Source organism: Cryptomeria japonica, chromosome 6 (genome assembly GCF_030272615.1).
Source record: "Cryptomeria japonica chromosome 6, Sugi_1.0, whole genome shotgun sequence".
Taxonomy (NCBI): Eukaryota; Viridiplantae; Streptophyta; class Pinopsida; order Cupressales; family Cupressaceae; genus Cryptomeria; species Cryptomeria japonica.
Window position 1 is genome coordinate 278,820,181 of NC_081410.1, and position 72,089 is coordinate 278,892,269.

The window sequence follows — 72,089 nt, forward strand, 5'->3', positions numbered from 1 at the left end:
TTTTACCTAGTTCTTGCATCATTTCTTATCCTAATCATATCTATTTATATCAATGAAAAAGGGAACAATCATGAGAATGAAAAAATATTTATTATAAGAATAGATCATGGGTCATAAATAACTATGTCCTAATCTCACATGTTTATAATAATAACTACCTTCTTTATGATTTAGAGTCCTAAGAGGGTTATGAAACTCACACCTTTTCATAATTAAGTTTCCATTGTTGTTTAGAATAAGAATAAGTCCTCTCCATATGTTTTTGGGGGAGTTGACATTCGTTTGCACGTTGTTTTGAGTCCAAGAATAATCAAACTCTGGAGATCTTATACATATGTTAGATCTTATCAGAGTTGAGTTAGTTTTGCAACACATTTGTTAATTAATATTTTGTTATTAGTTTATTTTATATTTTTTTAAATACAATAAGAAATGGATTTAGTGAATGGAACTCTGAGTTAAGATTTGGAACATGTATTTTAGGATTATAGCTACTTGAGCAAGGCACTTGAGGTGAATGCAATAATCCTTATGGTTTAGATTGTTATTAATATTAAAATAATTTATTAAGTTGCATTTATTTATTCAAGTTATGATTAGTTATTCTTGATAGTCATTTAGAAATAAGTTGTATTTAAGTAGTTACAACATAGTTGAAGTTATAAGGAGTATCTACTTGTAGAAACTATATACAATTAGGTTTATTTCTAGATAAATATGTTCTAAGTTATGTTTATTTTCAATATGATTACTTTAGTTTAAATCTCGTATAAATAATGTTAGAGTTATCTTGTATTATCTAATAATTATTTATTTAATTATTAGTCTATTATACTCTACACTTAAGCTAAACTTAGGCATTTAATAATATTGTAGGTATTTAATAATTATTCTAATTACTAAATACACATTATCCCTTTAGGGTTTTTTTAGGGTTGCACACCTTTAGGGTTGCAAATATCCTTTTATAAGGATTGTATTGTACTTTTTCATTTAATTGATTCCCTTCTTCTTCAGAGCCATTATTATTTTTTACCCCCATTCTTCTCTTGTGACATGTATTTTGCTTCCAGGTGTTCTTGGGATCTTTGAAGTTGTATTTGTTAGATAGTTCAAATAATCAGAAGAGAACTGAGAGGGGTGGTGAATCAGTTGTCTTAGATTACTGGAACCTTAAGCAATTAAAACTTTAATACCATAACCCAAAAGATCAATACCGGAATGCATAAACCAAATACCAAAATAGCAGATAAACTAATTAAGCATAAACAATAATCAGAGAATAAATACCATCCACATGACACCAAGATTTGTCCGTGGAAAACCCGGTAAATGGAAAAACCATGGTGGGAAGCCTACCCACAGTCAGATAATACTTCTGTAGTAAGTATGTGAATTACAATTGAGGGGCCTGCACTTGCAGGAAGGCCACTAGCCTAGAGCACACTGCTCATCACAAAAGGAGTCACACTGACTACATAAAAATCTAGCCTATAATCCAGAAGAAGGAATGAATTGCAAAGATAGCATCTCCTATACCTGAGTACAGTTCTGGTTAAGCTCAATACCGGAGGACTGAATCCTCATACATAAACCCAACTCGATCACCAATGATTGACCAAATCCTCTGCCTAAATGATTATTGCATTATTTGCACACTACATCCTCATATCCCTTTCCCATATCTCCCATAGGATCTATAATGAGATCTTACATCATATATATACAAACCCTCAACCATAAACAATAAGGTCGGCCACCAGACAATAAAACAATTATATAATTACAAAACATGTCGGTCTGAGACCAAACAAATAATATCCGACCCATAAGACATCCTGGAAATGCATCGAGAATTCCAATCCACACGTTACATTATGTCAATCCATAACCTAGATAAATCGGGACCCAATTTAGGTCCACACATGCTAAACCAATTATCCCAATCAACCAAGTCTCAAACATGATCACCATCAGCATTCCAAATCTCCACTAGAAGTCGCACAAACACAACTTATGCATAACATCAAAGATCTTCAACAAAGCTCTACCGAAGAAACTTTCGCAGGAACAATAAACCAAGCTTACTAGCATACAGGATAGCATTTGATCACTAGATCAAAATCAACTAACTGAACATGAATCTGAGTAGCATGAATAAGCCAATTCCATAACCCAAACATATCAGAGCATTCCAGATCATCATGATCTAATCCAACCAGAAACCAAACAACCTATTGGGACCAGAAGGGTGTCAGTAAAGCAACCAAAAAAACTAGTGTTGACATCAATGACAAAACATCAATGCAACACATAATCAATTCCTCCAAATGGCCAACAGTATTTTCTCAACTTCTTCATGGTATTAGAGCCTACATCTGTTGTTTCTTGTTCCTAAATTTCAGAAGTTTTTTTTTAGGAGGGTTTCAAGGTTTTTTAGAGTTTTTTTATTTGCATCTAGGGAAATTTTTTGTTTCTGGGTATTTTGGGCTCAAACAAACCTCACCATTGAGCTTGAAACACCCAAAAACCCCTATTTTCAGATAAAATTTGTCAAATTTGGAAACCTATGGCGCTGACAAAAATTGTTTTGATTTTTGCCCTTCTTGGATACATTTTTCAAGACGAAAAAATTTTTTAAAAAAATATTTTGGGCAGCAGCTTACCCAGGCCGAATGCACCAAAATTTGTAAAAAAAAACCTTTAAAAAAAGAGGTTTTTTTGTGTGTTTTTTCAAAAAAGAGGTTTTTTGTTTAAAAAAAAAAAACAAAAAAAACACATTCAAAAAGGAGGGGGGCCTCTGCAGGGTCATACGACCTGCAACAGGTCATGCACCCAGCTCTTGCTTCCCTGTGCACACAAGACACTGCCCAGGCCTGAGCTGCCTCCCGCCCGCCGCTGACACACCACTACGCAGGAGCCCGACCGCCTCATCACTACCATGTTTCTCTGACTCTCAGTGACCCTGTCGCTGTCGTGTTGCTCCAGCGACCCTTGACCATCACTCCAACTCCCAGCTGCCCCGCCGCGCTGCTCCGGCAAGCCTTCCCCGTCGCTCTAGCTCCAGCAGCCCTCGCCCACCGCTCCTGCTTTCGGCCGCTACATACCCACTGCTATTACTACCACCGCCCAAGCCTCCGCCCCACTGGCCTTTTTTTTCGACCGCCCACTTTTTCAATTGGCAATATTTTTTTCAGGCGACGAATTATTTTTCCAGCGAATGGATTTTTTCTAGCAGGCAGGAAATATTCCGCTGACATCAGCACTATGTAGGCAGTCTTCAGGCCCCTTCTTGGCCCATCTAGAGCACCTTTAGTCCTTTGGCCATATCTTGGGCTCACAAAGGCATTTTTCGATAAATCTTATATCATCGAAAAGCCTTTTCTGAGCTCTATTCAGATCCAGAGGTTTGAATTTTTTATTTTTCTTTTTTGATAGTTTCTTTTGCTGTCAAAGCTACAAGTTCTTTTTTGCACTACAGGAGACATAACTTTAGCATCTGAACTCCATTTTTTGAAAACTTTATATCGTTGGGAAGTGTAGCGTCGTAAAATTGTGACACTTGCAATTTTGACTGCATTTGGGTCTTCACGATGGTGACGCAATGTTGAACCTGAATGGAGACCCCGAAACCTGTTTGCAACATCAAAAACTGCATCTTTCTGCACCTTGGCCTGATCCTCCTTGCACCCTGTTGTCCCGAGAGGTGGGACCATGGCACCCAGCACCCTGGTCCCTAGCCCTATTTTGGGCCCGGTCTCTTGTTGGGATTCGGGTCTTCAAGTTTGCAATTTGGAAAATAATGTTCCTAGGTCGGCCTAAGGTCAGAAAAATCAGTCTCCTAACCCTAATTGACAAGTATATAAACTACATTTCCCCTCCCAGAAAAGAGGAGGAAAAACATATGTGTGCAAGAGGCGGAAGCGATAGGCAAACATTCAAACATTCAAGCATTCCTTCAAGCAATTGAGCATTCTAGGTCTCCATTCAAGGCTAGGTGTTGCATTCAAGAAAAGGATTCAACCATTGAAGAGGAGATCACCTACAACATACAACCTACAACATAAAACATCATTACACCTTCGCATGTAAGAATACAAACATTCTTACAACAAGGTATCAGTACTTGATTACATTACAAACATTTACATTTACAGCATTCTCATTTCTTGGTTAATTCCAAAACTGGGGTTTGACCTGAAGGCAAACCCCTAATCCCTAACCCCCCAATCATCCTCTCTTTTCTGTGTGTAGGTTGCAGGTACGTGGCTGTAATTGAAGATTTGGAATCCTTGTGCAGAGACGAACAGATCCCCCTTCGTTTCACGGATTTTTCGGAGGACCGTGTGCACTCCGGGCGCCATTGTCCCATCAACTTTCGCTCAAACTTGTAGGACAGCATCGTCTCAACATTTTACTGCTAATTTCAGGTCCGTAGCTTCATCTCGTGTCTCTATCTCCATCTACAAGTGAATCTTTCCTACTTTCACATACACTCCTAGTTCAATCCTTCTATCTACATTCTTTACAAAAGAGGGTATCCTTGTTGTCTCAACCCTTGAAACTCATTTAGAATTCAATCTTGCATTGTGTGGGATTGGATCTTGTGAGTTTCAACCCCTCTTTTGAATGTAAAGTCTCTCCTAAGTGAAAACCGGCAATCCTAGTGACCTCCTTTCTCTCTCCTTGGAGTGGGGGGAACACCTAGGGTTCGATTTTCCGCTTTACAGAAAGCTTGTTCTTTGTTCTTTTCAGTCATATGATTTTTCTTTCTAGATTCTGATCTAGGTAAATTTTATTCAGATTTTTCTTTTCTTTTTAGCACTCTGGTGAATATCTTAGATGTTTTAGGTCCTGGGATCTCTTCTTTGAGTAAGATGTCTCGTCTTTGGTTGTTCTTTCTGTATTTCCAGCCTTATGTCTCTTATGATCTTTGTATACATCATTTTGTAAGCATTTTTTTTTTTGCAAACACATTGAGAGTGCCACTATGCATTGTATACTTGGGATCTTGCACATCTTGTGCCTTATTGTACATGCACTACTTATAAAGTACCATGGGGGGGCTGATGTTTGCCTTTGTTTTCCATCTACCTTTGTCATGTGAGTGTTCCTTCCACAACATTAGCCTCATGATGTGTGTCAAGTGAGTGTTCCTTGCATGACACTATGTACTTTCTCTGCACCTTTGATGTTCCTAGTTCTTCGTCATGCAAACCTTGTTGGCCGTCCTTTTCAATGAACCTATCCCTCACCCTTGTCCGCACTATGGGGGGGTTTCTCTTGTTGTTATAATGCTTCCTTGGTTCGTTGGATCAGCTCTTCAAGCTTTGGTGTTTTATGCCATCTATATCTTCGAGTTCAATTGTTTGCCTTTGTTTGCCATCTGATTTGAGTAGTGCTATTTGAGGGTATTCATGCAAATTATAGTCTTCTCTACCTGATCATCTTCTATTTCAGTGGAGGTTCTTCAGAGCGACAATTATTCTTCGACAGTGTTTGCAGGCTCTTCATGCTTCAGTGATTCTTCTTCTCTTCTCTTGTTCCTATCTTTTTGGAACATTCTTGTTTGGAGGCTTCTTCAGTCCTTCACTTGCTTTTCCATCCCTTTTTGGCATAGAGTTTTTTTCCCATGTGGTTTTCTCTATTTCTCTAGTTCATAGAGATTTGGTTGTGATTGGGTACCTCATCAGACTTTGTTGTCGGGACCCAAATTTTTTTCATGCATTTAATTTTTTAGCTACTCCCTAAGTTCATCTTGAGGGGGGGTGTTAGAGTTATCTTGTATTAGCTAATAATTATTTATTTAATTATTAGTCTATTATACTCTATGCTTAAGCTAAACTTAGGCATTTAATAATATTGTAGGTATTTAATAATTATTCTAATTATTAAATACACATTCCCTTTAGGGTTGCACATATTTAGGGTTGTAAATATATTTTATAAGGATTGTTTTGGGACTCATTAAATTTGAGCCAAGTTTTGAGCCCCATTTTGAAATTTTGATATTGCACTTTCAGAAAGGCACCTAATCTCATTCAGGTGGCCTAGTTAGAAAGAGGGTAAAATGGAGCCAGTTGATTTTCAAAGGGTAAGGCTTTGGAAACTTGTTGTACACCTTTCATTTGACCTATGTAGTGTGTTGAAACTTTCAGATTTTAGTTTGGATCAGTTTATCAAGTACCCATTTCAAGGGGTGAGTTGAAAGTGCATGTTAGGTGTAAATGTAAATTTTATTGAGTAGCTTACTCAGAGCTTCTATATCTTTTGCCCTGTTGATCATCAAGAATATTTTTAAAATTGATTCAATTCTATGCATAAATTTGAGTTAGCATACAAAATTTCAAGTCCTTATGAATCCATTTGCTCAGTTTTCCAACCTCAATCTGTTTGCAGTTTGTATGGTTTGACAAGTCCCTATTTCAGCAGCTAGTCGGAGCCCTATTTTGCATAAGTGTAAAATTTGTCCTAGTGAATGTCATACAAGAATGTTTATTCCAGGCTATTGTTGATACAAATGAAAAGCTATGTTTCAAATTTCAAGCTCCTGCCAATCTGTTTGATCGGTTTTCAAAAGGGTTTCTTAGGCCATCTTTTTCAGTGATTCGTACTTTCATTGCCACATCAATTAAAGTAACTATTTTCATGAGCACACCATTCACACCAAGTCATCCTTTTGGTTGAAATGAGAATTCAAAGATTTGATATGTACTTCAAGGTACCTTTGCCTCAGTTTTGAGGGTCTACGGAGATTGTTTGATATTTTTAAGAAAGGCATCATGGGTTGCCTGCACATTGACTTCATCAGGTCCGCAGTGCCGACAAAGCCAATTGGTCATTTGGCAGAGTTCATGCTTGTATATCAGAGTACACGCCTGTCAGATAGCGAGGTCTAGAAAGGTGTTTTGACCGGTTCGAAAATTACGTCTTCGCGATTAAATGCAAAAATGTGGCACAAGTGCTTGAAAGTTGCAAAATTCAGTTGGATGATCCGAAAATGTTGCCAATCAATTCCAGAGGTATGTTTAAGGTTCGTGAGGCATTTCAGAGGTCAGTTGCATGAAAACAAAAAAAAAATTTAGTCGGACCCACTTTGGGGCCCGACCTGGCTCATGCCTGTGCATCAATTTTATGGCAAAATGGTCTTAAAGAAAAGCATGTATCTTCCAGAACCAAGTTGGGTATAGATGAAGTGCATCTTTGTCGCTTCCATTTTGAAAGAATGTGACAGGTTTTATCATATCAATGCAACAAATCTTATACTTTATGCAATCTGCAATAGCATTGGCGAATGTGATTATAAAGTGCAGAAGTGTAAAACCCCCTCCTTCAGCATGGATGAGAAAAACATAAGTGAAAACGTCATTGTAAATGATAGAGTGGGAAAAGAAGAGGAGGACAAGTTTTCCATATTTGCACAAGAATTATATGGGCATGGATAAGTTGTCATGGGGAGAATTTCATGAAGACTTATTGGAGAAGGTGCTTGCAAGGTTGCCTGTATCTAAGTTGTTCAATTTCCGTTCAGTGTGCAAAATATGGAATTCAATATTAGATTCTCCAAGTTTTCTGCATGCTTTTTCAGAGGTGTCATCTCGAGCTCCATGGTTCTACATGGTAGATTCAAAGTTTGAACAACGGATGGTGTATGACACAAAAGTATATAAGTGGCACCACATTAAAGTTCCACGTGTGCCTAGTAAAATGTGTCGAAGCCAATAGCATCTGTAGGAGGTTTAATTTGTTTTGAGTCGGCTTATGGCAAGTTCATTGTTTGCAACCCTCTCATAAGACAGTGTCGCAAAATACCCAATTTACACATTACTAAGACAATACATGCAGTCACCATGGTGACAAGGGAAGTGTGGAAACCTTTAAAGTAAAATATAAATAACAGAAAACCTTTCAGCAAATGGAAATTGGCAGCGTGGGGGTTTTCAAACTATAGCAAGTGTATTGGCAGGCATAAAGCGTGAGTGATGGGTGAGCTGAAGTAATGGTGGAGCTCCCTTCCATAGCATCTTCCCTCTCCTACATGGCATGGTGGTAAGGTTAGTTTCCCTCTTGCAGCAAGAATATCCACGCCTTTTCTAAACCCTCCCTGTTGTGTGTAACAAAAGGAAAAAGGCATTGAAACCCTTTAGCATTAAGAAAATAGCAGTTAATATTCCTCTATGTATGGTCCTTGCCTCCTGCGTGGTGTATGAAGTGGTGTTAGCCTGCGTGGTCAAAGGTGTTGTTGGAGGCATTTTAAACTTTCAACCAAATGCAAAATGGTGATCAGTAGCCTCCTCCGTGTGCTTCTTCCTCTGCCCATGCGTGGAGAGTGGGGAGGGTTAAAATAGATTTTTATTCAAATGCAAATCCCTTTCCTTATGTGGGTCTCTGAGGTGTATTGTCAATGCTCAAACATGACACTTGCTGGCCTCCTCCTTGTGTGGTATGGGTGTGGGTAAAGTTTTAAAAGAATTTGAGCAACTGCAATCAGTAGGTGTATTTCTTAATGCCACGACCTTGGTGTTTTCCCTCTGCGTGGTTGTAGCATTGAAACCCCTAGGCAAGGCGCCATTAAAACTCAGAAAAAAGTGTAGTCCCAGGCATAAGTGCATTATCCCACATTGGCTGGGCGGGAGCATTTTTGAGTATTTATAAGTAAAACTCCACACAAGTATAATGTCAAAGCTTAAAGGGCTTTTGACACAAGGTGTCAGTTGGGCAACCAAGTGGACCCCACACGTGTGGGCGTGCTTCTTGGGGTGACCAAGGAGGCTGAGTGGTGACCAGGTGGACCCCACGCAGGCATGGATCCCGAGGTGAATTTTGCAGAGAATAGACGGGTTAAAGATCATGCAGGTTCAGGGAAGATCGACGGTGCGCGTTGATTCACGAAGGGAAGATACTTGAAGAATACCCTTCACAAAATAGTGAAAAGCATGTGCGAAAAATGAAGGCTAAAGATCAAGCATGTTCGGCGAGATCCAACGATGCGCGTGGATTCGTGAAGGAAAGATGCATGTTCATTACCCATTGTGAAACAGCGAAAGATGACATGGTGCATAGGTGGCAAGTTTAGGTGGAGGTCCAGCTCACGGGTCCCACTGACATGGCAATGACGTGGCGCTGAGGTGGTAACAAGGTGGCATACAAGCAAGCAGTCCAATGGCAGTGACATGGCAGACACGTGGTGGATTGATGAGGTGTCACCAGAGGTGGCACCGATTGGACCCCATCAGTAAATTAGAGGCTACCATGTGGCAGGGCGTCAAACCAAAAAATGGGTGAAAAATTAAAATTAAATATATAGTTGAGATTATATAAGAAATTGAAAAAGTTAAATGATGTGCACATATTGAGAATTAATTCGCCCAGAGGCTCATTTTTGCCCAAAATATCAAGTATTATATATCGTCGGAAAGCTCTCTAGATGAGGAATGCAATTATGAAGTTAGTTTCAACAAATGTGGGATATTTCAAGAGTAGTTTCTATGGGAAGGAAGAAGAAAATGAATTTCAGTTGGAGAAAGAAGACACTTGGCAAATTCTAATGAGATATGATCTTTTTCCCTCCTCTTCTTATTCCCAATTCTTCTCAATTGTAAGGATTTCAGAAATTTGGAGAAATGCTCCAAATTTTGATGGTTTCCAATTCTGAGTATTCTTGAAGATTGTACAAGGCAGGGCTTCTCTTTGAGTAATGGAGTTTAATTCTTGTTGTAGGTGTTCTTAGTTGCAGGTTCTAGTGTATGCAAGGCATACATAAATTCACACAAGATTATCTCTAGATTTGTATTTCTATTTTATTCAAATCAAATCCTCAAGGAGGATGAAATTTTTTATCTCAAGGAGATAGTTGTGATTGTTTGCAGGGATTCTTCAAGGAAGGATTTAAATTCTGTAATAAATCATGAATAATAGAATATAGTTTCAAGTTTTGATGATTTTGTGAATGATCTTAGTAATGCATTCATGCAAGGCATTAAAGCGGGAATACTTAATAATGAAGATGGATTTGCAATAGAATTTTTCCTCTATAGTTTGATATGTGACTATGTTGCCCTTGGATAAGACACTGATCTTGCAATTGAAAGGATTCTCAAACAATTTAAAATCCAACATCAGAATATCTTTCTTTATTTTATGTTTTGTGGGAATGTTTCATCCATCTCATGCTTCAACTTAGTTGAGATGTCAATGTGGATCTAGCCCATCTACAGTAACCTCCTAGTTGTTAAGCCCTGGTGAGATCTATCTGCTTTTGTTGATGTTGTCATATGTGGGTAAATGAATCTGATTCAATGCATCAAAGGGTGTCCCCCCCTAGGTCTAGCAGAACCTGAAGTGTAGGAGGGTCATTAGGATCCTATGTTATGTTGTCCAAGCCCTGAAGTGTTTCATTGATTGAGATTGGCTTTCTCATAGATTGATTTGCAGGTGATCTTGGGTTAATCACTTTTAGTGAAAAACAGATTGTATTGTACTTTTTCATTTAATTGATTCCCTCTATGAATGATAATATTCTTCTTCAGAGCCATTATTGTTTTTTGCCTCCATTCTTCTCTCATGACAGGTATTTTGCTTGTAGGTGTTATTGGGATCTTTGAAGTTGTATTTTCCCAACTTATTCAAATAATTTATAGGATGGATTAGAATCCCTAACTGCAAATACCATGCCAATGCCATCCAATAAAATATGATTTCATGGTTGATAAATTTAAGTTGCTTGATAAAGGATTTGTTGGACAATTAAGTTGAATGCATGCTCCCTCTGCATCAATATATTGAACATAGATAGAGTTAGATATTTTTGGCACCATTGATCTAGGGATTGTTACAAATGTAGTTGTCATTTCACCAAAAGGTCAACCTGTTAATGCACGATAAAACCTCTACACTTATAGAATCCATAGGAGGTGGTTAAGCCATGTCGCAAACCCGAGTGATGCGCTACATAACACAAGGAGACCAAGGGCACACACCTTGCAACAATCCCCCCTAGTGCAAGCGAGGGATTTCAACCTATGAGCAAACATTGATACCACTTGTTACAAGTACAGTTGTCGTTGCACCAAAAGATCGACCTATTGATGCGCGATACAACCACTAGACTTATAGAATCCACAGGAGGCGGTTAAGCCATGTCACAAACCTGAGCGTTGCACTGCACATCACAAGGATACCAATCGCACACACCTTGCAACAAGGATGTGCTAGAGTTTAGAATGTCTAGGTTTTTTATTTATTTATACATTGCTTTCATAGTTTACAAATTTTCTGTTTTTAGCAAATATGACTTGTAGAATTTTCAAGACAACCCTTATCTACTTACTAACATTGTGCAGGAAGACAACTATTAAGCTTAATTATTATTGTATAGTGGTAGAGAGACACTTAAGGAAGATTTCTTCCATCAAAAAAGAATCAAGAAGAGTTAATTGAAGACATTGGTGGAACAAGAGACCCAACATCATTATAAGAATAAACATCATCAGAAGCATTAGAATCAACATCACTAGAAGAGTTAACTAAAGGAACCACTACAAGATGTGTCAATAGAAGTGGAAAACCGTACTAAATTAGTTACACTTGAATTCTCAATTGCAGATCAAGAGCATGCATTTTCCCTAAATATCATACTGCCTTTATCTTTACTGAATTTGTATGAATTGATCATACAATATATTGATACACTTCCTTTTGAATTAGATGTTTTATTTCAAAGATATAACTATTAGAATCAAAGAACACTAAGAGGGGGGGTGAATAAGTGTTCCACTGACAATTAATAGTTAAATTCCTTTAGATACTTTTCCAATTAACAATCGGTAAGCATATAAACAAGATATAATAAAAAACAAATCAACCACAAAGATCAACACCATAACACCACAGATTTATACGTGGAAAACCTCAAAGAGGAAAAACCATGGTGGGATTTATGACCCACAATATCTATCCACTGGCCAACTGAATAAATATTATATTAAAGGGGGGCTTGCACATGCAGGAATGCACACTACCTAGAGCTCACTGCTCATCACAAAGAAGCCTCACTAACTACAGATAAAATACTGAATTACAAACAAAATTCTAAACTCTGAGAGTGCATCTAATATGCTGGATGAGTTCTGATTTAAGTACTGACTATATCGGTTAACATTGTCTCCTTCCTTACCGATAACCTTGTTTGCTTCCCATTCCACTTGACAAATAACCAAGACCGACAATAGATCATTACATCCACATTTTGTCAATCAATATCTGACTCGCATAATATCACATAACCTATCACATCTATATTCCAAAAATGACCCAGTCGGACTGACTTATATACCCTTTACATACATAAACATGAATGCCTTATGTCGGCTTGCAATCATATTACAAAAGATAAATACATGTCAGCCTAAACAAAAATATAAACATTAATCTTCATGATCGTTGCCGCTAAAACCTTTGTCGGATCAATCTTCTATGTCGGCCTCCAAATATCGGTTCCTAGTCTGTCAGTTTCCCTTGCTTTCTAGTTTCCTTGAATGTCATATGTTAAACCTTGAATATCGGCCTACAGCAAGTCGTGGACCTAGCTTTTGCTTCCCCGTGCACACAGGCCACTGCCCAGGCCTGAGACACCTCTCGCCTACCGCTGACACACCAGTGCGCAGGAGCCTGGCCACCCCATCACAGCCACATTCCTCTGACTCCCAGTCACTCTGTCACTATCGCGCTACTCCGGCAACCCTTGACCACTGCTCCGGCTCCCAGCCACCCCACCACACTACTCCGACTACCCTTACCCACCACTCCAACTCCCAACCATTGTCGCGTTGCTCCGGCAGCCCTCACCCGTCGCTCTAGCTCCCGGCTGCCCCACTGCTCCAACAATCTCTCACCTGATAGTCATTGGATGCCCACCACTGCTACTGCCACCTCCTAGGCCTCTACTCCACTGGATGCCTCCCGGCCTTTTTTTCCAGCCACCCTACTTTTTCGGCACCACCCACTTTTTCGACCAGCAGTCCTTTTTTCAGGTGGAAGTTTTTTTCATATAGTAGGTTTTTTCTGGCAAATTTTTCAAGCAACAGATTTTTTTGGCAGAGTGATTTTTTTCGGCAGGCAAGGATCTTCTATGTCAGCCTCCTAATACTGGTTCCTAGTTTGTTGGTTTCCCTTTCTTTTGGGTTTCCTTGAATGTCGGATGTTAAACCTTGAATACCGGAGGATACCAGATAAGTATCCAACCCAAAATGATGTGTGTTGCCATCAATGACAACACCATGATCCTGGATGATTGTTAATTGCCAACAATATACCCTTTTGGCATTGATGGCAACACTCATATGAAAAATGGATCATTAAAGTTTTGTTTTGGTTCCTGTCCAAAAAGTGATCACAGAAAGTTGCTCCCCCAGAGGTATACATCACTTCTTATGTCCCTTAATATTTTTCACATCCAACCTCTCCCCCTTTGACAACAATGCTAAAGTCGGGGCAAATAAATGAAAGAATCAAAAATTGTGTTTACCGAATCTATATTGGAATGTATCAAGGTAAAAACTCTTCAAAAATCCCAAGTAAGTGTCCCAGACAAATCTCAATGTCCTCAAAATTGATACAAATCCATTAAGAATGTATGCATGTAATTCTTCTTTTGTTAATGATGTTGGTGTGGGCTTACTCATTTGTTCTATACATTCCCTTTTGTGAAGAAACAAGGTATTAAGTCAGGGACTGACCAAGCCTCTCAATGCTTTAGCCTGCTCAATTAACCTATCCATATCCTTCTCCAAAGCAGAAATCTCTGATTCAAAAAGCAAAATATGACCATCAACAAAGTTGGTCAATGACTGAGTACCATCAAAATTATTTGCAAGATGCTCCAACCAAACCTTAGCCACTTTTATTTTAACTTACAGGTCTATTGTTAATTTGGTTGTGTTAGTGCAAGACTGATATATACTACTGCATTGATGAAGGACTTCATCAATCCTTGTCAATTCTTCTGTCAACTTGGCCTTGTCTGATGTGATCATGTTGTCACAAGTGACCTTCCTAGTTGCATTATACCCCTCCACCAACTATCAATTTGATACTTGCTAAAGAGTTTGAAACTCCTTGGCAATGTGCTAGCTACTAGACTGATCTTATATTCTAGGGAAAGCTTATGTAGGATTGGAATGGCTTGTTCAATAACTTGCTTGTCCTTCAATCCTTCCTTCATAAGATTTTGAGTTGCAACAAACATTAACTCGGAACTATTCAGCTACTCAATATTCTTCTTCTCAAAAAGACTATAATCTACTTGATCAAATGAGTCAAGTGCCAACAATGAGGGACCAACAACCGGTGATGGTTCTGGTACCCTAACTTCAATATGTTCTTGTTCTTTCTCCTTTACCATCTATCCTTTTTCTTCCAATTCCTTCTCCTCGGCACCAGTGTCTTCGCCATTTGGTGCAGTTATTTTCTCCCACTACATCAATAACCTGATAAGAATTGTCCTCAATATCTGCCAGTTTATTTTCCTCTATATCCTTAGTTAATTTCTTATCCAAAACTGGTGGGTCTTCACTTAATATACCTTTCCCTCTAGCATCAACCGGGATGTCTAGAATGTCAGACTTAGGAAGAACTTTCGGTGATGTTAAGAATCCTAGATTATCAACAAAGAATTTTACCCATGCCTCATGAGTCTCTTTAACTATTTCATTCACCCTTCCCACCATTAAGCTAATATGCATGTGCTTACTCCGGAAAATTGTTTTATTAGCAAATTTAATGCACTATTGCATCTCCTCTTCAGTTATTGCACCACATATAGTTAACATTTCCTAAATCTTTATATGCCTATCTTCCTCAATAGCTAATAATCTCCTAGCATCTAATTTGTTATACAGCTCTGTCGCAATCTGCTTTTCTATCTCAAGTAAAGCCTTCTTATATATATCTAAGTATAACAAAATTGCCTCCTCAATCTTCTTTTGCTCAATATCATCCATATTTTCATAGCAATATTGTATAATTCTCAAAATTCCATCCTTAGTAATTTGTTATAACAATTCATGTACAGATAAAGGAGGGATAAATTTAACACTTTTACCGGATTCAAGAGCCATATCTAAATCAGATTTCTTCTTCTTACCGGGAGTGGGAGTTGTCTCTTTTACTGATTTCCTCTTCTCTGTAGGCTTCATTTCCTTCAAAGGTTGCTTATGGGTTGTCGAAGGGGTGACCTTAATTTTCTGCTGCTTTCCTTCCTCGGGCTTCTTCCTTTGAATTCTCATGTAAATTTTGGGTATCTTAGGAGGTTCAACTTCAGTCTTAGATCCAGAAGCAACAAGAGCAATAAAAGTATCTGGTTTCTTCCTTTTCATCACACCTTTGCTAATTGCTACTACCAGTGAGGCCTGAACTGCTATCGGAGAGGATGACTCTACTAGTCCAATAATTTGTTTGAGCTCAGTAGACATCTTCTCAACAACTTGTCCTACCTCCTTTATCTGACCTTCCCTATTCTTCTTACTAAACCCTATTTTTGCTTCCAATTCCTTATGTTTAGCTGTCCCAAAAGTCTTCTCTAACTCATCTACTGAGGCATCTATAAGTGTCTTGGCATATATATCCAAGATCTTTGCATCAACTTCATAGCCCATCTTAGTTATCCATACCTTTCTTGGTTGTATTGCTTCCATTAAAGTTTCATCTTTCTTAACCATAAAGCAAATCTCAGTAGAGTATTTATCAACAATGTAATTAGGCACTCTTTCCCTTTATTTCATTGCCTTCTGAAAAAGCCTTGAAATATCCCCATAAGGTGGAGTCTCTATCCTAACCTATACTTCTTAAGGCATCTTTGATTTGCTTCCCTACCAGAATGTCAAAGGCCCAATGCCTTTTATTAGATCTCGAGGTCTCATTGAGAGAATAGCATCAAACAAACAACAAGATTACCATACCAGAATACACCTTTCTTTTCACCTTTGATTTTCCCAAGATTCAAAATTAACTCATCACACATCCATTGGCAAAGATCATATTTTTTATTTTCCTTGATCATCTTATGTGTACAGTGGATACAAGAACTAGAAATAGAATTCAACCAATTAGATTGAGTTACCTTATATCCAATAACCATGTTGGAAAATTGCATGTCCTTATCTCTGATCGTACTAATCCTCATAGACCGATTGTCGAATGTAGCACCAATTAGCTTAGTGACTTCTTTGTTAGTGATTTTCTTCTTATCCAGTCGCTGACCAACCTAGGGCAAACTGTTAATCGCCCGAATGGCATCCTTAGTGATTTTATGAGGCCGGTCTAGTCACATAAACTCACCATGAACACGGCTCAACACATACCAAATGATTTCATCATCAAACTCAGGCATCTCCAAAATGTTGGTAAACCCTTGATCCTTCAAATGTCCAAATTCTGGTTTGATCACACCATTCTTATCCAACAATGTTGTTATATACATGGTTTTCATCTTGGATGTTCCCAAATCCTCCAGAGTGCAGTGAATGTAAGCTCTGACATCCTCAATATAAAAAATGTCGTCTGGAACCTTAGAAAATGCATCGATTGAATCATCAATCTTTGCAATCTGAGGGTGTTGCTTGAATACTGGGCATGGACGATACTTAATATCAACCACAATAGGAACAACAACATCTGTCAAAATAGGGGAAGATCCAGAAGCCATTGCAATTTTGAAAAAGATAGCTTAAAAACTGAGAAATACCTTAGAATCTTTGTCGATGAAAAGCCTTTGAAAATTTGCTTTGAATGTACTGGAATTCGCCTAGAAATGCTCAAGATCACTCTGAATCACCTTCAACTTGCTCAGCTTCGCTCTGAATTCTTGGTGATAAAAAATGAATCACTTTTTCATTTTAACCTGCGAAACCCTAATTCCTCATCGACATAAATGCTTGCTGGCATATCATACCGGATCCAAGATCCATCAAATCTGCACTAATGAATCTTGAGAATGATTTCTCCAATGTCTAAAACAAGATTTCAAACCACTACCGAGGGTAATGCAAGACCTGTCATCAATTTGCCTCCCCCTAAGGCTAATGATTTAGTTGATGGATGAGTCTCTTGCCGATGCAGGAACATTTTGCTCTATCGGTTGAGTAACCAGGGTATTTTCTTCAGCCTGTTGATCCTTAGACTTTCTGATCCATTTCTTCTCATTCTCCTTTTGGATATCATCAACCTTTTGTTTTCTCTTCTCATCATTTCCTGTGGATGGGTTCCCACTTCTACAAAAATTAGCAATGTGTCCTATTTTGTTGCATGCATAACAAGTGACATTGTTTTTTCTAAATTGCCTTGTTGTAACCTTGATCATTTCTTGACCTACATTGATTATCCATATGCCTAAAATTTCCACATGCATGACATTTCACGTTCATTATACAATCTGTTGTCCTATGACCATACTTATTGCAATTGAAACATTGAATGGTACCTAAATTATTATTCTAATTGACTCTATTTCTACACTGACTTTCCATATGACCAAACTTATTGCAAACAAATCATCTACCATTAAATTTATGTGCATTGGGTTGTCTTACCGGTGATCTCTGATTCCGGTTGTCTGGTGGATTCTCCTAATTTGCAATACCAAATCTTTCTCCACGCTCAAATCCAAGACCTCTAGTGTCTCTAGTGTCCCTTTGATTCTTCAATAACTCGTCAAGTTTTGCAGAACTGACCTTGAACTTTTCTTTGTATTTATTTGCAACGTCCAGATCACTTCTTAGAACTATCATCATTCTCTCCAACTCTTTCTCATTGTTCTGTGATTGGATCAATTCAGTTCTCAACACATCATTCTCATGCGCCAACCTAATACATTCATCAAATCTATCTTTCAGAGATTTGGCAAGATTTTCTTCATTCTTCTTTCGGTCTTAAATCTTCTTGGACATCCTCATGGTTAGGGCTTGCATTTCATTCTTCATGACACCGTTTTCTTGACTCAACTTCTGACATGGTTCCTTTAAAGCATTCTTCTCTTCATCATCTTGATTTTGTATTTGATTTACAAAGTTCTTTCTGTAGACGTCTAAAAATGGTCAATGCTTGTGGAGTCATACTTTAACATTTGCGCATTGCCTCATTTTAGGTTTTTGCATTGCATTAACATTTCTCCTATGATTCGCACTTGGTCTTTATCATTTGCGAGCATCGAGTCATTCTTCTGCATTCTTCATTTATCTCGCTTTTGAATTTGGTCTTGTCGACAACAATCTTCAGTCATGATTTTGGTCAATCTTATCCTGTCGCATCAATGTGCGTGCTCATTTGTCATCATTTTGGACATCATCAATCCTTATTAGGGTTTTGTCCTCTTATCAATCTTGTCATCTTGTGTTCGATTTGTCATCGATCGTTGTCGTTTTCAATCTTGTCATTTTGCAATCGATTTGTCATCGATCGTTGTCGTTTTCAATCTTGTCATCTTGCGATTGATTTGTCATCGATCGAGGTCATTTTCAATCTTGTCATTTTGCAATCTATTTTGTCATCGATCCTTGTCCTCTTGTCAATTTTGTCATTTTGCAATTGATTTGTCATCGATCGTCGTCGTCTTCTCAATCGTGTCAATTTGGATCAATTAGTCATTGTTCCTCGCCAATTGGCGCATTTATCAATCTCAATCATTCGTCAGCATTGGTCCTTTATCAATTCAAAATCATGATCAAATCGAATCGACATCACATCAATTATCTTCAATCACGACCTAATTGTCATCCTTGCATTGCTAATTCATCTTCTAGGGTTTCATGATTTAATCATTTCTCTCTCTAGGATTAATAAATTATTTATTTATCCTAAGTCTTCATGTCACAATTAAATGTTTGTTTAATTGGCTAACTAATTATTCCTCTTTTTGTGAATTAATTAATAAATGACAAATTATTAATTAATTTACCTAATTTCTCCCAGTTCCTAATTTCCTGATTTTCATCAATTTCAATTTTCTAATTTTCTAATTTCTAATTCTCAATTCTCTCCTATTTTTCTCCTAATTTCATGGGAATGACATTTCAATTTGTCATAATTTGTCATAATTGACAAACAATCAATTTGACATAGAAATTTGTCATAATTTTGTCATATTTATCAATCAATCAATCTTGCATAGAAAGTGCAAAATTGTCATAATTTGTCATAATTGACATTCTTGATTTGCAATTTACATTCGAATCTCTTCATGCTAATTTGATCTTTTCTCCAATTTGTCTATAAATTGGATGAATTTCTTCAATCAAGGTCCCTGATCCCTGGTCGAATCAATCACGCTTCTAGTACCCTTATGCTATCATGTTATCTTGTCAATCTTGCTTTCATCTCATGCGTATGCACTTGAAAGTGAGATCCACAAAACAAAAGCTATTTGAAGGAGAAAGAAGGACAATGAAGCCACATGAAGGAGACATCTGCATTTGGTTTGCTTAGATTTCATTTTGAATGTCTTGTTTTCATGTTTTCATTGAATGTAATTAGGATTTGTCACTGCAATTGAGTTTTCATGATTGAACTAGGCTAATTTCTTATTGCTTTGATGATTTCCCCATTTCCTATCTACACTTTCCTTTTGGCTTGTGCATATGACAACCTCTCTTGCAGAGTAAGGATGAATTCTTTTGCAGATCTCATCTCATCTTTAGTAGAATTCAGCTCATCTTCCAGCTTCATGTTTTTCAATATTTTCATAATCATAGTCTTCAAGTGCCACTTCAAGTTCTTTCCTCAAACTCATCTCCATGAATTTTAGATGCAGGATCTTCCTTAATTTGTTAGACTTATTTTGGGGCTCTAGGATCTGATACCAATTGCTGGAATCCAAGAAAACTAAGAGAGGGGGTGAAACAGTGTTCTACCGGTAATTAACAATTTAATTCCTTTAGATACTTTTCCAATTAACAACCGGTAAGCATATAAACAAGATATAATAAAGAACAAAGCAACCACAAAGGTCAACACCATAACACCAAAGATTTATACGTGAAAAACCTCAAAGAGGAAAAACCACGGTGGGATTTGTGACCCACAATATCTATCCACTGGCCAACTGAATAAATATTATATAAAAAGGGGGCCTGAACATGCAGGAAGGCACACTTCCTAGAGTGAACTGCTCATCACAAAGGAGCCTCACTGACTACAGATAAAATACTGAATTACAAACAAAATTATGCACTTTGAGTGTGCATCTGATATGTTGGATGAGTTTCGGTTTAAGTAATGATTGTACCAGTTAACACTATCTCCTTCCTTACCGGTAATCTTGTCCACTTCCCAATCCACTTGACAAATAATCGAGACTGACAACATATCATTACATTCGCATTTGTCGATCAATATCTGGCTTGCATAATATCACATAACCTATCACATCTATATTCCAAAAATGACCTAGTCGGACTGACTTGTATACCCTTTACATACATAAACATGAATGCCTTATGTCAGCTTACAATCATATTAAAAAAGATAAATACATGTCGGCCTAGACAATAATATAAACATTAATCTTCATGATTGTTTCCACTAAAACCTTTGCTGGATCAATCTTCTATGTCAGCCTCCAAATACTGGTTCCTAGTTTTTTGGTTTCCCTTGCTTTCAATTTTCCTTGAATGTCGGATGTTAAACCTTGAATACCGGATAAGTATCCAGCCCAAAATGATGTGTGATATCATTAATGACAACACCATGATCCCAAATGAGTGTCAATTTCCAACAATAACTATTCTACGAATGTACATAGGCTAAAACTCTTCCAACAACATCGAAAGATGTTGCCTTGTAGTGTTTCATGGGACTAGGAAAAAATGTAGTGTTAAATTGGGACATAATAAAGAAAAATTGCTTGCAAAAATATGAAGACTACTATCATTGAGGAGATATGAAAATAAAAAATTTCAAATTTCATTGAAGGAGGATGGACCTCTTGAAAATTATGTTGAGAGATTTTAGTTCTTCCTTAAAAAATCGTATCAAAATAAGCTCTCTCCAGAGTCACCCAATTTAGTATTCCTAGGAGGCGTTAATGAGGATTGTTTAGATGCATTAAACCTAATTGGATCAAGGGATGCATCTCAATTTCCCTTAGATAATATCTTCCAAATCTGTAGAAACTATTCAAGATCAACCATGAAGAAAACTAAGGGTTCTAGATTTTTTCCTTCCACAAAAAAATCTGTGTGTTTCTAAAGTGGAACTCAACAATCTTTTGTCAGATATGAAAGAATATATCATCATCCACCTTTTGAAACTCAATTGGACACTTTGCATATCAAAAAATGAAGTAGAGGTATGCCTCAAAGACCCTTTGTCTTCTAATGCTTATTTTCTTGGGGTCAATTCAAATCATCCTAACTAGAAAAATCCACCCTAGAATATCATGCCAAGTTAACCATGGTCAAATTATCAATCATCCAATTGGATTACATAACAAGGGATGTGGAAATAACAACCATATCAACCGCTAAACTATAATCTAGTAGTAATACCTTTTGAATACATGGCCACACTAATGGCATGAAACCAATAGTTGTAGAGTCAAAATATAAGTTACTTGCAACCATAATAATCCTTGCAAAACTAGCTATCCATGTTACACCAAACTGTTGATATGTGATGACTGATTAGCAAAGTATTGTGGTTTTTTGGACATTTTTTGTTGATGAAAACCAACATTGTAATAAAACCCTAAAAAGGCCGACTTTGTTTGGTGCCCTAAAAATGCACGTTATAAGCGGTTGGGATGCTTAAGGCATTGTGTTGTTGATGTACTTTTTTTTGCTGGATAATAAGAAAGATTGGACGGCTGTCTATGGTGGATGTAACCCATTATGGGTGAACCACGTTAAATCTTTGTGTTATATGTGTCCTATTTTATTCCTTTATCTTTTGTATTTAAATCTGGATATAATTGTTAGTTCATATTTGCTTCGGATCTGCTTGAAACCCTAACAATTAGTATCAAAGCGGGTTTTTTGTAAATTGGCAGGGCTCTCAGATTTGAGTGGGAGCAATGGAGGATTCCAAATTCAAGGTCGAAAATTTTAACGGCCAGAATTATCAATTATGGAAAATGCAAATGGAGGATTACCTGTATCAAAAGGATTTGTGGTGGTCATTGGAAGGAAAGGCAAAGAAAGCGACCACAATGTCAGATGAAGAGTGGGACATTTTAGATAGAAAGGCACTGGGATCCATTTGATTGTGCCTTGTGTCGTCTGTAGCATTCAATATAACAGAAGCAAAAACGACTTTAGATTTGATGGCGACATTGGCTAAGTTGTATGAAAAACCCTTGGCTTCAAATAAGGTATTTCTTATGAAGCGTTTGTTTAATTTGAAAATGAGTGAGGGATGATCTGTAGCGAAGCACTTAAATTAATTTAATACAATTACCAGTCAATTGTCTTTGGCAAAAATTACCTTTGCAGAAGAGGTTAGGGAGTAACACCGTGTCTCTAAGTTTGACAATCATAAATATGCACTTGCCTGAAAGTTTGTAAATACATTTCAAACCTGTCAAATGCATTTTTTTAGACCTGTGAAAACTGTGAATACGTTTTAACTTTCTCCCTAAAAATACTGCAAAATATAATGAACACGTTGAGTGTTCATTGTGGTTTCAAATACGTGGCAGATTCATTTGAAATGTATGAAGGAAAAACTACAAGTTAAACATAAAACAACTTACTTCCTTATCCCAATGTTTCCTGCACAAATAGCCCACTTTATTATTTTTCATTATGTCAAAAATCAGTCCATGTCAACATGGACTTGATTTGGTTTTTGGTCTTTCTTTTTTATCTAGTTTTTTATTTTGGTTTTTTAAATTTAGTTTTGGTTTACTTTTTAAATTTAGTTTTTTTATTTTACTTTTTAAATTTTGTTTTTTGATTTTAATTTTGTCTTTAATTTTAGTTTTGATTTGTTTTTGTTTTTTAATTTAGTTTTTGATTTAGTTTAGATTAGATTGTTTGTTATTTAGATTTGTTAATTAGTTTGTTTGTTTGTTTCTAGATTTAGATTTTATTTTGTTAATTAGTTTTTTTTTGTTTGTTTTTTTTAATTTAGAATTAGATTTTTCATTTATTAATTAGATAAGATTTTAAATTTTGTTAAGTAGATTAAATTTTTAATTTTTATTAATTAGACTAATGTTTAGTTTGGTATTAGTTTGTTTTGATTTCTTTTGTGAATTAATCTTTGTTGATTTGTGTGTTTGTGTAGGTTCTCTCTTGTGGCATCCAATCTCGTGTGTTGAAGATCACATCTTGAAATTACTAACAGTGTTTTGATGCAAGACGCGTGTCGAAGAAATGGTGATTTGAAACAGATTGTCTGCTTTTTTAGCTTAGATCACATTTTGAATTGGTGCTTTAAAATTAACCAGTGTCTTTTGTGTCTTGAGCAATAGGCTCTTTTTGTTTTACCTCTTAGAGGGCCTGCCTCCCGAGAAGCCCTTAAGGCTCGGTGAGAGGGAACGACTCAAGTGGTAACGGGCTAAAGCCAAGCTCTTCCGAACCACTATAAATAAATGTGTTTGTGACGAAAGTTGCAAGCAACAAGTGCTGATTAGTTCATACCGATGGCATGTCTCCCCATAAACCCTATAGAGCGCAACCTCTATAGGTTGGGAGCCTTCCATAACAGAGCGTACGCTGCCACATGTATGGCCACTCGAACGGATGCCCCTACTAGACACCCTTTTGTGTTAAAAGCCAAAAACCTTCTAGTTGTTGACGTAGGAGGTCGGACCTCTGAAGCGGCTCACATTCTTACAGTTCTTAGTAGAGATACAAAGTTCGCCACGAGGAGTTTTCGTGGGGACTGATGCTTGGCTGCCCCAGAGAAGTGAGTGCCGAGGGTGGAGCTAGTGGGGTCGAGCATCTAAGTATCCACTCTGAATGGCATAGCTCAGGGTAACCCCCCAAGTGAGATTCAACAACTATTGTCCTGGCCAACCTTAGGATTGTGCTTGAATGTGTTTTTATTGCAAAATCAAACAAACATTCTGCCTACCATGTTTTCTGAATGTGTGTGCGAACAAACAAGAACATTTCACAATCAACACCACACTTGAAATTGAAACACTTTACAAAAACCTTGGTCTAAGCTTTGAAGTATCCATCCACATTGTAAAACAACATTGTCCTTGAAACGTTGAACTTGTGTTCTCAAAACAATCATTTCAAATCTCTTGAGACATCGCTTTTGAAGTTCTGATCTTTTAGGTCCTCACATAGTCACATCATTCTAGTTTTCCATACCCTTTTATCTCCTCGCATATTCTTCACCTAGTTTCACCTTTCATCCTTGCATATCTTATTTAATCATACCTAGTCCTTGCATACCACTCCTAGAACAAACTTTTGCATAGCTTTGCATACCACCATTAGGTTGTACCCTTGCATATTACCCATGATCTTTGTGTAGCCTTCCATCATTCCTTTAGGACATAACCTTAAACCTTCCATAAGTTCCTTAGGTCATTTCATCATTGGTCCTAGCATTTCATTATTATTTGCATGCCAAAAAAATTTATAAAAAAAAAAAAAAAAACCAAAAATGTTGCTTGCACTTAGGATTTCTCATCTTAGGTCTGACATCAACTTTTGATCATCAATCCCCCTTATCACTTGAGGTGCATCTTCCTTGAGTTAGGGAATCTATTAGTGTCTTTGAGTTGGTATTCCGCTTGGAGTTCATCATCTCCTATCATAGCATGCCCTCTCTTTGATAACTTATTCTTGTGTCTATCCATCATAGCACAAGTCAAATCCCACATTGCAAATATTTTCAAGCCTAGAGTACCCTTAGTCCTTGCATCAAACATCCTCATATCGCATTTAGCATTTAGTTGCACATCACTTTCCTATCATATAGATCGCATTTTGCATCAATCCTTTAGCACATTCCCATCTCAATCATGTCACATAGATTACATTTTTACATTGATCCTTATCACATCCTAATCTCACTCATATCATATAGTCCCCCCTTTGCACTTTAGGGTTTGCATCATATCTAGAGTCTCATACATTGTCCTAGGTCAAAGATCAGAACTATCATAAATATCCATGGCTACCTTGGCTCAAAAAATTCAAGATCTCAAGAGAGAAATATATGACATTCAAGTTCAACAAAATGAATCAATTACCCCTTTTGAGAAACAAATTCATGATATCAACAGTGACAAACTTCAAGGAATGCTAAAATGACTATATAAGGTGGAACAACAAATAATTGAAAATCAAAAGCCAAATCTCAAGAAAGATCACATGAGTCCTTCACCAAGAAAAAAATACATTTCTTCCAAATATCCCTTAGATATACAATTTACACCTTTGGGGCAATCTATTGAGTCAACTTTGAAAGAGCTTCTTGAGCACAATCTTATCATATTGCCGAACAAGACTACATGGGGATGTGAATTTTTGAGCAATTATTGTGAATATCATAGACATAACAAACATAAGACTTCAGATTGCATGGAATTAAAACATAAGATTCAAGACCTCCTTGATAATGGTATCATTGAAATTGAAGATCCTAATGATTCACCTAAGGAGAAACTAGATGTCATTACCAAACATGATCAAAATAATACACCTATGTCTAGCAAGGCTCCATATGTGGCCTCCATCTCTTCCATGATGCCTTCATCTCCTAAAAATTCTCAACAACAATCAATACCATCTCCTTCAAACAATGAACCTAATGGTGAAACTTCCCACATTGATCCTCAAGGGCTATCAAGTGTACAAATCCAAGCTAATCCATTTTTTTATACAAATCCTTTATACGATTCAGATATCTTAGATCCTATACCATCATGCACTCCAATTCCAATCGTACCCACTCTAGAAGGCCCCATCCAAAATGCCTCCCCATTATGTGAAAACATGAACACCTTCCAAGAATCGCATATTGAAATTACTACCCCTTCCTTAGAAGTGGCTCCATGTCAAGAGGATAATCTGAAAAATGAAGAAATGAGTTCTATCATAAATCAAGATCAAGACACCAAAACTCTCCAATCCCATGCAATGGTTGAAAAAGATCCTACCTCCCTAGAATCCCATGATGATCCCCTTGTACCTTTCTATTTCTTCCAAGATGATCCCCTTCCATCTCAAGAGCAAAGCATCCTTCGAAATCCTATTCCTAATCCACTTCCTAAGCAAGATCATGATGCATCTTCCACCTTTTCAAATGATCCTATTCAAAATGAAGTGTCAAACACCCTTCCTACTCTATCCAATGGTCCTCTTCCATGTCAAGATCAAAGTATCTCTTTATTCCCCTATCATAATTCTCCATGTTTTCCTCAAGAGTCCATCATGCCCATAAAGCCCTCACATGATCCTATCATTCCTTGCAAGCCACCTCCACCTCAAAATGAACTTGCCTCTAGCATCAAAAGTAAAAAGAAACCCTTTGTTAAAAAGATCTTCCAAAGCATGCATTATCAAAGAAAAGGGTTAGACATTCATGAACAAGGTATATTAGAACCCCCTGATATAAAAGAAAATCTTGATTATACTGGCTACATTGCTCACTCTCAAGATGTTAGTATCCCTCATAAATCCTACATTTCTCCAGCTTCCCCTTCCCTCCTTCCATCTATTTTAGGTCCCTATATCCCTCCATCCCTTATGTGAGATCAACAAAGGCACACATCTTCAAGCACCTTCCATCCATCCAAAATACCTTCATATCATTCCTATCCATCTACGCATTCTTTTCCTTCTCCAAGCAATTTGGATGCCAAGCATAAAAGTCATGAGTCAAACAATCCACATGCATTTAAGGATCAACATATCCCATCTAATCGACATGTAAAAACAAAGAAAAATGTGATCCAAAAAGAAAAAGAGATATACAAAAGGCCACAAAGGCCCATTGAGCAAAAGAAAGAAATTTCAAAAATCATATGGGTTCCTAAGGTGCTTGTAGAAGCAATGCATTCCAAGGGACTACAAAAGAAATAAATTTCCAAAATGCCACAAAGGCCCATAAAGAACGAAGAAAAGTCAAAATGTGTATGGCTTCCCAAGTCTTATATCAAGGAAATGCATTCTAAAGTATCACAAAAAAATGAAAAATCAAGAACCATGTGGATTCCCAAGTCGCTCATACAGGACTTGCACACTAAAGAAAAATCAAAATTGGCATTCAAGTTTGCTACCCCAGCTTCTCCCACATCCACTATCCTAAAACCTATTTCACCTCCTTCATCCATTTTGGCTCCTTGTGTCCTAAAATCTACATCAACCTTTCCATCGAAATCACAAACTCCAAAATCTACTATTCCTCCACTAGCCCACCACCCCTCAAGGTGCGTGCCAATGTTGATCTTGCCAGTATTTCCATCCAACCATGCACGATTCTTCCAACATCCCATCCATTATCCAACACCTATGTTCTATCCTTCCATCCCTCTTATCCAATCCTTTGCATAAATCCTTATAACCTTTTTGTCTTATCATCCATTTCATCTCCCTTTACCATCACCCTATCGACATCTTTGAGCATACCTTCAATAGCCATGGATCATTATAGAACATCTTTCAGGGATATTATCTAGAGAACAACTTGATTCCTGAGTCATATCTCCTATCAAGTATCCATCATCTTCCAATAGTTTTTAAAAAGTCAAAAAAAAAATGAAAGAAAGAAGTCAAAATGAGAAAAAAAGAAAAAAATGAAAAATAAGAGAAAAAGAAAAGAAAAGAAAAAAAGTCAAAAAAAAGTGAAAAATAAAAAAAAAATAAAGAGAAAAAAAAAATCGTCCATTGGTGAAAACCTGGCAAATAGGCACCTTAGGCAAGTACCATGATGAAAACCTGGCAAACAGGTGTCATGTGTAATTCATTATTTTCTTGCACTATTCACTGGGGGCAAGTTCCATCTGCGTGTGTCCATCTATTATCCCTCATCCTCCATTATCCCGCATTCACTCTATATTCATACATATCCCTATTTCCACCTTTGATCTTGACAAGGTTGAGGACCTTTGCAGGCTTTGTGTATCGTATTTATTGTACTTGATCCACACCCTTCAGCTCCTGTCCTTCATTATCGCCCTTTGATCTTGTGTATCCTATCTACCTCCTAGCCAAATCTATCCCTTGATCTTGATCCAAACTAAGGACATAAAATGTAACAAACCTCTTGACATGGTCATTTCTTTGGACCATATGACATTAGTTACACCATACCCTTTCTTTATATTTCTATATCCAATCCTTGAGCTTGGATTAACGTGCTACCCTATTATGAGATAGTCCTTGACAATCACATAAGCTTTCTCCATCATTCACTTATTCATTCATGTCGTGTTCATTTATTCATCCACTCAAAATCCCTTTTGCCTTGCTAGACACTAGGGGCAAATATTCAAAAATCATAAAAATCGTAAAAAGTCTTGAAAAAATCATAAAAATCATAAAATGTCCCTAAAAAAAATCTTAAAAATAAAAAATGTCCTGAAAAAACCTTTAAAATCATAAAATGTCCTGAAAAAATCTTTAAAATCATAAAATGTCCTGAAATAATCTTAAAAATCATAAAATATCCTGAAACAATCTTAAAAATCATAAAATGTCCTGAAACAATCTTAAAAATCATAAAATGTCCTGAAAAAAATCTTTAAAATCATAAAATGTCTTGAAAAAAATCTTAAAAATCATAAAATGTCCTGAAAAAATTTTAAAAATCATAAAATGTCCTGAAAAAATCTTAAAAATCATAAAAAGTCCTGAACAAATCTTAAAAATCATAAAATGTCCTTAAAAAAATCTTTAAAACCATAAAATGTCCTGAAAAAAAAAATCTTAAAAATCATAAAATGTCCTGAAAAAATCTTTAAAATTATAAAATCTCCTGAAAAAACCCTAAAAACTAAAACATTCATAAAATCCTAAAAATCATAAAACTCCTAAAAACATGCGATAAACATTGCAACGACACAAACACTTCGGACAAGCATGCAACTTTGGAACATCAACGGACTCATGACAGGACGAGACTTAAATTGAGTGAGCAAACAGAACAACATCTGATCAACTTATACACCCGAACCCATCAACTGTGAACAAAAAAATCATTCAACATGAAACATATTGTTTGCTTATTTTGTCTTTATTGTTTTTTATTTTCCTTTTTGGTGACATGTCTTTTAGCTTTTCCGGGATGTCTCTAACTAGAGATTTTATCTCCAGGATGTCTTTGACTAGAAAGGCGAGGATGGGGCATGTTCACTTGTTTGCTGCTTGCGGGATGTTCCTTAGGAATATGACGACACGTCTTAGGACATGATCACTTAAGATCATTAAGGACATATTGGTCTGATACACACTAAGGCATTCCTTTACTGTCTGATATGTTTTCTTTCACGCAATTGGTGTGACTGATTCATTTGGATCTAATTGATATCCAAATATTTTTTGCCTTTCACTATAATAAGCTCGATGATGATACAAGCACTTAAAAAGCACAAGAATTCTCATCACCTTTCATATCCTCTTTCTCATCATTCTTCATAATCATCACTTTTCTCTTCTCATCCTTCTCCTCATCTATCCTTTTCATCATCTTCTTCATTCTTCTTATTGCAGTGAGATCGATCAAACACTTTATCCAACTGATGCATGTCTTTGAATCTTTAATCTCTTTTTCAACCAACTTGCTTCGTGCCATCTCAATGCCTCTAGAATCAATCAATCAATCAATCATTGGATCACCTTATCTTGTGCTAGCATCCATCCCTATGAGCTTAATCAGCTCAATCAACTTAATCAGCTCAATCAACTTAATCAGCTTATCAACCTATCTATACTATTCATTTCCATCAGTTGTTCAGTTACACCTCATCAACTGTACATTTCCATCAAATGTACATCTCAATCTCATTACTTGCGCAATATCAATCATCCAATCTTCTCTCACGTGATCTATCGAGAGATCAATCCCCATTATTCTGTTCGATCAATCTCTCGAGGGGGCATAACCAATCAATCATCATCCTTACCAAGACACCTTTGGGGCATATATCAGTTGATCATTTTCTTTGAAACAACGCGACACGCTGCATTGTCTCAAAGAGGGGCAAAATGTAGACACATAAAAATTTCCATTAATTTGTCTGCATTTAATTCCAAATTTCTCTGAATATCGAGCGAGTCCTTATTATTACACTATTATTTCTCCATAATTCATCATTCATAATTTCCATATTTTATTATATTATTATTAATATATTACCATTTATCCATTAAATTTATTAAATAAAACATTTATCATATTCATTTATATACCTTCATGCATTCACCTTATATACATTTATCTATTTATTTAATAAAACCCTTAAATATCCCGTCCTACCACTTACCCTTTCCCACTTACCATTTCCCATTTACCACTCATCTTCCCTATACCACTCATTTTGCATTATCCCATATTCATCCCACAACATGAACTCGCCCGAAGAAATTCTATTTAAACAAGCCCCTCTCTCTTATTTGGATATCTCATCTTTATGCGTCGAACTTATGTCAATTTGCATTCTTCACCATCTTTGCAATTTGAGCACTCATCCACAACTTTTGCATTCAAAATTCATTGCTTGCATCTTTTGAGATCTTTCATGCATCCCTGCATTTCGTTTTCTTGATCAATCACACATCTTTATTTTAAAATTATCTCCATTCACCATAGCCTCTTATGCACAATGCTCTGAGAGCAAAATCTTAAAAATACAAGACCTTGGTTGATAGGAGAGCAATGGAGGCAAATTCATGTTAATGCATGTGTTTCTTTATTTATTTTGGCTTTGCATGTGTGTATTTTGCAGGTACCTCATTATTGGATGTTGGAAGAAGCTAAATCCATGATTTAGTTTCCCATTTCCTCCATCTATAGCTGGTACTGTGGAAAGCCTGGTCATCTAAAGAAAGACTGTTGGTCTCCAAAAAAAAAAGGAGACAAAAATGAAAATGACAATAAGGAAGCTAATATTGCAAGTAATACTTTACAAGATACTTTAATCTTATGTTTGGATAATGTTAATGATTCCTGGGTAATAGATTCTAGGGCTTCATTTCATGCTACACCCCATAGAAAATATTTTCTAGATTATGTTCAAGGTGATTTTGGATAGGTATATTTGGGTGATGATGAGCCTTGTCAAATTGTTCGAAAAGGAAAGATAAAGATTAAGTTGCAGAATGGAAATGACTAGTTTCTGCAGGAGGTAAGACATGTTCCTAATTTAAGAAGAAATTTAATTTCTGCAGGGCAACTAGGTAGTGAAGGTTGCATAGTTACCTTCTTAGACAGTATCTGGAAGGTCACTAAAGGATCATTAGTAGTAGCTAAAGGTGCAAAGGTAGGCACATTATATCTGTGTACTGGTAACACTTACTCTACCTTCGCTGCTACAGATAAAGTTACTGCAGGGACAGCAACAATAGATGTTGCAAGAACAGATTCGATAATGTGGCACCATAATCTTGGGCACATGAGTGAGAAAGGGATGAAAATCCTTCACTCCAAAAATCTATTGCTAGGACTAAAGAAGATTGATTTAGAGTTGTGTGAAAACTATGTTTATAGTAAACAGAAAAGAGTCAGATTTCTCAAGGTTGGGAAAGAGAAGAAGAGTGAGAAGTTAGAACTTGTGCATTCAGATGTATGGGGACCGACTCAAGTATCATCTCTTGGTGGCTCTTGTTATTATGTTATTTTTATTGATGACTCAACCAGAAAAACATGGGTATATTTCCTAAAACAAAAATCAAACGTTTTTTAAACTTTTCAGAAATGGAAAGCTTTGGTTGAGAATGAGATAGAAAAAAAGTTGAAGTGCCTCAGATCGAATAATTGAGGTGAGTATTGCAGCAAAGCATTTGAAGATTAATGCTCCTTAAATGGGATTTGAAAGCAGAAGACAGTTCCAAGAACTCCACAGGAAAATGGTGTGTCAGAGAGAATGAATAGGACTATCATGGAACGCGCGAGGAGCATGAGATTGCATGATGGATTGCCCTTACTTTTTGGGGCAGATGTTGTACATACTGTTGTCTATTTGATAAATAGAGGACCTTCAACCCCTTTGGATGGTGGTATTCCAGAGGAAGCATGGACTAGAAAAAAGGTAAATTATTCCTTTCTGAAAACCTTTGGTTGTGAAGCTTTTGTCCATGTTGATAAAGAAAACAGAACCAAGCTTGATGCTAAATCTTAGAGATGTACTTTCATTGGATATGGGATAGATGAATATGGCTATCGGTTATGGGATTTTGAAAATAAGAAAATAATTAGAAGTGGAGATGTTATATTCAATGAGAAGGTCATGTATAAAGAACAAATGCAGGAAAAGAAGCATGAACATGACAAACAAGAATATATGGTGTTGGATGAGATTCCTAAAAATGAAATGCCACAAGTACCTGATGCTCAGCAACAACAGATTGTTCCACAAACTCCTACAAGTGTTAGATGTTCTACAAGGTTAAGTAGACCCCCTAAAAGATTTTCTCCTTCTTTGTTTTCTATTTTATTAACTGATTCTGGTGAGCCAGAAGAATATGAAGAAGCAATGCAGGTGGATGCCAAACAACAGTGGGAGCTAGGCATGAAAGAGGAGATGGACTCCTTGATGAAAAATAAGACTTGGGACTTAGTCCCTTTACCTGCAGAAAAAAAGAGCTTTGCCTAAAAAATGGGTTTATAGGTTGAAGGAGGAGGAAGGAGGTCAGAAAAGATATAAGGCCAGACTTGTGGTAAAAGGTTTTGCACTAAAAAAAGGTATATATTATGATGAAATATTTTCTCCTGTTGTAAAAATGACTTCAATTAGAACTGTACTTAGTCTTGTGGCTGCAGATGATTTACATCTTGAACAATTAGATGTCAAAACAGCTTTTCTCCATGGAGATTTGGAGGAGGAAATTTACATGTTGCAACCACAGGGATATGAGGTCAAAGGTAAGAAGAACTTGGTGTGCAAGTTGAAGAAAAGTTTGTATGGCCTAAAGCAAGCACCCCGACAATGGTATTTAAAATTTGATAGTTTCATGGTTGAACACGGTTATCATAGATGTCATTCTGATCATTGTGTATATTTTAAGAGATTGGATAATGGCAGTTATATTATCATGTTGCTTTATGTTGATGACATGCTTGTTGTTGGGTCTAACATGCAACATATAAATGATCTTAAACATAAATTAGCCAGGTCATTTGCTATGAAGGATTTTGAGTGCAGCTAAGCAAATTCTCGATATGAGGAGTACACGGGACAGGAAAAATAGAACCTTGAATTTGTCCCCAAGTGAGTATATAAAGAAGGTGTTGAAAATATTTAACATGCAGGATGCAAAAGCAGTTAGTACACCTTTGGCTAGTCATTTCAAACTGACTAAGGAGATGTGCCCAAAGGCACAGGAAGAGGTAAATAAAATGTCTAACATCCCGTATTCATCAGTTGTTGGCAGTCTGATGTATGCAATGGTATGCACAAAGCCAGATATTGCACATGCAATGGGAGTTGTGAGAAGGTTTATAAGTAATTCGGGTATGGAACATTGGAATGCTGTGAAATGGATTCTTCAGTATTTGAAAGGAACTACTACGAAGGCATTATGTTTCAAAGAATCTAATGCTTCTCTGAGTGGATTTGTTGACTCTGATCTGGCAGGTGATATTGATTCACGGAGGAGTACTACATGGTATGTTTTTACTATAGGGGGAACTCTAGTCAGTTGGATTTCTAGGTTGCAAAAGGTTGTTGTACTTTCAACCACTGAAGCTGAGTATGTTGTTGCTACAGAAGCCAGCAAAGAGATGATTTGGTTACAATGTTTTCTGGACGAATTGGGTTAGACACAGGATGATCACCCATTGTATACTGATAGCCAGAGTGTCATTCATCTTGCAAATAACTCTACTTTTCATTCAAGGACAAAGCACATGCAGCTCAGGTACCACTTCATCCGGACTGTTTTGGAGGAGGGTCAGTTACGGCTTGAGAAGATTCACACAAGTGAGAATCCTGTCGATATGTTCACGAAGGCAGTTCCATAGGAGAAGCTAATTTCTTCATCAGTTTATGTTGGTCTTCTTGATTGATAATTGTGGAATTTATACCAGTCAAGTCCAAGTGTTTTATCCAGCAGATGCTGCAAGTACAATGGTGTCGTCTAGTATTAGTCTCCAAGTGGAAGATTGTTTGGTGTAGAGCCTAATTAGTCTCCAAGTGGGAGATTGTTGATATGTGGCAACTGATCAGTAAAGTACTGTACTCTCAGTACGTATCCTCGTCGAGGTTTGGGGCTAGGCCCTGGGAATGCAGGTAGTAGCTTGTGGCGGGGGTTCGGGGGCGGCAACCCCCGAGGAAAAAAATTTGGATGTTTTTTGTTGATGAAAACCGACATTGTAATAAAACCCTAAAAAGGCCGACTTTGTTTGGTGCCCTAAAAACGTATGTTATAAGCGATTGGGATGCTTAAGGCATTGTGAATATTGATGTACTTTTTTTTGCTAGATAATAAGAAAGATTGGACGGTTGTGTATGGTGGACGTAACCCATTCTAGGTGAACCACGTTAAATCTTTGTGTTATCTGTGTCCTATTTTATTCCTTTATCTTTTGCATTTAAATTTGCATATAATTGTTAGTTCATATTTGCTTCGGATCTGCTTGAAACCCTAACACAAACCTAGTTAGATTTGTGCCAACTCCACCAAGAGAACCTCAACTGCCTACTCAACTTGCACCAAATCCTAACAAGAAGCTTGTCCAATAGGCCTATGCTGATAAACCTATTCAATAACCAACCTATGTAATTGAGGTTAGGGATGTCCACCTACATTCAGGAAAAAAATGTTGTTGGTCCATCATCTCCACATATTAGAGTACAGTTTTATGAGGAACCAACCATTGGATTTAATAACCATCTAAATGAGCAACCTGAATATAATAAGCCACAAATAGAAATCATGGGCAAGGAATCACCTTTCCTAGAAACCTTGACCACTCAAAAGTTTCGTCTTGAGATTGAATTTGACTTCATGAGTTAATTGAAGAATATATCTGTCAAAATACTCTTAATCCAAGTTATTAAAAATGTGCCAATCTACACCAAAATTGTAAGGAAATTATACCTCAAGAAGCCAAGAAGAAAACAAAAGGACCCTCAAACTATCCATATTATAAGATAGTTAGTTGATATCATGTTGGGTAACCTAGTCCCAAAATATTTAGACCCTAATAGTCTTGTGGTATATGTACAAATTGATAGAACACTCTAATTGATTTAAGAGAAGTAACAAATGTGATGACAAGAGAGATAATAAAAAATATTCCGCTAATGGATTTAAGGTGTACATGCAAGGTCTTACAACTGATAGACTAATAAACAATCAAACTACAAGGAATGATTGAAGATTTAGTCATCACATTTGACTCATGGGAAACCCAACAAACTTCATGGTCCTATAGACTAAGGCCAACCTATGTGGATACCCATTAATCTTAACATGACCATGGTTGGCCACAACAAATACCTTTATAGGATGTAGGTATAGAAATGTGATCGTTTCCAACAAAAATATAATAAAAAAATTGGTCCTCTATCCACCTACACAACCTCATACTAACTTGGAGTAGGCTATCTTGACAAATTTGGAGGATGAGGACCAATACTCTCTCTAGACATTGATGACCATTGAACGAATACCAATGGTGAATATTCAAGATGAGAATTAAATTATTTCTAGCATTATAAAGAACTCTTATGGAATGGATCCACAATAAGACCAATGCCTAGCATGTTTGAATTGCCCATTGCATAATATGTTACCTATATCAGCCTCTGAATCACAATTTGAATTGACCATTGAATGAATCCCAATGGTGAATATTGAAGATGAGGATGAAATTATTTCTACCATTATACAAAACTCTTATGGAATGGACCTCTAACAAGACCAATGCCTAGCATTTTTGAATTGTCTATTGCATAATATGTTACCTACGCTAGCCTCTAAATCACAATTTGAATGGACCCCCTTCTACCTAGATACCTTTGAGGATATTAAAACATGTCTCACAAAGACCCCTTTTTTGTTATGATTCTCAATAATTTTGTAAATTTTATATTTTATTTAATTATTTTAAATGTAATATATATTTGATATTTTAAAATGAATTTATTTTCAATAAAGTTACATTTGAAATTTAAATTCAAAGAATCTTCTATAAAATATTTCAGTTACAATTAGGTAGTGGGGTTTCAAATTAAATGGAGGCTAAATTTAAAGAGAATACATGTAGGGAACAGTGGTGGCCATACTGAGAGAAATATCATGGAAAGAGGTCTTGAGATTGAATGAAACTCGATAAAAATAGGGGGAACAAATATTCTTGGATGAACTTACATCTACTTGTTCACATTAAGCAAAACATGATATATTTTCCAAGGAAAAAGGATAAAAAACTATGAACAAAATTTAAGTGATTTCTCACAAAGTATCATAAAAGCGATGAAGCCTAAGAAAAAAGAGGAGACAAAAGAGATCAAGGGACGAAGGGAGAAATATTTTATTCGAGGTACCTTTGAGATAAATGACACTATCATTGCATTAAAGGTAATATTGTATTCTCTACACTTTTGATTTCCATGTCGATTTAGGTATAGATATGTTATGCCTATATTAGATTTTAGATAATTTTGTTTATATGATAACTTTTTCTCAAATTAACTTGAAGCATCTTCAATATGGTTATTTTGTGCATGCCTATCAATCATGGTGATCCTAAAGACCATGTCTCTAGTTTTACGATCTCATGCATATCAATCATGATCTTTTTGTTAGAATTGGTACAACAAAAAAGTATTAGAAATAGTAAATCACATTTGAAAAAAAAAGTGTAAAATGATATATTGATATTTTTAAAAAGATTTTTTTTTTTACATTGTTTTTTAAATGACTTAATAAAGTCTTATTTTTCCGTATATAATAAATTGATTTATAGGAATGAACTTCCCAACTAACCTAACTACAAGCTAATTTATTAAATGTAAACCTTATTTCCTAACAACGCTCCTTAAAGTTTACATTATGAAGAAGAAAACAAGGATAACAATTGTATCAGTACTAACCTAAACTTCCTAGTCTGGGAAAATGGTCTGATTATCCAACTTTGCATCACATTAACCCAAACTCCTCTTGTTTGAGAAAATGTTCCTACTCTACATCAGTATCAACCTAAACTTCCTATTTTGGGCAAATGTTTGATTATCCAACACTACCTATAGATAAAGACATAATAAATATTGGCACTATTGAGCTCTTCCATATTTTATTTATTTAACTTGGTAGCCTATGTCTATCTCAAAATAGAAGAAAAGTTCATGATTCTTCCATCAAGTAACTAAGCATTCAATGCATATATCAATTGGCAAGCTCTCACGAATTTTTGTTCAATATCACACAAATGCAAAACCTAAGAGTATATAGTTGTGTAGAATTGAACAAGGTAAATCGAGTCCAAAATCATTCCAAAGTGAGGTTTTGTGCCTAACCAAAAAAAAGATATTATTCATATATTTGACATTTGTACCTACTTTCGACACCATCTTTTATTAACGAAATTCAATGCCTTTTTGTAAAACTTGGTTAAATTTTTTTTATCAAATCTTCAATGTAGCGCTTGACAAATGTTTGTGCATTGATTTGTAACTTCAGAAACTTCACACTAATCCATAGTATGAAACTTTATCAATCAGAGGTTAAAAAAGATAATGCTCTTAATTCACAAGCACGTAATCTATTTTCTCCAATACCAATGTTAGAATTGCTACAACAAAAATGTATTGGAAATGCTAAATCACATTTCCAACCAAAAATAAATAAAAATGATAAATTGATATTTCTAAAAAGATTTCTTTTTACATTTTTTTTCAAATGGTTTTATAGAGTCTTCTGCATGGTAATGAACTTTTTAACTAACCTAACTACAAACTAATTAATTAAATGTAAATCTTATTTCTTAACATTGGTTATTACACATCGGATGCTGAGGGGGTGAATCAGCATAAACTAAAATTCGTCCATTCATTAACTCTTAAAACATTAAATTTAAATCTATAGAAAAATAAAGAACATAACCATGCATTCACCATACAAAGACATCAATATTTTTACATGGAAAACCCTATGAGGGTGAAAACCCTATGAGGGTGAAAACCCTATGAGGGTGAAAACCACAATAAGGATCAACCCACAATATTTATGTTTAGGCACATTGCCAAGGAAGCTCAATGCCATGTGGATTTGCATACTAAGACACATTGCCCTAGGGCAAAAACAATGACTCGCAAACCGAAAACCACTTCTCCAAGACAAGATACAATATCACAACATTACAAAGAATTACATTAGGTGAACTATTATAGAAGAAGCATATCAAATACTGATAGTGGATTCCTCTTTGAAGCTCAAATATGAATTTGTCATATGGACTTTGCACACTTCATAAACTTCACATTAACTCTTATATCTCCAAAAGAAAATACACACATTCATTTTATCAATGACAACTACACCAATTACAAAAGATTTCTTCCTTGTATATATTTAAATTGGATTTTAATTTTTCTTTAATTAAGCCATCTTAACATTATTAAGGACTCTTGATATGTAGTTATGAATTTCTCTTACTATGAATAAGTTTTAAAATCTTGCTAACAATTGTGTTATGATTCATTAAAAAATTCATATACGGTTGTGCAATTTTGGAATAATATGCTTGAATTAATGTACATGTTAGTGCCAAATATCAATATATATGCATAACTGCATTCTTGTGTTTTTAATGAGTTTAATTTGAGGTCAAACAAGTGTCATATGAAGGAACAAAGAAGGGTAGATATCGAACCTAAATCAATATGCTAGAAAACAATGATAAAGATGATTTGGCAAAAGCTTGTTTGATCAATATTTTGGTATATGCTTGCTAATTCGATCATTATCTTTCATTCTCTCTACCATATCATGATATAGTTACATTAGCATCTAGAATGTAAATATATCATAATGCATCAGATGCCATCAATCCTGCCAGATTTGGATTGCTAGGCATCCTAGTGCAGGGTCGGGTATTCTTTAGTGAAAGAATTTTGGGGAAACATGGTGCTTCAAGGTTGGGTGGTAAATTGCTTTGACAATGTTCTCATGTGGAGATCATGAGTCAAGAGTTCCCATTAGGATTGTTCAGGTATGTACTTTATGTCCTCATTATATTCAACCTCATGGTCTCTTGTAAAGGAAATAATTTCCTTTTGATTTGACTAATCTTTAGGCTTATGTATTCAGACATTATATCATGATCTAATAATATGTCTCTATTCTATTATGTTTGAGCATGTCACTTTAATTTATGCTTAAATGATTGTATGATCATGTTATTTCATGTAATTTGTAATTTTATAATATGGAGGTCATGTCATGTTTTGAGAGGACCTAATTGGACAATTCCTTTCGAATTTATATAGATGCTTTTGACTTCTCTATAGGAGTTGTTTCAGGCAAAGAAAGAAGGAAATTTGGAGTATGTTATTTACTGTATAAGTAAAAATTTGTAAGCTACTAAATTTAATTACATTATTATGGAAAAGGAGATGCTAACTGCAGTCTATGCCATTAACAAATTTTGACACTATATTACCAATCATTCTTTTTTTATACACATCATACACGAATTTGACACTTAATGAACAAACTGGTGGTTAGTGGATGTTTTATTAGTTGGTTTGTTGCTAGAAGAATTTGATATCACTATTGTAGATAAACTAGGTAAAGCAAATGTGGTAGCCAATTTTCTCTCTGGGCTAAATATTAGAACAAAAGAAGTAATTATGGATGACTCTTTTCTTGAACGCATGTTTGCTTTGAATGCACTCACCTTGATATGCAAACATGGAAAACTATTTATTTGTAGGCAAGACACCCCACATTTGTCACCATGAGAAAGGCATCATTTGGTTGAACATAGCTTTCCATATTCATGGGTGGTTACACATGACTTGATAATGTTATGTGCAGATGCATAAGGGAAGATTGAAGTTTATGATATTCTTAAGACCTATCATGATGAGCCTTGTGGAGAGTACTTTGCAGCCAAAAGAACAACCCTTAAGATCCCCAATACGATATATTATTGGCCAATACTGCATAAAGATGCAACACAATATACAAGAAGATGAGATTGTTGTTAAAGGATGGGTAGACCTACAAGAAGTGATGAAATGCCCCTGCACCCACAATTGGTAATTGCACCATTTGATAAGTGGGGCCTTGACTTCATTGGACCAATAGAACCAACTTCCAATAATGAGTATAGACTACTATTATTGATTAATTAACTAAGTGGGTAGAATTTAAGGCTTGTAGTTTGCTAAAGATAGAGAAGTAGCAACATTCTCACATGAGGAAATCTTCACAAAATATGGAGTGCTTAAAGAGGGAGTCACATATCAAGGGTAACATTTTACATTAGATATGATTGCTCATTTGGTCTAGGAATATGAGATTAGACATAACAAGTCAACTCCTCGTCATCCACAATTAAATGGATATGTTGATATTATAAACACAAAGATTGAAGCCATCTTAACAAAGACAATCAAGTCACATAAAAATGGTTAGGCAACAAGGTTGCCACAAGCTATTATTATCAAGTATTTGCAACATATTTCCTACTATATTATTCTCATGTACAAGTTAATTTCATTACAGGTGACATTAAAGCATGATCTTAACAGTTAAAGGGCAAGAATGAAGGCTATTTTTTCACTCAAGAGATTGAATTGTGAAGTGCATATCTCTCAATTTGGCAAAAAATATCAGGATTTTTGGAGGGTATTTGAGGCCATATTAAAGCTATTATAGTCCATATTCGAGATTATTTGGAGTAGATTTGAAGGAGTTATTGCAAAATTAGATTTTCCACCAAATTCACTTTCAAGGTGGCAAATCAATTATCTTTTTTCTAATTTCTAAAGGGTTGATCAAAGATATATTGAATTTGATACAATCTTGATTTGAGGTCATTTGGAGCAAATACGAATAAATCATTGCAACACTAGGGTTTCCACAAAATTTAATCTCAAGGCTAAAAAACAAGAAGTCTCTTAGAGATTTTTTCTTAAAAAATGATCTAAGCCCAAGTTAAAAATAAAAATCAACAAGTTTCTTAGAGATTTTTTCTATAAAAAAATGATCTAAGCCCAAGTTAAAAAAAAAAAATTGAAAAATTAGGTTATTTTAATTTATTTTGATATGTTAATTATAAAACTACTTCAGTAGAATCATGGCAAGCACTTCAATAAGAGGAAATCTTATGAATTGTGTCACCCTAAGGAGGTCACACATACACACACCAAAAGAATATATAATAAAATCATGTTTATAATAAGTGAGTTCTTTGTTAAAAAAAATAGAATGTGTTAGTCATTGTAATACTATGTATATAATCCTAAATGTGTAATAATAGTATTTTTATTTTCACAATTCAATTTTCTAACTTTACAATTTTCCCTACCTTGTCTAACTTTTTCATATGGATTGCTCAATATTATTTGCATTGCTTTCCATGTCTTTTGCATCCATACACCATTTTCATAGGATCAAGGACATGGGAAAAGTTTACGTAATAGTGATTGATTAAAAATTATAATTCAAATGCAATGTTACAAATGGTTACTACAAATTGAAATTATCATTTCAATCTAGTATCAAAATAAACTCTATTTTTTTTTTGAATGTTGTATTACAATTTGAACGATGTACACATATTATTCTCATATGATTTCTTGATCATCTACTTTTACAATGACCAATGAAATATGCTTTTTAAAATAATAACAAGGTTTGGGGGCAAAGCTACCAACAATGTTTGGAGGCAACAACCTCTCAAAATCCAAGGGCATTGATATAAAGTGGGTTCAAGGGGTAAATCCTCCATAACTGGGGTCCAAATTAAAGCCTTCAAGGCTAGAAGGATTTTCTACAAACAAGGGATTTTCTCTTCCTCTTTTCATAATTGCATTAGAGCATGGGCTAGCATATTCATAAGCCTTTTAATGTGGGTTGGTGGGCTCCTCTTTTAAGTTTAGATTTTTTTCCCTAGATTACCCACTTCTTTTATAAGTTGTGAACAGCTCTAGTTAAAAATAGATTTGTATTCTTTTTTAAGTCTAAGAACACTAAACCTAAAATCTTAAAGGACATTGGTGGTAGCATCATCAAGACAAGTTTTGTTCCCATTGTCAAAAGATATTTGGTTTAATGACAAAGCCCATGTTGTAGGCACCTAAAAGGTGCTAAGTTCAAATCTTCTTCAATACAGAAAGAAAAGTTTTGTTCCCATCATATTGCCCTCAAAATCAAGTTTTTTATTTGGAGGGTGACTGGATTTTAATAATTGAAGAGGTGGAAGCAGATAAACTACAAAAAGCTTAAGAGTAGTGGACTATCATCAAATAATGATTTTCTTTGTGCACTAATATAATGGTTGATTTGTCGTTGATGAATTTGTTTGCTTGCTTGGCTTCTCCTCTCCTCATGGCTTTCAAAAAACAACAATGTGATCTTCTCCAGGATCTATCATCATATGCTGGAGTTATGGCTAAACTTTCCCCAAATGTATAGCTACAAGATACGATTATATGTTATAACTAGTTAATTCAAGTCTTTAGCTTACAGTAATACTTTGTGCAATTAGTCACTCTATCATAAGCACTTTGTCATCCAAGATTTCTGAACTGGCCGCAGAAGTTTATTGCTACATCCGATGTATCAGAGAGGAAATGGCTTCTCACTCCCTGCCACTAATAAAGGGTAACTAGTATTCAAGGAACCAGTACTGCATAGTGTTCTCCATAGTTCTCATTTCATCTACCAGTAACAACCTCTACAAGCACACAGCCCATCTTTGAAATGATGAAAATGAGTTGCACCACTTACAATTATTGATATTTTTAAAATAACATGAAGATGCAATGGCACAGTTAACCAATGGAGATTCATGATTATCATTAAGTCCTTTGAGGGGAACGTGCCATGGCTGATTTTCGCCATAATCGATTGTTGCAAAGGGAATATCCCTTGCCTCTCATCTGCATCATCCAAAACATTTGTTGTTCATCTTGATGATGGATCAAGGAATATGATCCAAAATGTTGATGCAAACTAAACATTTACAACTTTTTCCAGAAGCTTTACACTCAAAACAATTATTGTTAGGTACAAAACTAACAGGCTAGATTCTCCAACATTGCATGTATTTCTTCTCAATGTTGATATGATTTTTCTCCTGCTAAGAATAAATGTACCCTACCCTTAATAGCTATCCAGCTGCATCCAGGACTCTTCACCAACCCCTTCTCTTTTATCATTGATTTCAACTTGGTTGCATCATCCCATCTTCCAGTTGTGGAATAGATACTTGAGAGCAATAAATAAGCTCCAGAATTCTGAGAATCTAACTCAAGGAGTAACTTTGCCACATGTTCACCAAGCTCGATATTGCAATGAATTCTGCAGGCAAAGAGCAAGGCACCCCACACACTAACACTAGGCTCTAAAGGCATGTTTATGATGAACTTGTGTGCTTCATTAAGAAGCCCAACACGGCCAAGAAGATCCACCATGCATGCATAATGCTCAATCCTTGGAGTGATACAATAATTATGCCTCATGCAGTCAAAGTATTGCCAACCCTCATTCACAAGGCCAGAGTGAGCGCATGCAGACAAAACACAAATAAAAGTAATGTGGTTAGGCATTGGGCCTACCTGTTGCATCTGCGAAAAGAGAGCAAGGGCATTCTCCCCATAACCATTCATCCCGTAGGCAGCAATCATTGCATTCCATGAGGCTGCATCTCTACTGCACATTTTTTCAAACAATTTAAATGAAAAGTCCACACACCCACATTTGCCATACATGTCTATGATAGCAGTTCCCACAGAAACATGCAACTCAAGTCCACTTCGTATTATGTAGGCATGGATCCCCTCTCCATATTGTAGAGCTCCTAAGTGAGCACACGCTGAGAGCACAATTACCACAGTGGCCGAGTCTGGTTTCACGTTTGCCGCTTGAAGTTGATTAAAGAGTGTCAAAGCGTCACCAGCATGTCCATTTTGGACATAACCAGACATTAGCGCATTCCATGACACCAAATCTCTTCTAGACATCTTGTCAAATAATTGGCGAGCAGTCTCTGTATCCCCACATTTTGCATACATAGCTACAAGGGCTGTCATGACACATACATCTACATCAAATCCCTTTTTAATTATGTAACAATGAATGCCCTTACCCTCTACTAGAGCTTTTAGATCTCCACATACTGGGAGAATACTCACAAGAGTAACAACATTTGGCATCACGCCTCCTGGTGACAATCTATGAAAGAGGACCAAGAATTCGTTCAAGTCTCCATTCTGAGCATAACCAGCAATAACAGTGTTCCATGATACTAGATCTCTTTTAGACATTCGGTCAAACAGCTGGCGTGCACTCTCTAGACAACCGCATTTAACGTACATGTCTATAACAGCATTACACACACAAGTAAGTGAATCGAATCCTCTTGTGATTGAGTAGCCGTGGATACACTGACCTTGTTGTAGAGAACATGCCGGGAGTATACCGAGCAGAGTGACTCCATCAGGTTTCGCACCAGCCAGTTGCATTTGATGGAAAAGAACCAAGGGCTCCTCAACAAACCCATTCTGTATGTATCCTGCAATCATGGCATTCCAAGTCACTGGTTCTTTTTTCAATAATGTATCAAAAACTTTCCAAGCAAGATCTATTCTCCCGCACTTGGCATACATAGTTAGAAGTGCACTTCCAAGAGAACCATCATCTAATTTGAATCCATGTTTTCTAATATAGGAATGGATATGTTGCAATGCTCCCAAAGCAGCACAGGCTGGGAGAATATTGAGTAAAGTGACATGGTTAGGTTGTATAGCTGTTTGCTGCATCCGAAAAAACAGAGTCAAGGCCTCTCGTGGCTGCCCAATTTGGGTAAATCCAGCAATCATCGAGCTCCACGACACCACATCTTTTGCTTTCTCCGAGAGTTTGTCAAACATCTGTAAAGCAGTCTGTATGCAGCCTAATTTAGCATACATGTCTATTAGGGCATTCATGACAGAAACCTCTGTACGAAAACCAACTCTAATAATATACCCATGAATGAGCTTGCCATGTTTCAGAAAGCCTGCATCCACAAATGCAGAAAGTAAAGTAATGATGGTGACGGAGGTGGGATTGGGCACGCGCCTTACAAGACTCAATATCTCATCCACGTTCCCATGCTTTCCGTGTGCTGCAATCATAGCATTCCAAGCAATTACATCTCTTTCTCTTACGGGAATTCTGTCAAACACTTGGCGTGCTGTCTCAATAACACCACATTTTGCATACATGCCCACAAGAGCAGTAGCCACGAAAAGATCCCACTGCAAACCATAGTTGTGGATGTGAGAATGGATGCATTTTCCCTCTTGCAGACCACATGCCTCGAGAACAAACACAAAAGTCTGTTTGTTGGGAATAACTTGTATTCGCATTTCATGATAAACAGCAATGGCTTCCTGCCCCCGCCCGCTCCTCGCATATTCTCTAATCATGGAATTCCATGGCCGAACATCCACATTTGGTTGGGGTATTTCGTCAACAAGTAGGTGTGCATTTTGGAAACCTCTGTAGAGCACATACATGGTAACAAGAAAGACGTGGTAGTGAAGCCCGGTGGTAACAATGTGAGGGTGAATGTGGGTTACTTGTTTCATGTGGCTACACCTCTGCAATACACAGGCACACCCACAGGCTCTCGCATAAGTTTTGGACTGGAATGTACCCGCGCTATGAATTTGTCTACGAGTTGCTATCCATTTTAACATGTTCATATTCACTGTCAAGGATCAAAGATGTACTATCATTTTCCCTTGAAATTGTGTGATGGTCTATTAAGATGTAACTGAATGATTTTCAAGCAAGATTAAAAGAAATCCACCTCTGATAAAAGTTATCTAACGCCTGATTGACACCACAAGCACGTTATGGCTTTTAAACCACTTCTGCGTCATCAATGCCTTTTTTAAAATATGCAGAATGGTTGTCCTGAACCAATCGGAATATGTTTATAGATTAAACTGGTTCGTATTGAATTCATAATGAATGTTTCATTATCATCGAAGTTTGCAGGTGATTACACGAGATGACTCCTGTTCTATTTAATCAACTTGAGCTTTCACCTTAAGTTTTTGATTTTTAAATTTAATTTAAATTATTTTCGGGTGGAAAATATCATATTATTTATTTATTTATTTTGATTTGGAATACAAGTCTTAGGTTAAAACCTCTTCAGCTGCAAGTTTAGGACTCGGGATATCCGTTCTACCAAAATCATATAGGGCATAATCTTTGTCTCATTTAGCCTTGCACTTAGCAAGCCCTGATTTTTATAAGCTTATTCAGAACCAACTTCATCTACAAACCAATTTGATTGCTTCAAGTGGTATATTTTTTTTATAAAAGTTACTGTAGACGTCTAAAAAAGGTCAACGCTTGTGGAATCATACTTTAACATTTGCGCATTGCCTCATTTTAGGTTTTTGCGTCGCATTAACATTTCTCCTATGTCACGCACTTGGTCTTTATCATGTGCGATCATCGAGTCATTCTTCTGCATTCTTCATTCATCTCGCCTTCGAATTTGGTCTTGTCGACAACAATCTTCAATCATGATTTTGGTCAATCTTATCCTGTTGCATCAATGTGCATGCTCATTTGTCATCATTTTGGACATCGTCAATCCTAATTAGGGTTTTGTCCTCTTTTCAATCTTATCGTCTTGCGATCGATTTGTCATCAATCGTGATCATTTTCAATCTTGTCATCTTGCGATCGATTTCGTCATCGATCGTGGTCATTTTCAATCTTGTCGTTTTGCAATCTATTTTGTCATCGATCTTTGTCTTCTTGTCAACTTTGTCATTTTGAGATCGATTTATCATCGATCGTCGTCGTCTTCTTAATCATGTCAATTTGGATCAATTAGTCATTGTTCCTCATCAATTGGCGCATTTATCAATCAAATTGTTTATCAATTCAAAATCATGATCAAATCGAATCGACATTAATTATCTTTTGTCAAGACCTAATTGTCGTCCTTGCATTTCTATTTCATCTTCTAAGGTTTTATGATTTATTCATTTAATCTTGTTTGGCATTTTTTTTCTAGGTTAAATAATTCATTTATTTATCCTAAGTCTTCTTGTCACAATTAAATATTTATTTAATTGGTTAATTAATTCTCTCTCTTTGTGTGAATTAATTGATGAATGAAAAATTGTTAATTAATTCACTTAATTCCTAATTTCATCAATTTCTAATTTTCTAATTTCATCATTTCCTAAATTTCTAAATTTCCTAATTCCTAATTTCCTAATTTTCTAATTTGCCAAATTTAATTTCCACCTAATTAATTTCTATCTAGTTTCTCCCTTTTTTTGTGCTTCGGTGGAAGCATGAATTTCTCATACGTCATACTTTTGGCATAGCAAGATGTCATAAGATTCTAGTTCTCTAACCTTTGCATTGGCAATATGTCATAATTCATGACATAGAAGGTGTCATAACCTTCCTCTTTCCACTCAATTGTGCCATTTTTGAAATCAATTGCCTCTAATATTAATATCATGCTAATTTGATATTTCTCCGATTTATCTATAAATTGGATGAATTTCTTCAATCCCAGCTAATAATCACCTTTTTCAAATCACTTTGTCGAATCAATCACGCTTTGAGTATTCTTGTGCCAATGTCAATCTTGCTTTCACATTAGGTTTATGCACTTGAAGGTGAGATCCACAAACAAAGGCTATTTGAAGAAGAAAGAAGGACAATGGAGCCGCATGAACGAGACATTCAGATCTGCATTTGGTTTGCTTTGTTTTCAATATTGAATGTTTCACTTTCATGTCTTTATTGAGTGTGTTTAGGATAGATCATTGCATTTTAGTTTTCGTGATTGAGCTAGATTAGTATTGATTTGCTTGTGATGATTTCCGAATTCCTAGCTACAGTTACTAATTGCCTTAAAGTCTTGATTAAACTTGATTTTATATGTCTTAAGAATTCAAATTCAATTTTCAATATCTCATTTCTTATTTTAAGTAGAACACCTAAGTACAAAATTTGCAAATGTTCCAAATTTACAATGTGGTTTGAACTCTAAAACTTGCAAAGTTGAATTTAAGTTTAGGTTCAAGTCAAGTCTTTTTCAATTAGTTATTATTTGTCAATTTGAGCATCAAATGTTTAAGCATGCTAAGGTATTTTATAAAAGGACAAATCTTATTTCATTTTAAATACGTAATGTCAACATTGACATTGATAAGAACACATTCGTATGATTACTAAAATAATCAAAAACATTATATCAATTCCATACATTATATCAATTTCAAAGATTATGACAAAAAAAAGAGAGCACATAGCCTCCATGCCTTTCTCCTATACCTAACACATCAAACTCTTCCAAAAATCAAGACAAATTAAAAGAAAACAAATTACATACAACCTATCACACCTATCTCTTTAATGCTCAAACACCCAAGACAAACAGAATTCAAAAAATCATCAATCAAATGAACAAGCACAAGGATCATTTACACATTGTAAAAATGACCCAATTTCATTTTTTCTATAATGCCAACCTCAAACATAAAAATGGATATGATGATAATAGGAACAAGTTGTTTGGCAACAACAAGAAAATTGAGAGGGGGTGTGGGGGGGGAGGGCGTGAATCAGTTTTCTACTGGATCTACAAACTCAATCACAAATATAGATCTAATAAACTATAGCAACAACAAAGATAAGCATATAAATAGCTCAACACACAACACCAAAATTTTGACGTGGAAAACCCGATTAAGGGAAAAACCATGATGGGAACCTACCCACAATAAGATGATACTCTGCAGTAGTATGTGAAAATATTATAATGGGGAATGCATCAGCATTTAGGCACATTGCCTAGAGCTCACTTCTCAAAAGATAATGACCCGGAAGGTTACAACCCTAAGGGAAGTCTCGCTGACTTACAACAAGATTCAGACTACAATCCAAAAGGAATGAATTGAAAGAATATCATCTCCAAATGCTTGATGACAATTTTGGTTAAGCACAATGTCTTCTCTGCAACACCAATCTCTGCTCAATCACAATGTTGAAGGATGAATCACTTGTTCACACATACATCACTCTCTGATAATGTAGACACAACCATGACACCTAAATTACATGACAATATCACCTATTTATACAAATCATCAACCTTAACAACAAGGTCGGCTAAACCCTTAACTCATAATTACAAAATTACATCACACGATACAAAGATTGACCACCAGACCAATATAATGATATACATGACATAACATGGTCCTAAACCAAATATCCAAATACTCAACTCCACCGAGAATCACGCCAAGATCAACCGCAACACGCTACACCACCAAGAAAACCATATAACATGAAGAGCATTATCGATTCAACAAAATAACCAAGAACATGCACAATGATCAATGTGGATCATCAAAACAAATAGGACATACTTAGGAAATACTAGCAAGCACGTTAGAATCATCAGTAATAGCTATACCAACACCACTTATCAAATCTTCATCGATCAACATCTGAACCTCAAGAATACTCAAACAACAGCAACTGTCATGACAAAAAGATAACTTGCGGAGCACCAAATCACAAACCATCTGAAATGAAGATACACAAGACCATACCAAACAATCTCCCAAAATCTCAGCTCAAGATTTGATCACACTGGAATATATCGAAGGAAATACTAAACTCTGCAAAGCACTGATCAAATAAACAAACTGCAAAACCAAATCATCTGATATGATCAATTAAGCTTTCTGGATCACCAAAATCAATACAGAAGAATATAATGATACTAGAAATATTCCATACACCAAACCATGATCCCAATAAACCAATTTGCAAGCACGAGAGTAGGAATGTGTTGACATCAATGACAATAATGTCCAACAACCTCCCACTTTGGCATTGATGGCAACATATGAATTTGAAAAATAATCAATGCAAAGAAAGAAAAACATCTCCAGCAAACTCCCCCTAAGATCAAGCAGATAAGACAGTTTTTCACATGCTTCTCTCCCCCTTTGACAGCAATGCCAAAGACATAATACAGATTATACTTCTCTCCCCCAAAACACATCCTCTAAGAAGGACAATCTCCCCCTTAGGATAAACTCACAATTGATCACCTGAAACACTCACTAACTACTTCGGCTCAGTAGCAGCATCAACTCATCAATCCAAATAGAAAGATAAGGCTATGAGATCCATTGGATTGATGCAACTCAATGCATCTAATTCTCATTAGGAGGGGTAGATACCCTAACTTGTCTCTCAAATAGACAAATGTATCTACAGGCAAAGGCTTAGTGAAAATATCAGCAATTTGTTCCTTTGTAGATACATACTCCAACTTGACTTCCTCTTCACTGACTTTTTCTCTCAAAAAATGATATTTTATTGACACATGTTTAGTCTTTGAATGTTATACCGGATTCTTTGACATATTGATAGCATTGGAATTATCACAATATATGGCAGTAGGTTCATCATAGATAACTCTGATATCCTTCAACATTTGCTTCATCCAAACTACCTAAGTGTAGCTACCAGCAACATGAATGTACTGAACTTCAACAGTAGATAAGGATACTAAATCTTGTTTCTTACTAGCCCATGAAATCAATTTCCTTCCCAAAAAGAATGCACCACTGGAGGTACTCTTCTGGTTATCAACATCACCAACCCAATCAACATCAGTGTAAGCACATAACATGAAATCATCATTCCTCGATTACCACAAACCCTAATCCATAATTCCCTTCAAATATCTGGATATCCTCTTCACAACAATTACATGACTCTCTTTTGGATCAGCTTGATATCTAGAAGCCATGCACACAACATGCATAATGTCAGGCCTAGTCTGAGTAAGATATAGCAATCCACCAACCATAGATCTATATAAATACTGATTATCTTTCGAAGATTCATCATTTGTAGACAATTTGCAACCAGTCACCATAGGAGTTCCAACCGGTTTGGAGTCATCTAACCCAAACTTCTTCAACAATTCCTTCACATATTTAGTTTGAGATATAAAAATACCTTTTCTAGTCTGTGAAATCTGCAAACCTAAGAAAAATTTCATCTCTCCTACCATAGACATCTCAAATTCTTTTTGCATATCACTAGCAAACTTCATGCTTAATTCATCATCTCCTCCAAAGATAATAGCATCAACAAAGACTTCAACAATTAAGATGTTACATTCTTAATCTTAAAGTACAAATTACTATCAATAGTCCCTTTATTAAATCCCAATTTCAGCAAATACTTATCCAATCTAGCATACTAGGCTCTAAGGGCTTGTTTCAATCCATAAAGAGCTTTCTTCAATTTTCACACCATGTCTCCATCATCTAATAATGAAAATCCATCAGGTTGCTCAATGTAGACTTCTTCCTCAAGATCACCATTCAAAAAGGCAAATTTGATATCCATCTGATACACTTTGAAAACTTTATAAGCAGTATATGCAAGCAATAGTCTAACAGCTTCAAGTCTAGCTACCAGAGCAAAAGTCTCCTCATAATCAATCCCTTCTTTCTGTGAATATCCTTTGCATACCAGTCTTGCTTTATTTTTTACTACTTCACCGACTTCATTCAATTTGTTCCTAAATACCCATTTAGTACCAATAACATTCTTATCTTTAGGTCTAGGCACAAACTCCCATGTATTATTCTTTTCAATATGATCTAATTCTTCTTCCATAGCTCTCATCCAATTTTCATCTTTCCAAGCCTCAACAACACCTTAGGTTCAATCTTAGAAATCAAACATGCCTCTTTAGTAGCTAGCCTTCTTATAGTCATCACACCTTTATTTTTATCTCCAATAATTTAATTTTCTAAATGATTCAATCTTACATACCTCAGAGTCTTCTGATAGTTATGATTTTGAGGTTCCTGCACCTCTCCACCGGCAATAGCAGCATCCAGATTAACTATTTCTACCAGATCAATTTGCTTCAACTCTTTAGTCTAAATAGGCATTATAACAACATGCTAACCATCATCATATCCGCATGCTCTGATCTCTTTTTCAAGGTTCTCGTCAACCTTCACATTTGCACTCTCTACTATCTTTCTCAGTCTCTTATTGTAGCACCGGTAGGCTTTACTCTTTGTTGAGTATCCCAAGAAAATTCCTTCATCACTTCTTGCATCAAACTTTTCTATATCTTTATCTCTCTTGATATAACACTTGCTACCAAATATTATGAAATATCTCACTATAGGAACATGACCAAACCATAGCTCATAAGGAATCTTACCGGTATCACCTTTTATATGAACTCGGTTGAATGTGTAAACAACAGTGCTAATAGCTTCTCTCCAATAGATCTTCAGAACATTCCCTTCAATAAACATAATTTTTGCAGCATACAAAACAATCATGTTCTTCCTTTTAACAACTCCATTCTGCTGAGTGGTTCTAGGAGCAGATAATTATCTTCTAATCCCATGCTTCTCACAGAATGAATCAAACTCACCGGAGCAAAATTCTCCTCCTTTGTCAGATCTCAGACATTTCACCTTCAATCTTGACCCAGTCTCAACCTTTGCTTTGAATATATTGAATTTGTCTAATGCTTCATATTTCTCCTTCAAAAAGACAACCCACATCATCTTGGAATAATCATCAATTAGCAACATAAAATATCTATCACCCTGCACATTTCTAACATTTGTAGGTCCACATAGGTCAGTATGCACAAGATCTAACAGTCCATCAGATGTATACTATTTGCTCTTGAAATAAATTCTTGTTTGCTTACCCAAATGACATTCCTTACATATCAGATTAGCAGGCCTAATAATCTTAGGCAGATCTCTAACAGCTTGTGTAGAATTGATCTTAATCATTGAATCAAAATCAACATGACACATTCTCCTATGCTATAACCAACTTTCATCAATATGAGCAATCAAGCAACTTTTCTCACCAGCATTCAAATGAAAGATATTACCTTCAGTCTTAGTTCCAAATGAAATCTCTATACCAAAGGCATTTAGGATTTTGCATTTACCATTCTTGAGTTGTAGATCGTAACCTTTGTCAACCATCTATCCAACACTCAAAATATTATTATTCAAACCTTCAACATACAAGACATCATCAATGTTATGCTTACCATGAAAAGAAATACAACCTCTACCACAAATCACATAGGCTTTGTCATCTTCGAATCTCACTATTCCACCATCATACATTTCCATATTCACAAATTTGTTTTTATTACCGGTCATATGATGTGAACAACGTCTGTCAATCACCCATTCATCTTTCTCTTCAACTTTAGCAGCCATAGCTTTCTCCTTAATAGAAACTTGTGGAATCAACAAGCACCAGTCCATCTTCTTTGATAGCAATAAACACAATTTCATCTCCTTCTTATTCTTCATCTGTAACACCTTCATCAACAACATAATAATAGTTCTTCTGATGCTTATACTTCCAGTTCGACTTTTAAGGCTTATCATAATTCTCATGCTTCTCATATCTATCATTCATATCATGCTTACCAAATTTATCATGCCTATCATATTTAGCCATTCTCTCTAGGCACCTAGAAGCAAAATGTCCTATCTTATTACAAGAGAAATATTTCAAAGGCAATTTTCCATCATATTTACCAGCTCCCTTAGGCAATCTCCAAGCAATCAATGCTTCAAGCTCATCCAATTCTCTTTCTTGCTCTCCCATCTCCCTTCTTTCTCTTTCATATCTAGATATTCTGCATTCTTCAGGATCATATTTATGTTTTCTGTATACAAATGCTCTAAATGTTGTCTCAGACTTTCCATGTGATTCACCAAATTCAATCAGTACAAATACAACAATCTTTCCAACCAGCATATCTCTTGTCACAATACTCACACTCCATATCTCATCAATAGCATCTACCTTATGTTTGTAAGCAGGAGGCAATGACCTCAGCACCTTAGCAACAATTTCATCTTCTTCAAGGGTTTCACCAACACGTCTGATACCTAGGGAAAGTTCATTCACTTTAGCCATGAAGGAATTTATATTCTCATCTTCTCCCATTCTCAACATCTCATACTTCCCTTTCAAACTCTGCAACTTAGCAATTTTTACTTGTTTATCTCTTTCATATAGGGTTTCAAGCTTCTCCCAGATATCATGTGTGGTCTGAAGTCCCATTACATTAGTCATCTCTGAATCAGTCAGGGCACTCAGCAATGCTTCCTTTGCTCTGATGTTATTTTTAGCTTCCTTGATCTCATCAGTAGTAACCGGTCCATTCAAAGAAACAAAATAGGCATTCTTTGTAATCTTCCACTAATCTTCTCCAATACATCTCAAGTGCACCTCCATTTATTTCTTCCATGTAGCATAGTTACTACCATCAAATCTTGGACTCTCCTTCTTAAATAACACTTCCACTTCTAGTTGTCATCCCGGATCTCCTCACGTAGTTAATCTTCTTCCTAAGAATCTAGCTCTGATACCAATTGTTGACAACAACAATAAAGGAAAACTGAGAGGGGGGGAGTGAATCCGTTTTCTACCAGATCTACAAACTCAATCATAAATATAGATTTGATAAATTGCAACAACAACAAAGATAAGTAGATAAACAACACAACACACAACACCAAAATTTTGATGTGGAAAACCCGGTTAAGGGAAAAACCACGGTGGGAACCTACCCACAATAAGATGATACTCTACAGTAGTATGTGAAAATATTACAATAGGGAATGCACCAACATTCAGGCACACTACCTAGAGCTCACTACTCAAAAGATAATAACTCAGAAGGCTACAACCCTCGGGGAAGTCTACTGACTTACAACAAGATTCAAACTACAATCTGGAAGGAATGAACTGAAAGAATATCATCTCCAAATGCCTAATAATAGTTCTGGTTAAGCATAATGTCTTCTCTACAATACCAATCTCTGGTCAATCATAATGTTGAAGGATGAATCACTTTTTCTCACATACACCACTCTCTGATAATGCAGACACAACCATGACACCTAAATTACATGATAATATCACCTATTTATACAAATCATCAACCTTGACAACAAGGTCGGCTAAACCCTTAACTCATAATTATAAATTACATCACACGATACAAATATCGACCACTGAACCAATATAATGATATACATGACATAACATGGTCCTAAACAAAATATCCAAATTCTCAACTCCATCGGGAATCATGCCAAGATCAACCGCAACATGCTACACCACCAAGAAATCCACATAACACAAAGAACACAACAGTTCAACAAAATCACCAAGAACATGCACAATGACCGATGTGGATCATCAAAACAAATAGGACATACTTAGGAAACACCAGCAAGCATGTTAGAATCATCTATAATAGGCTATACCAACACCACTTATCAATGCTTCATCAATCAACATTTGAACCTCAAGAATACTCAAAGGACAACAAATGTCACGACGAAAAAGATAACTTGTGGAGCAAAAAATCATGAACCATCTAAAATGAAGATACACAAGACCATCCCAAACAATCTCCCAAATCTCAACTCAAGATCTGATCACACCAGAATATACCGGAGGATATATTGAACTCTGCAAAGCACTAATCAGATAAACAAATTGCAAAACCAGATCATCTGATATGATCAATTAAGCTTTCTGGATCACTGAAACCAATATAGAAGAATATAATGATACTAGAAATATTCTATACACTAAGCCAATATCTAAATAAACCAATCTGCAAGAATCGGAGCAGGAATATGTTGAGATCATTGACAACAACATGTCCTAGCAGCAACAATGTCCAACACAAGCTCTGTTTTTAGATAAAATAGCTACGATCAACATGTCTATTATTCCTTGTGCATGAAATTACTCACAGAAGATAGTCCAATTACTTCACAATGTGGTTCCCTAGAAAGATAGGAATTTCCCATCCCACTGAAGAGAGTGTGTTAATGGCATAGTAGTACTAAATACCTATCTATATTCTCTTCAACAAATGGTTTGTCAGATTTCCAATATGGGTTGCTAAGACATTAACGTTGTCCCAATACCTACATGTCAATTATGAGAGTTGAGGACCATTCCTACTGGCCCACACCCACTTAAGATATTTTTAGTGGCCTTTATACATCATGGAGCCATCTCTATTGCCTACATTAGGTTTAACCAAACTTTTTTTTGGAAGGGCCACATCTATTCAATATTAGGATGCACTTTTGGTTGTATTTATTATTGGCAATTGGAGGAATTGATTATGTGCTGCATTGATGTTTTGTCATTGATGGCAACATTGGCTATTTTGGTTGTTTACAAGCTTCTGGTAGGTTCCAGTAGAATGCTTGGTTTATGATATTGATCCGGTATGCTCCGGTATTCTTTGGCTTTTGGATTTGGTTTGGATATGTCATTCATGTTATTCAAATGGGTATCATGATTAGTTGGTTCAAGATTTGATGACTCGGGAGCTATCATTTGTTCTAGTAAGCCTTTTGCTCACCGGTAAGGGTTCTACTAGCAAAGATTTGTTGAATATTTGTTGATGCATGTGATAAGTGGTGTTGGCGCAACTTCTAGATGGCTTTCGGGATGTTGTAGGCTATCTTGTTCGTGTTCCTATTGATTAGTGGTGTTGGATTTGGGTCCGGACCTAATGCTATCTTATTCAACTAGGTTATGGACTGATTTATGTAACGTGTTGTTGGATGATCCTGGTGCATTACCGATTGGGTTTGTTGATTGGATTATGTTGTTTTGGTCTCAGGCAGACTTGGTTGATCATTAGATTTTGGGTTTATGTTATGCGTTTATTGTATTATCTTTTAGGTGACCGACCTAATTGTTTAGGTCTCGGGTTGGTATAAATGTGATGTAAGATCTCTTTGTAGATCACAGGATTATGTGATTATCTATGTGTGAATAAATTTGTAATCATATGCAGAGGTTTTTGGTCGATCATAGGTGATCGAATTGGGTTGGTGAAAGAGGTCTAAGACCTCTGGTACTAAGATTAACAGGAACTGTACTTAGGCATACGAGATGTTATTCTTGCAGTTCATTCTTCTTTCGAATTGTAGTCTAGATTTATTTTGTAGTCAATGGGGATCCTTTTGTGATGACCAGTGCACTCTAGGTTGTTGGCCTTCTTGCATGTGCAAACCCCTCTTATTGTAATCACATACTTACTGCAGAAGTATTATTTGACTGTGGGTAGGCTTCCCACCATGGTTTTTCCCTTTACTAGGTTTTCCACATACAAATATTGATGTTATATTTTGTGGATGGTTGGTAAATGTTACGTGGTTTCTATTTGTGCTTAATTGTTATATCTGTTATTCCAGTATTTGGTTTATGTATTCTGATAATAAGGTTTTAATGATTAAAGTTCTATAATATGTTGACAATTGATTTGCTCCCCCTCTCAGTTGGCTTTCGGTTATCTAAACTATCTAACAATTGGTATCAGATCCTGGTCCTCTCTACAAAAGCTTAACCACTTGAGGAATATCCTATGGCATCTAATAGTGCAAGTTCATCAAGTCCATCTATTGTTGTTTTCCAGAGAGAAATTCCTAGGCTTGATGGAACAAATTACAGAGTATGGAAGATTCAGATGGAGACTCATTTGAGATGTCTTGGCAAGGAGATTTGGGAGATCACTGAGAATGGCTATACACCTCATAATCCGACATCTGACAATCCTCCTCTGGTAGGATTGGATAAGGACATTGAAAATGATTGTAGAGCTAGAGAAGCCCTTCTGTGTGCACTTTTTGATCAGCAAATTATGGGACTATCTTACAAATCAATTGCAAAGGCTAAATGGAATAAATTGGAGACTCTAAATGAAGGTGACCCTACTGTTAAAATTGCTAAACTTGATGGTTATCGGGTGAGATATGAGAACTTAAAGATGGAAGAAGATGAAAGGATTACTACTTTTATGGAGAGAGTTAATGAGATTGTCATGGGAATTCAGTGTTGTGGTGAATCTCCGAGTGAAGATGAAATAGTTTCTAAAGTATTGAGAGCTTTGCCACCAACTTATGAGATGAAGGCTACTACAATTAATGAGTTGATAACAATGGAAAACACATTTGTTAATAGGGATACCTAGGTTGGGAAGTTATCTACTTTTGAGCTTGAGGAATTCGGTCCTTCTAGAGTTGCAAAATCTGAACCTGCTTTTCATGCATCTACATCATCTACCGGCAAGAGTGACTGGAAAGCCTTATATGCCAAGGAACGAGATGAAATGAAGAAAGAAGATGAAGAGTTTGAACAAATTGAAGACCTATTTGCTAGTGGAGTACCTAAAGGTCCTGCAGGAAGTAAGTATGAAGGAAAATCACCTTTTAATTGTTTTCCATGTAATAAGATTGGCCATTTTGCATCTAGATGTCTTGAAACGAATTCAAGATTTGAGGAAAGAGTTAGAAGATCTTTTAGGCCTAACCATGATTATCAGAACAAGAATAAGTACAGGAGAAACAAAGCCAAATCATGCTACTATGCTGATGAGGAAGGTGTGACTAATTTTGATGATGAACCGATACAAGATTCAGCTAGTGAATCTGACAATGGAAAGGAATGGGTATTTTTGGCTATCAAGGAAGATGATCTGGTACCTGAAGAAAAGGCCCTTGCTGCTAAAATTGAAGACCAGGATAAATGGGTGATAGACAGTGGATGTTCACATCATATGACTGGAGATAAAAGGAAGTTTCTATCTTTGCAAAAATTTGATGGCGGTCTAGTTAGATTTGGAGATGACAAAGCATGCATGATCAAGGGAAGAGGAACTATATCACTAGATGGTAAGCATGATATTGATGATGTTTATTATGTTGAAGGTTTAAGCCATAATATTTTGAGTGTAGGATAGTTGGTGGATAAGGGATTTCAGCTACAGTTCAAGGATGGAAAATGGGAGGAGATTGTAACAGATACTCAAACTAAAGGTAAAATCTTTCATTTGAACTCCAGTGAGAAGACAAGTTTGATTGCATAAATTGATGAGAGTTAGATATGGCATAAAAGGTTGTGTCATGTGAATTTTGATTGCATTGTAAAGATCAGTTCTACTAAGGCAGTTAGAGATATACCTAAGATTGTGAAGGCCTATAATCCGTTATGTAAGGAATGTTAAATGGGAAAGGAAATCCGAATTTATTTTAAGAGTATACACGAAAAATCTAATGATGTTCTTGATCTTATTCATACTGATTTGTGTGGTCCCGCTAGAAACAAGAGTTTTCAGGGTGATAGATATTTTATGCTAATTATTGATGACTATTCTAGAATGATGTGGTTACTTTTCTAAGGGTGAAATCTGAAGCATTTGAAAAGTTGAAAATATTAAAAGCTAAAGTTGAGACAAAGAAAAGATTGAAGATTAAATGCTTAAGGTCAGATCAGGGTAGAGAATTCACATTCGATGAATTTAACAATTATTGTGGAAATAATGGGATAAGGAGACCACCCCGGACACCTCAGCAGAATGGAGTTGTGGAAAGGAAGAACATAACTATCTTGGATGCGGCTAGAACTATGATGATGGAAGCTAATCTACCTCATATCTACTGGAGAGCTGCTATGAGCACGACGGTATACACATTCAACAAAGTTCATATCAAGGGAGACACTGGTAAGAAACCTTATGAGTTATGGTTTGGTCATACACCTATAATTAAGTATTTCAGAATCTTTGGTAGTAAATGCTATATCAAAAGAGATGATTCCATTGGAAATTTTGATCCAAGATGTGATGAAGGGTTATTTCTTGGTTATTCTAATGAAAGCAAAGCATATAGATGTTATACCAAAAGATTGCAGAGAATTGTGGAGAGCACTAATGTCAAGGTGGATGAGCAAAACATAAATCAAATCAGAACTTATGAGAGAGTACTGACAGTGGAGATGATCATAATTGAACCGATAGCACCTGCACTAGAACAAAATGTTGAACTAGTTACTCTGGCAGTATCAAAAAATTCAACAGTAACAGAAGATCAAAGCAGAGGAATAGAAAGTCAAAAGACTCCTTGGAATGTAAGGTTAAATCATTCAGAAGATCATATTATTACAGATAAGAACAAAGGAGTGATGACAAGAAGAAGGTTGGCAACTGATGAGGTGTGTTTAATTTCTCAAACTGAACCGACATGGGTAATTGAAGCATGTAAAGATGAATGTTGGATGAAAGCTATGGAAGAAGAATTAGATCAGATAGAAAAAAATAATACATGGACTTTAGTTCCCCGACCTAAAAATAAGAATGTTATTGGAACTAAATGGGTTTTTAGGAATAAATTGAATGAAGATGGACAAGTTGTCAGGAAAAAAGCTAGATTGGTTTGTAAAGGATATTCTCAGAAGGAAGGAAGTAAATATGATGAAACTTTTGCTCTGGTAGCTAGGATTGAAGCTATGAGATTATTTCTTCCTTATGCTGCCCATAATAACTACAAGGTTTATCATATGGATGTTAAGTGTGCATTTCTGAATGGAGATCTTGAAGAGGAAGGTTACATTGAGCAACCTGATGGATTTTCACTTCTAGATGACAAAAACATGGTTTGCAGGTTAAGAAAAGCTTTATATGGATTGAAACAAGCCCCCAGAGCTTGGCATGCAAAATTGGATAAATATGTTTTGAAGCTTGGTTTCACTAAAGGTAGTGCTAATAGTAGTCTATACTATAAGATTACTGATGATGACATATTAATTGTTGAAGTCTTTGTTGATTCTATCATCTTTGGAGGTGAGGATAAGTTATGTATGGAATTCTCTGAAAATATGAAGAATGAATTTGAAATATCTATGATTGGGGAGATGAATTTTTTCTTAGGTTTGCAGATTACTCAGACTAATAAAGGTATTTTCATCTGTCAAACTAAGTATGGCAGAGAATTGTTGAAGAAATTTGGTATGGAAGATTCTAAACTGGTTGGTACACCTATGGTTACAAATGCGAAGTTGAATAAGAAAGATGCATCATCATCGGTAAATCCTACAAGGTACAAGTTTATGATTGGAGGTTTTTTATATCTAACTCGGACTAGACCAGATATAATGAATGCAGTTTGTATTGTATCAAGATATCGGAGTGATCCTAAAGAGAATCATGAGAGTGCGGTGAAAAGTATTTTTAGGTATTTGCAGGGAACAACTGAATTTGGTTTGTGGTATCCTAAAAATGATGACTTTACACTATGTGCATATACAAATATTGATTGGGCTGGAGATGTTGATGACCGGAAGAGCATATCCGGTGGAGCTTTCTTTCTTGGAAAGAAACTTGTTTCTTGGATCAACAAGAAGCAGTCATGTACATCTTTATCTACTACTAAAGCTGAGTATGTTGTTGCTACTACTAATTGTACACAAGTTCTATGGATGAAGAAAATGTCGAAGGATATAAGGGTGGATTGTAATGAACCATTAGTTATTCACTGTGATAACTCTACTGCTATTAATAAATCAAAGAATTTGGTATTTCATTCTAAGACAAAGTACATATCTATAAGTATAATTTTTTTAAGGAGAAGGTGGAAGCAAATGAAGTCAAATTGGTTTATGTGAACACTAAAGAGAATATTGTAGATATCTTCACTAAACCTTTGCCTAAGGAATCATTTGAGTACTTCAGAGACATATTGGAGCTTTCTGCCCCTCCGGTAGAAACTTGAATGATGTTGATTGGCATCAGTCCAACATGCACTTACAGAACTACTATTCATTTCGAATTGATGTGTTGGTGCTATTGATCAGGGGGGGTAGTCAGCTATGTGGTTCAGTGGATTTATGATTTTTCTTTGATGTTCATGTCAGATTTCTTGCATTGATGTCAAAGGGGGAGAGATATATGTGAAAAACAGAGCTTAACATAATATTAGTCAAGGGGAGAGATCAGAGCTTAACAAAGATATCATTCACATGGGGAGTTTGTTACCTCATTGTTATATCATCTTTTGAGAGATTATTGGTTGTCTTCCTTTGGGGGAGACTTGTTTGGCATTTCTTGGCACTTGGATGTTTTTCACATCTAGTGTTACCATCAATGCCAAAGGGGGGGATTGTTGTCAATTGGAGGAGTTGATTATGTGTTGCATTGGTGTTTTGTCATTGATGGCAACACTGATTGTTTTGGTTGTTTACTAACTTCTGGTAGGTTCCAGTAGAGTGGTTGGTTTATGATATTGATTTGGTATGCTCTGGTATGATTTTGCTTGTGGATTTGGTTTGGATCTGTCATTCATGCTATTTAGATGGGTATCACGATCAGTTGGATTGGGATTTGATTACTCAGGATCCATCATTTGTTCTAGTTGTTAGGATAACCAGTGAACAACTGAGAGGGGGGGGGGGGGTGAATCGGTTGTTAACAGATTATAACTTTTAATCCATAACACAACCTTAAACAAATCAAGTACCAGTAAGGAACAAATACCGGTAAACAATACAACTTAACAATTAACCAGATAATCAATACAAAGAAACCATACCACATAACACCATGATTTGTATGTGGAAAACTCGGAAAAGAAAAAACCATGGTGGGAAGCCTACCCACATTCAGATGATACTTCTGCAAAAAGTATGTGTTACAATGAGGGGCCTGCACTTGCAGGAAGGCACACTGCCTAGAGCGTACTGCTCATTACAAAAGAGTCTCACTGACTACAGAGAGGCTACGACATTCTCAAGATAAATGGACAACAATCCAATAGAGTGAACTATTGGAAATAGCATCTACCATGCCTGATTACAGTCTCGGTTAAGCTCAATGCCAGAGGACTAAATCCTCTTCTAAATCCAATTTGATCATCAATGATCGATCAACTCCTCTACCTGAATGATATTACAATATTTGCACATTACTTTCCTTGACCATGACCTTTTTAATAACCATGATACTTTACAAAGAGTTTCTCTCTCTTATTTATACAAACCCTAAGGCCTAAACCAATTAGGTCAGCCACCTAGAGATATTACAATAATATCATTACATAATTCCTTATTACAATGATATTCCATGTCAGCTTAAGACCAAAACAATAATAACAAATCCATAAATCATCTCGTGTCATCCAGGTAATGTGTAGAGTACACGCTAGCATGATACAGGTCCATAACCTAGATAGGTACCAGACCTATTCTGGGTCACCATGCCAAATCAATGTCTTCAAGAAATTGAAGCACGATCAATGAACATCTTCAGCATATTGAAATCCTCGAAGAAGCTGCACCAACACTAATTGTGCATCTTGTCATGATTTCTTAATGAAAGCTCTATCGGTAAAGCCTTAAACCAGTATCGGTAAGGGTTTACCAGAGTTTATGATAACATCCAATTACCAAGCCAATACCAACTGACCAAAACATACTCATGGATAATATAACTCATGAAATCCAATATACTTCACTGAACCAAACATGTCAGAAGTGTCCAATAGATAATCTCTTCTACCGGTAACACTAGATCTTCTACCGGTAACCAAAATTTGTCTATCGGTAACCATCCATATCAACTAGTGTTGACATCAATGACAAAATATCAATGCAACACATAATCAATTCATCCATAATGCCAACAATCTCCCCCTTTGGCATTGATGGCAACACTAGATGTGAAAAACATCTAAGTACCAAGAGATGACAAACAAGTCTCCCCTATAGAAGACAACCAATCAATCAATAGCTCTCCCCATATGAATGATATCTCTGAAAGGTTCAGAATGATTTTTCACATTACTATCTCTCCCCCTTTGACATCAATGCCAGAAATCTAACAAAAATATCAAAGAAGTGATATAAACCTCTAAATCTTAAAGCTGACTACTCCCCCTGAGCAGTAGCACCACTCATCAGTGCCAGAATGAATAATGTTTTTTGATAATACATGTCGGACTGATGACAAACTTCATCAATCAAGTCTTTGCTAGAGGGGTAGAAACCCCTAACCTATCTCTCAAATATTCAAATGATTCCTTAGACAACGGTTTAGTGAATATGTCTACAATTTGTTCTTTAGTGTTCACATAAACCAATTTTACTTCCTTTGCTTCTACCTTGTCCTTCAGAAAGTTGTACTTTATTGAAATATGCTTAATCTTAGAGTGAAATACAGGATTCTTAGACATGTCAATAGCTGCAGAGTTATCACAGTAGATAACTATGGTTCACTACAATTTACTCTGATATCCTTCAACATTTGCTTCATCCACAAAAATTGAGTGAAATTAGTTGCTGCTGCAACATACTCAACTTTTGCAGTAGATAAAGAAATGCATGATTGTTTTTTGCTTATCCATGAAACCAATTTCTTTCCAAGAAAGAAAGCTCCACCAGAAGTGCTCTTCCTGTCATCAATGTCACCTACCCAATCCAAGTCAGTATATGCACATAAAGTGAAATAATCATTTTTGGAATACCATAAACCATATTCTATTTTTCCTTGCAAATACCAGAATATCCTCTTTGTTGCACATTCATGAATTTCTTTAGGATTACTTTGATATCTTGAAACAATACTTACTGCATTCATAATATTAGGTCTAGTTTGAGTTAGATATAATAGACCACCAATCATAGATTTATACCTTGTCGAATTTACCGGTGTAGAAGTATCCTCGATAGATAATTTCTCACTTGTAGTCATATGAGTACTTACCGATTTGGAATTATCCATACAAAACTTTTTCAACAATTCTCTCAGATACTTAGTTTGATAGATAAAAATTCCTTTGTCAGTTTGAGTAATCTGCAAACCTAAGAAAAATTTCATCTCACCAATCATGGACATTTCAAATTCATTTTTCATGTTGTTAGCAAATTCCATGCATGGTTTATCTTCTCCTCCAAAAATGATATCATCAACAAAAACTTCAATAATCAAAATATTATTATCAATGATCTTATAATATAGATTACGATCAGTACTACCTTTAGTAAAACCAAGCTTCAAAATATATTTATCCAACCTTGCATATCAAGCTCTAGGAGCCTGTTTCAAACCATATAAAGCTTTCTTCAATCTGCAAACCATGTCTTTGTCATCTGTCAGTGAAAATCCATCAGGTTGCTCAATGTAAACTTCTTCCTCAAGCTTACCATTCATAAATGCACATTTGACATCCATTTGATAAACCTTATAGTTCTTATAAGCTGCATAGGCAATAAATAGTCTAACAGCTTCAATTCTAGCTACAAGTGCAAATGTCTCACCATAATCAATTCCTTCAATTTGAGAATATCCTTTAAAAACCAATCTAGCTTTGTTTCTTATAACATGACCATCCTCATTCAGTTTATGTCTAAAAACCCATTTAGTTCAAATAACATTCTTATTTTTAGGCCGAGAAACTTAAGACCAAGTTTCATTCTTCTCTATTTGATCTAATTCATCTTCCATAGCCTTTAACCAATGTTTATCCTTACAAGCTTCAATAAAAGTTTCCGGTTCAACTTGAGAAATAAGACATACCTCTTCATTTGCCAATTTTCTTCTTGTCATAACTCCCTTGTTTCTATCTCCAATAATTTGATCTTCAAAATGATTTAATCTTACATATCTTGGTATCTTTTGAACTTCAAGTTCACCACTCTGATCATTAGTTACAGTTGAATGTTCTGATTGTGTCGATGTAATTGTCTCAGCTTCCTGTACCAGTTGAGGCATTTTTGGTTTAGTTATGATCATTTCCACTGCTGGTTCCCTGTCATATGATATAGATGATTTATTTACTGTTCAGCCACTTTCACATTAGCACTCTCAATAATTTTCTGCAATCTTTTGTTATAACATCTGTATGCTTTGCTCTGAATTGAATAACCAAGAAATATACCTTCATCACATCTAGGATCAAACTTTCCAATTGAATCATCTCTTTTGATATAACATTTACTTCCAAAATTTTTAAAATACTTAACAATAGGTGTATGTCCAAACCATAGTTCATAAGGGGTCTTACCGATTTCACTTTTGATGTGAACTCTGTTGAATGTGTAGACTATCGTACTCACTACTTCTCTCCAGTAGATATGAGGCAATTTGGCTTCCATCATCATAGATCTAGTTGCATCCAAAATGGTTATGTTCTTTCTTTCAACTACTCCATTTTGTTGATGAGGCCTAGGTGTAGATAGTTGTCTCTTGATTCCATTTGTCTCACAATAACTGTTAAATTCATTAGAAGTGAACTCATCGCCATGATCTGATCTTAGACATTTAATTTTTAATCCAGTTTTTGTTTCAACCTTTGCTTTAAAGATTTTGAATTTCTCAAAGGCTTTAGACTTCTCCCTTAGAAAAGTCACCCACATCATTCTAGAATAGTCATCAATAATCAGCATGAAATACCTATCACCTTGAAAGCTTCTAGTCCTTGTTGGACCACATAAGTCAATGTGAATCAAATCAAGTACATCATTAGATTTATCATGTATGTTCTTAAAAGAACTTCTTACTTGCTTACCCAATTGACATTCCTTACATACCAGATTATGAGGCTTCATAATCTTAGGTATATCTCTAACTACCTTAGTTGAACTGATCTTAACAATGCAATCAAAATTAGCATGACACAACCTCTTATGCCATAGCCAACTCTCATCAATATGAGCATTCAAACATGTCTTATTACCAGTGTTCAAGTGAAAGATATTACTTCCTGTTTGAATACAGGTTGTAGTTTCCAAACCAGTATTGTTAATGATTTTGCATTTTCTATCTTTAAACTAAAGTTGAAAACCCTTATCAACTAATTGACTAACACTCAAAAGATTATGCCTTAAACCTTCTATATAATAAACATTATTAGTGTTATGCTTACCATCCAAAGAAATAATACCTCTACCTTTGATCATACATGCCTTGTCATCTCCAAATCTAACTTGACCACCATTGTATTCTTTCAAGGACATAATTTTTCTTTTATCTCTAGTCATATGATGTGAGCATCCACTATCAATTACCCATTCATCCTCATCTTCAACTTTTGCTGACAGGACCTTCTCTTCCATTTTGATAGCCAGTTTTGGTTCATCTTCCTTCAAAGCATAGAACACCCATTCTTTTCCATTTCTAGATCCACTAGCAGAGTCTTCTGTCGGTTCATCTCTAGAGTCATCAGTTACTCCTTCCTCATCTACTATGTAGCAATGTTTGTTTTTCTTGAATCTATATATGTTTGAGTTGGGCTTAAAAAATTTCTTAACTCTTTCCTCAAACCTTGCATTCCTTTCAGGACATCTAGATGCAAAATGACCAATCTTATTACATGCAAATCATTTAAAAGGCGCTTTTCCTTCATACTTACTTCCATTTGGACCTTTAGGTATTCTTCTAGCAAATAAGGCTTCAAGTTTCTCAAGCTCTTCATCTTCTTTCCTCGTGTCTTCTAATTCTTTTGCATATAGGGCTCTCTAATCACTTTTGCCAGTGGATGTTGATGACGATGCATGAAAAGCAGGTTCAGACTTTACAACTCCAGAAGATCCAAATTCTTCAAGCTCAAAAGCAGATAATTTCCCAATCAGAATGTCTCTGTTGACTAAAGTGTTTGCCATTGTTTTCAACTCATTAATTGCAGTTGCCTTCATCTTGTAAGTCGGTGGAAGGGCTCTCAAGACTTTGGAAACTATTTCATCTTCACTTAGAAATCCTCCACAACATTGAATTCCCATAACAATCTCATTTACTCTTTCCATAAACACAACTATTCTTTCACTTTCTTCCATTTTCAAGTTTTCATATCTTACCCGGTAACCATCAAGTTCAGCAATTTTGATAGTAGGGTCACCTTCATTCAGAGTTTGCAATTTGTCCCATATAATCTTAGTTGATGATTTGTCAGTTAATCTCATTATATGTTGATCAGTAAGTGCACACAAGAGGGCTTCTCTAGCTTTGCAATCATTTTTAATATTCTTATCTAGGTCTGCAAGAGTAGGATTGCCAGATGCCAGATCATAAGGTGTGTATCCTTTCTCAGTGATCTCCCAAATATCCTTGCCAAGACATCTAAAATGAGTCTCCATTCTAATTTTCCATATCCCATAATTTGTTCCATCAAGCTTAGGGATTTCTCTTCTAAAATAGTTGTCGGTGGATTAGAAGTGTTAGCTACCATAGGATCTACCTCAAGTGGTTAAGCTTATGTAAAAGAGGACCAAAGCTCTGATACCAATTGTTAGGATAACTGGTGAACAAGTGAGAGGGAGGGGTGAATCAGTTGTTAACAGATTATAACTTTTAATCCACAACACAACCTTAAACAAATCAAGTACTAGTAAGGAACAGATACCGGTAAACAATACAAATTAACAATTAACTAGATAATTAATGCAAAGCAACCATACCACATAACACCATGATTTGTATGTGGAAAACCTGAAAAGGGAAAAAACACGATGGGAAGCCTACCCATAGTCATATGATACTTCTACAGAAAGTATGTGTTACAATGAGGGGCCTGCACTTGCAGGAAGACACACTGTCTAGAGTGTACTGCTCATTACAAAAGAGTCTCATTGACTACAGAGACGCTACAACCTTCTCAAGATAAATGGACAACAATCCAATTGAGTGAACTACTAGAAATAACAACTACCGTGCCTGATTACAGTCCCAGTTAAGCTCAATGTTGGAGGACTAAATCCTCTTTTGAATCCAATTCGATCATCAATGATCGATCAACTCCTCTGCCTGAATGATATTACAATATTCACACATTATATTCCTTGACCATGACCTTTTTAATAACCATGATACTTTACAAAGAATTTATATCTCTTATTTATGCAAACCCTAAGGCCTAAACCAATTAGGTCGGTCACCTAAAGATATTACAATAATATCATTATATAATTCCTTATTACAATGATATGCCATGTCGGCTTAAGACCAAAACAATAATAACAAATCCATAAATCATCTCACATCATCCAGGTAACTGTTGGTATTATGGATATGTTGCATTGGTTTTGTCATTGATGTCAACACTTATCAACACTTATCCTTCTGGAGATCTTTGGTTATGATCACCGGCAAGTTCAGTGACTTATGCACAGTCATCGGTATTAATATTAACTGTTAATCTGTTAACCGACATTAAGTTTGGCTTACCGGTATTATGTATCAAGTTTAATTATGTTATATTTGGGCTAAAATAAACAGACAACTGATTCATCCCCCCCTCTCTCAGTTGCCTCCGGGTCCTAACAATTGGTATCAGAGCCTAGTTCTCTTTTTTGCAGAAGTTTAACAACTTGAGGAGATTCTATGGCAACAAAAATTTTCAGGAAGGACAGTCTGAAACTTGATGGAACTAACTATGGTATATGGAAGATTAGAATGGAGACACATCTGAATTGCATTGGGATATATGGGATGTTACATGGAATAGATATGTTGGTCCTACACTGGGTCAACCTAATCCACCTACCTTGGGTAAGGATCAAGAGTATGATTGCAAAGCAAGAGAAGCACTCTTGAGCGCCTTGTCAGATCAGCAAATCATGGGATTATCAGATCGATCTACTACTAAAGCTATTTGGGATAAATTGGAGACATTGAATGAAGGTGATACCAATATCAAAATTGCAAAACTAGAATGCTTCTGGTTTAGGTATGAAAATTTGAAAATGGAAGAAGATGAAAGAATTTTTGCTTTTATGGAAAGGGTTAATGAAATTATTTTGGGAATACAATGATGTGGAGGTTCCTTAAGTGAAGATGAAATTGTTTCTAAAGTTTTAAGAGTATTGCCACTGACATACAAAATGAAAGTAACTACTATTAATGAGTTGAGAACAATGCCTAATACATCAGTATCTAGAGATACCCTGGTTGGAAAACTTTCAGCATTTGAGCTTGAGGAATTTGGTCATGTTGCTACAATTAAAATAGATTTATCCTTCAAAGCATCATCATCTGCATCATCGTCATCATCATTTGATAAATCTAATTGGAAAACACTTTATGCAAGAGAACTTGAAGACATTATGAGGGAAAATGAAGAACTGGAAGAACTTGAAGCACTATTTGCAAGGAAAATGCATAAAGGTCCTATTGGAAGTAAGTATGAAGGTAAAGCACCCTTTAAATGTTTTAACTACAATAAAGTTAGTCATATGGCATATAAATGTCCTGATAGACATGCAAGATTGAGAGAAGAAGCTAAAAGAACATACAAGCCTAACCCTGAATATCAGAGATACAGATTTAAGAAGAATAGAGACAAATCATGTTATTATGTTGATGAAGGAGTTATTGATGATTCTGATGAAGAACCGAAAAACAATGGATGGGATTTTGTTGCAATAACAGAAGATCAACCGACACCTACTATTCCACAGGTAGAGCAGGCCCTGGGAGCTAAAATTGAAGAAAAGGATGAATGCATTATAGATTTCGGATGTTCACATCATATGACTAGTGATAAAAGTAAATTCTTATCTTTTCAAGAATACAATGGAGGTCTAGTAATATTTGGAGATGACAAAGCTTGTTTGATCAGAGGAAAATGTACTATATCTTTTGATGGTAAGCACAATACTGACAACATTTATTATGTTGAAAGGTTGAAGCATAATCTTTTGAAAGGTTGAAGCATAATCTTTTGAGTGTTGGTCAATTAGTTGAAAAGGGATTTCGGTTACAATTCAAGAATGGTAAATGCAAAATCATGAACAAAACTAGTTTGGAAATTGCAACCGGTAATCAGACTGGAGGTAATATCTTTCATTTGAATAACAATGAAAAGACATGCTTGATTGCACATATTAATGAAAGTTGGTTATGGCATAAAAGACTTTGTCATGTAAATTTTGATTGCATTGTGAACATTACTTCATCTAAGGCAGTAAGGGATTTACCTAAGATTATAAAACTTCATAGTCTAGTATGTAAGGAATGTCAAATGGGAAAGCAAGTTAGAACAACTTTTAAGAGTATTTCTGAGAAATCTAATGATGTTCTTGATTTAATTCATACTGACTTGTGTGGTTCGGCAAGAACAAGAAGTCTACAGGGAGATAGATACTTTATGCTAGTTATTCTTGATTATTCTAGAATATGTTGGGTTACCTTTCTCAGGGAGAAATCAAAAGATTTTGGGAAATTCAAATTATTTAAGGCACTTGTAGAGAATGAAACTGGTAAGAAAATTAAATGTTTAAGATCAGATCAAGGAGGTGAATTTACATCTAAAGAGTTCAATACATTTTGTGAAGTGAATGGAATTAGAAGACAACTATCAGCACCTCAGACACCTCAGCAAAATGGAGTTGTGGAAAGGAAGAACAGAACTATTTTGGATGCAGTTAGAAGCATGATATCAGAAGCAAATCTACCTCATGTGTATTGGAGAGAAGCAGTGAGTACATCGGTTTACACTTTCAACAAATTTCACATCAAAGGTGAAACCGGTAAGACACCCTATGAATTATGGTTTGGTAATATTCCTACTCTTAAGTACTTTAGAATATTTGGAAGCAAATGTTACATTAGGAGATATGAGTATATTGGTAAATTTGATCCTAGAAGTGATGAAGGAATATTTCTTGGTTATTCATCTAAGAGAAAAAGCATATAGATGTTTTAATAAAAGATTGCATAAAATCATTGAGAGTGCAAATTTGAAGATAGATGAACACTTTAGAAGAAATTCAAGGTCTATGGATTCTGAACTGGCAGTTGAGATAATCAAAAATGAACCTATACAGAGTGCATTGGTACAAAATATTGATTCAGTC

General features: G+C 35.8%; 1 protein-coding gene across 1 annotated transcript; it reads right to left on the minus strand.

Annotated features, from left to right (window-relative positions):
- Positions 1-43,405: 43,405 nt before the first annotated feature.
- LOC131062578 (pentatricopeptide repeat-containing protein At3g12770) lies at positions 43,406-46,042 on the minus strand. The gene has a single exon (XM_057996272.2). It carries the CDS (start codon positions 46,040-46,042, stop codon positions 43,406-43,408), a length of 2,637 nt encoding a protein of 878 aa, XP_057852255.2.
- Positions 46,043-72,089: the final 26,047 nt, after the last annotated feature.

Coding starts and splice junctions, on each gene's coding strand:
- LOC131062578 (XM_057996272.2), bottom strand. CDS start 46,042: ATGAACATGTTAAAATGGATAGCAACTCGTAGACAAATTCATAGCGCG.